General features: G+C 50.8%; 4 protein-coding genes across 4 annotated transcripts; 2 read left to right on the top strand and 2 right to left on the bottom strand.

Moving 5' to 3' along the window:
- Nucleotides 1-3,808: 3,808 nt before the first annotated feature.
- LOC311203077 (olfactory receptor 14A16-like) lies at nucleotides 3,809-4,744 on the top strand (the record flags this gene model as incomplete). Its single annotated transcript, XM_084277712.1, has 1 exon — nucleotides 3,809-4,744. One exon carries the CDS (start codon nucleotides 3,809-3,811, stop codon nucleotides 4,742-4,744), a length of 936 nt encoding a protein of 311 aa, XP_084133838.1.
- A 24,769-nt stretch (nucleotides 4,745-29,513) lies between these two features.
- Nucleotides 29,514-30,413, bottom strand: LOC311203042 (olfactory receptor 14C36-like; the record flags this gene model as incomplete). The annotated part of the gene is made up of 1 exon (XM_084277679.1): nucleotides 29,514-30,413. One exon carries the CDS (start codon nucleotides 30,411-30,413, stop codon nucleotides 29,514-29,516), a length of 900 nt encoding a protein of 299 aa, XP_084133805.1.
- A 10,557-nt stretch (nucleotides 30,414-40,970) lies between these two features.
- Nucleotides 40,971-41,924, top strand: LOC311203075 (olfactory receptor 14A16-like; the record flags this gene model as incomplete). Its single annotated transcript, XM_084277710.1, has 1 exon — nucleotides 40,971-41,924. One exon carries the CDS (start codon nucleotides 40,971-40,973, stop codon nucleotides 41,922-41,924), a length of 954 nt encoding a protein of 317 aa, XP_084133836.1.
- Nucleotides 41,925-52,234: 10,310 nt separating this feature from the next.
- On the bottom strand, nucleotides 52,235-53,158 carry LOC311203074 (olfactory receptor 14A16-like; the record flags this gene model as incomplete). The annotated part of the gene is made up of 1 exon (XM_084277709.1): nucleotides 52,235-53,158. The coding sequence occupies one exon, from the start codon at nucleotides 53,156-53,158 to the stop codon at nucleotides 52,235-52,237; it is 924 nt and encodes a 307-aa protein (XP_084133835.1).
- Nucleotides 53,159-70,687: the final 17,529 nt, after the last annotated feature.

The raw sequence follows: 70,687 nt of genomic DNA, 5'->3' as shown, positions 1-70,687 counted from the left end.
TAATATCTACCTTGATGGGACCAGTTGTAATGATCATAATAGCACTGATTTTCAGACCCTGTGCACTGAACAAGCTCACAGCATTCGTCAAGAGTCGGCTAGAGAGGGTTAACATTCTCTTTGTAGAAAACAGACAGATGCTTTAAGAATGCAGCCACTGAGCACTACCCCTACTGTTCTGCAGTTGTCCCTAGTATATCCTACTGTCTAAGCTACTTCTGACTTATCAGTCACTCAATGTGCCTTATGCTACTAACATTATAAGCTATCACTATTATAAGCTATCAATATTATAACTTATCACTATTATATATTATTACTAACATATTATCACTATTATTATCACTATTATGTATTATCACTATTATATATTGTCACTACTGTAGTCCAACACTGTTATAAGCTGTCACCTTTTTATATATCAGTATTGTGTGTCACTCTTGCACTTTGCACTGTGAGTAGTTTTAGTGAGCACAGGGAGGGGGGAAATGTCGGTAGATGGGGCCTTGGGGTCGGAAGATTTCGGGCTGTACGGAAAGGTAGGACCCCCCCCATCCTCAGGTAACCATTAGTAGGTAGCCAGTGATGTATGCAGATGGAAGTGGCATCGTAGCCCTAGGCTATAAAACACTGTGCCCCTCGCTAATAAACGCCATTTGCCGTCCACCACATTGGTGTCTGTGAGCTGATGGACCGAGCAGCCAGAGTGTGGCGCCGTTGCCATTCCTGAACCAGGTCGCCGCGCCTAACAAAGGCAACAGGTGGGTACTGGCCTCTTCTCCCTAAAAGCTAGTGACAGGACAAGAGGAAGTGGTCTCAAGTTAATCCAGGGGAGGTTCAGGTTGGGTATTAGGAAAAACGTCTTCACCAAAAAAGAGTGGTGAAGCCCTTGAAGAGGCTGCCCAGGTAGGTGGGGGAATCGAGGTACCTGGGGCTGTTCAACAAACAGGTAGATGTGGAGTTTTGGGAGATGGTTTGCTGGTTGTGTTGGGGCAGGTCTGACAAGGGGACTTGATGATATCTTGAAGGTCTTTTCCAACCTTAATGATCCTCTGATTCTACAAACTCCTCATGCTGTTGTCTGGTGACAGACACCACCATCAGAGGAAACTACCTGAAACAGGCATTAACAGCTGACCAAATGGAGATTCACTCCAGGGAAACCTGAGAAACTATTCCATTCTGGCCAACACGAACCTCTGGAAGGTCACAAGGAGAAATGGCCAGTCCTGCTGAAGAAGGAAGAAGAACCTCATTCCTCAAGGCAGGCCTTCACCTGACTGGCTGAGCAGTAACACCTCGGAGAAGGACCACACACACCAGTGGTGCACACTCATCATGAACAAGGCTACCAGCATACTCGTCTGCACCTCAAAAGCATGGCCACCCAGCTGATCTGGAGATGGATGAAGTGTGGTGTCAGAGGTGGTGACGTTTTACTCAACGTTGGGAAGCAGCACGAGAAGGAAAGAATGGAACCAAGAGAAACCTTTGTAGTTGAGGCTGGATCTGAGGAAGAGCCCTGAGCTGTGTGGGTGGGACAGGACAGCCCTTCCCAGGGGCTGGGGGCAGGGTTACCCAGCGTCAGAGCCACCTTGACATTGCCTTTGCCTACCTGTCATCATGGCTTCCTGTCTGCCACTCTAACCAGCCCCAGTGTTGCTCTGTCAGTGATGGCCCTCAGGGTACCCGTTACTGCTCCAAGAGACGTTGGAGTCTGCATGACTGTAATTCCTGCTGAAGTTTCATCAGCTTCCCCTCAGGGTTTGAAGTGCATGGACTCAGCCTCAAACCCACCAGAGGGGTCATTAACATGCCTTGGGCTGATCCTCTGCTGCTGAGCTGCTCCAGGCTCCTGGGATGGAAGGAGCTCTTGGCAGCAGGCTGCTCTGCAGACAGCTCTGCCAAGGAGCAGCTCTTCTGCAAAGAACAGCAGGGAGAAGGTCACCCCCAGGGTACCTCAGGGAGATGAGCAAGGCAGAATAAGACCTTAAAGGCTGCCAGGACTGGGAGGATGACTGAGAGCTCAACAGAAGAGGAAGCTTTGCAGCCTCTGACACAGTAAGGCTCAGGGTGCAGGGCAGTGCAGGTGTGAGTCCTGGAGGCATCTCCTAAAGCTGGCACAGCCCAAGGGATCTGTAAGGAGGGGGCTCTTTTTAGGCAATTTCTGAATAGTTGTGAAGCCACAGTGTGTAGCTGGAGGTACGAAGGGCTGTTGCTTCAGAGGAGGGTCCCTGCACCCCAGGGGCTGTGTGCTGGGGCAGGGACTCTGCTGCCTTCCAGGGTCAGCAGTCAGTCTGCCCAGGGAGCTCCCCATGGTGCTGTAGGGAGAAGCTGTGGGTGGAAGGAGTAACTTCCTCCTAGGCCAGGCCAGGGTCTTTCTGCTATCGATAGGGGTGCTGTGTGTGTGTGTCCAGGCTGGTCACAGCTCCAGATGTCCAAATGCCTCCCCTGGGACATTTCACAGGCACTATCAAGGTAGGGGCTACTTGGGACAAAGGTGCTTTCTGGGGTCAGTGCTTTTCCTTTCAGACTTGAATGGTAGATGGAGCTGCCAGATCTGCACAGGAGATGATGAGCACTACAGTGAGAGATGAGCAGGTTTTTCAAAGAACCCAAGAGTCACATCACCCACCTCAGCCTACAGACAGCATCATCATCACCTCTGTGGTCTCTTCAGGGTTTATTTGAACTCTCCAACAGAGAGGTGCCCCTGGGCAGTGTGTGGTGCTCAGGAGGTGTCTGCAGGGCAGACCTGAGCACTCAGAAGGTGGGATGGGGTCTGTCAGCAAGCACAGGGAGGAGGTGTGGGGAAGAAGAAACACTTCCTGGCAAACAGAGCTCCAAACAGCAGAGCCATGGTCAAGGAGTGAGAGGAAACTCCTAACAGGACTCAGACAGGATTCATTCAGGCAGTTGTCTTTTGGTCCTGCACTGTGGATGTCTGCTGGGCAATAAGCTGGCTGTCCAATTAAGACATCTCATCTTCAAGAGACCTGCCTTTCTGCTTTTTCCATCCCACTGGGATTTAATGCTGCCCCCCTTTAAAGGCATCACCCTCCTGTAGTGCCTAAAAGAGTGCTGAGCCACGTCTTGTGGGTTCCCAGTCTCCTCTCAGGTTCCCTTGCTTTTTTCTGAGAGGGGCTGTTTCCCGCCCTCTCCATCACAACTCCACCTCTGTGCTGGAAAAAGCGTTCATAGATGTATCCTTTGAAACAGAATTCCCCTGCTTCCATCAGGGTAAAGTTACATTTTCTTTAAAGAGTGATTTTATGTGCACAGTCATCAACGAGGAAGAAAAAGGGAAAGCACAGGGCAGGTGGGAATGGGACTGATGGGCATCGCAACTCTCCTGTCTCTGCATTGAGCCCCAGCTTGCTGAGCCCTTTTGCCTGGCTGCTTCACACCTGCTCAGAGGTTTTCTACCTCTAAAAATAGTACTGGTGTGATGTGATGGTGGACAGAAAGAAACACTTTATGAGGAGTCCTCATAAAGACGTGCTGAGCCTCTCTTCCACTCTTCCAATCAATGGAAACTGAAATTTTCTATTTGTGTATGAAATCCTTTCTGATCATCAGAGATGTGAAGCACTCATTCCCATGTACTCATTGCAACAGCACAGAGCTGATTCTGTGGCAGCACACTGGAAGAGGTCCTGCTCCTTAAAGCACTCTCAGCCAGCACAGAGCAAAGAGAGGAAATGCCTTGGGATTTGGATTGGGCTGGGATGTGGATTAAAAATGTCTGTCCTAATTTTCCTCTGTCTTCTCCTTTTTAGAACAATGCCCCCATGCAAAGAACCAGATAATGTCCAACAGCAGCTGCATCACTGAGTTCCTCCTCCTGGCATTTGCAGACACGAGGGAGCTGCAGCTCCTGCACTTCTGCCTCTTCCTGGGCATCTACCTGGCTGCTCTCCTGGGCAATGGCCTCATCATCATCACCATAGCCTGTGACCACCACCTCCACACCCCCATGTACTTCTTCCTCCTCAACCTCTCCCTCCTCGACCTGGGATCCATCTCCACCACTGTCCCTAAAGCCATGGTCAATTCCCTCTGGGGAACCACGGCCATCTCCTACACAGCCTGTGCTTCACAGGTCTTTTTCTTTTACTTTCTGCTTTCAGCAGAGTTTTCCCTTCTCACTGTCATGGCCTATGACCTCTACGTTGCCATCTGCCACCCCCTGCACTACGGGACCCTCCTGGGCAGCAGAGCTTGTGTCCACATGGCAGCAGCTGCCTGGGGCAGTGGGTTTCTCTATGCTGTGCTGCACACAGCCAATACATTCGCTATACCTCTCTGCCATGGCAATAAACTGGACCAGTTCTTCTGTGACATTCCACAGATCCTCAGGCTCTCCAGCCCAGAAGACCTCCTGAGGGAATCTGCTCTTATTGTTCTTAGTGCCTGTTTATTCTTTGGGTGTTTTGTGTTCATTGTGGTGTCCTATGTGCAGATCTTCAGGGCTGTGCTGAGGATCCCCTCGCAGCAGGGACGGCACAAAGCCTTTTCCACCTGCCTCCCTCACCTGGCCATGGTCTCCCTGTTCATCAGCACAGGCATGATTGCCTACCTGAAGCCCACGTCCATCTCCTCCCCATCCCTGGACTTGGTGGTGGCTTGCTTGTACTCGGTGGTGCCTCCAGCAGTGAATGCCCTCATCTACAGCATGAGGAACCAGGAGCTCAAGGATGCTGTGTGGAAACTGCTGACTTGGTGCTTTTCAGATCCCATGTAGTGCCCGTTGTCTTCTGCATATCACTCGTATCATAATTAAGTCTTTTGCCAGAGATTCTCTCAAGAACAAGCCCAAGGAACAGACTCAAAAGAAACTGTTGCTATGCTTGTTTTTCCATGGGCAGTAGGGTGAGAGCAGAGTTCCATGTTCTCTGTGGACTGAGGTGTGGCTTGGATATCCCTTGTAAGAGGCCAGCACTCACGTAGATGGTGAATGGACTCCAACTAACCTGCCATTGGCTCTATAGGCTGTGATAGGTCTGATTACAGGGGGTGATTTTCTGGAAGGAATCAGGAGCTTCCAGGAGAGCACAGGAGTTCTGAAGGGAGGGCGTGTGCCAGGATTCCAGAACTGAATAGATCCAAGTGGGCATGAGCCTTTCCAAGGTGAAGTGACCCAGAGATCAAATGCTAAATCTGGGTGTGAACCATGAAGTGAGAGTTCTGCAACTGCAGGGGACACAGCAGGCACAGGGACAGGAGCCTGGTGAATTATTTGGTTTACCAAAAGTGCACTTCCATAGGGTGGACCTGGTGCTGCATCCAAACACGTCTCACAGCACTGCAGGAAGGCAGGACATTTCTGACTACACTCCATGGCCACATAAGAGCTTCTGTAGGAGGCAGTGAGGAGCAGCGATGTCCCAGAGCTGGGTTTGGCACCAAGCCCAATCAGCACGTCACTTGCAGAGTCATCCTGTGAGCCCAGGCCCACAGCCCACTTGCTCTGCAGAGCAGCACAGCCAACCCAAGGGTAGTGGACAGCATGGGTAGGGAGTGTAAGAATGGCCAGCCAGGCCCACACAGATGTTCCTGTTTTGAGGAAGGGCACTGTGGAGAGGTGGGATGTCCTGGGAGAAGAGCAGGAAACCACGTCTTGCACAGACTGGGATGTTCTGCTTGTCTGGGAGAGGGGAGTGGTGAGTGCTGGGATGGGCAAGTGGTGAGTGTGGTCTGGCAAGTGCCAGGGAAATAAAAATAATCCCTGTACAACTCAGCTCTGTGTGTGTGTACAGGCTGGGGGCAGACAGAAGTGTCCTCACACAGCCAGACCTCCTGGGGGAGATGTGAAGCACTAGTAGAGCAGGACCTGGTCTGTGCCCATGTGTGTGGGACATCCTGAAAAGCTGCCCCAGAGCAGTCCTTACCAGCCAGTGACAATCATTTCCACACTGGCCTCCCACCCCGGCTAAGAGGGGTTGTTTGTCCCTCCATGGAGGGACACCAGGGGACTGTCAGAGATCCATGTTTACAAGGTACAGACATGGTGTGTGTGTGGTGAGATGAACCTGAGGGAGCTCAAATATTAATAAATGAGGGGAATGCTGTGGATGTGTCTACCTGGACTTCAGTAAAGCCTTTGACACGGTTTCTCACAGCATTATGACTGAGGAACTGGCTGCCACTGGCCTGGACAGGTGGACCCTCAGCTGGGTTCAAAACTGGCTGGATGGCCGGGCCCAAAAGGTGGTGGTGAATGGAACCAAATCCAGCTGAGTCCGGTCACGAGTGGTGTCCCCCAGGGCTCAGTCCTGGGTCCAGTTCTGTCCAACATCTTTATCAATGACCTGGATGAAGGGATTGAATGCTCCCTCAGTCAGTTTGCAGATGACACTGAGCTGGGAGGAAGTGTTGATCTGCCTGAGGGTAGGGAGGATCTTCAGAGGCATCTGAACAGACTGGACCCATGGGCTGAGACCAATGGGATGAGGTTTAACAAGTGTAGAGTGCTGCACATGGGACAGAACAACCCCCTGCAGCGCTACAGGCTGGGGGAGACTGGCTGGAGAGCTGTCAGGCAGAGAAGGACCTGGGGGTGTCGGTTGACTGCAGGCTGAATATGAGCCAGCAGTGTGCACAGGCAGCCAGGAAGGCCAATGGCATCTTGGCTTGTATCAGAACCAGTGTGGCCAGTAGGTCTGTGGAGGGAATTGTGCCCCTGGACTGGGCACTGGTGAGGCTGCACTTTCATTGCTGTGTGCAGTTCTGGGCTCCTCACTATCAGAAAGACATGGAGGTCCTGGAGTGAGTCCAGAGAAGGGCAACCAGGCTGGGGAAGGGGCTGGAGGGCAAATCCTCTGAGGAGCGGCTGAGGGAGCTGGGGGTGTTCAGCCTGGAGAAGAGGAGGCTGAGGGGAGACCTTATCACTGCCCTGACAGGAGGGTGCAGAGCAGTGGGAAATCGTCTATTCAGCAAGGTGACAGGTGATAGGATAAGGGGAAATGGCCTCAAGTTGTGCCAGGGCAGCGTCAGATCAGATGTTAGGAAGATATCTCCTACTGAAAAAGTTGTGAGGGTGTGGAACAGGCTGCCCATGGAGGGGGGTGAATCACTCAGGGATCTGGTTTAGCTTAGGATGGGAACAGTTGGACTCGATGATCTTAAAGGTCTTTTCCAACCTTGTGATTCTGTGATTCTTTTTAATGTTTTCATAAATGACCAGAGAACTGGACTGGAGGGTGTCTTGAGTAAATTTGCATGGTGAAGAGTCTGGAGAGGAAGTCTTATGAGGAAAGTCTGAAGTCCCCTGGTTTATTCAGTCTAGAAAAAAGGAGGCTGAGGGGAGACCTCATTGCAGTCTGTGGCATCCTGAGGAGGGGGAACAAAGGCACAGGTGCTGATCTGTCTTTGGTGACCAGTGATAGAACCTGAGGGAACAGCATGAAGCTGTGACAGGGGAGGTTTAAGGTAGATGTTAGTAAGAGGTTCTTTACTGAGAGGGTGGTCAGGCCCTGGAACAGGCTGCCCAGGGGAGGGGTCACAGCCCTGAGCTTGACCAAGTTCAAGAAGCATCTGGATGATGCACTCAGCCTCATGCTCTGACTTGGCTGGCCCTGTGTGGAGCCAGGAGTTGGACTGGATGATCCTTATGGGTCCCTTCCAACTCAGGAGAATCTATGATTCTATGACCATGACAGAAATCACCACTTAGCAGTGGATCTGCACACCAGCACTTGTGGTTGCTCTCTAGATTTCCCTTCCCCTTGGACCACTGAGACACCTCCCAACCATCCAGCTGCTGCTCTGAGTTTCAGGGAGTTAAACCCTTGCCTTTCTGGCAGTTGTCTGACTCATTCTGTCTTTAGCCAGCTCTTGAGTTGTGGTGATTTCACAGTCTCCTTCCTCACTAGAACATCTCTCACAGGGTTAAGCTTTGTGGCAGGTGAACCTCACTGGTGGCAGATTGCACTTGGCACAGAGTGAGGAGTGTTTGATTTAATGGTGAATATTGTCAGGTTTCTTGTGTTGTTGGGAAAATAACTCCCTGTGTGCTGCCTGTGTGCAGCCAGTTCTCTAAGGAAAGCAGGGGAGCTGGTACAGAGGGGCTGTAATGCCCCACTGTGGAGTGCAGAGAGAGACCTGATGTAAGGACAAGGGATGCAAGTCCCAGTTGGCTGGTGAGAGTCATGGTGGGCTTGTGGAGATGTGCAGCAAGGTTGTCCCCACTGCCTCAAGGGACCCTTTTTCAGAGCAGTCCAGACTTCCTTAGGAGACACCCTGGATCAATCTCAGTCAGAGGTTGTCACCTCTCCTCTACAGTGAAAATAATAACCTACACCCTTAAAAAGAAATCAATTTTACTCTGAGCTCCCTTTGAAACAGCTTCAATGATCTGTACATCTCTTGAAGACTTGAAGATAATTACATGAAGAGACATAGCTCGTTAGGGCTTGCTTTTTCTTTTTAATGAGCCCTGGGGTGCATTTGGTGCTGAGTCCTTGAAGCTCAGGTACTGAGAGGAGATGACACAACAAACTCCATGTCAAAAGCAGAAGCCAAAGTACCTGAAGTATTAATGAGTCCCACTGAGAGCCATTGCTGGCTGAGCCTCCCCAGGGACTCGTTAGCACAGGTAATTGGAGGCCATGTTGGCTGGTAGGCAAAGGCAATGTTCAAGCAGCTGAGATGCTGAGCAAGCCCTGGGTTGGTTTGATGAAGCAGAAAGGCCAAGCCCTGACCCCCAGCCCCAGGAAAGACAGGTCCTGTCCCTCAGGCATTGCTCAGGCTCTTCCTGGGGCAGTGTGGGGTGTGTAATGCTGAGGGAAGAACAACAGGATGAGAGTTTCTCCTCATTCTTGATCCAAAGCCCAGCTAGAAATTCATCTGTCCTCCATTTAAAACAAAGAAAGAGCAGGGAGACCCTCCATCCCCTCTCAGATTCAGGAGGAAACATTGTTGAGACATGAGGCCAAGGCTGAGGTGCTTAATGAAATCTTTGCCACTGTCTTTAGTAATAGGAGCAGTTGTACAGAGAGAATCCAATTCCCTGAGCTAGGAGACAGGGACAGGGAGCAGAATGAGCCCACCTCAATCCAGGAGGAGATGGTCCTGCTGCACCACAGAGATGTGCAGAGATCTGTGGGGCTGAATGGGATGCAGCCAAGGGTGCTGAAAGTGCTGGCAAGGGGGTTTCACCAAGCCACTTTCCATCAGTCCTGGCTGACTGGATCAGTCAACGTAACCCCCTATATAAGAAGGACAGAAGAATGATCAGGGACATTAGAGGCCTGATGGTTTGACTTCAGTCCCAGAGAAGCTGATGGAGCAGATCATCCTGAGCAGCATTAGCCAGTTCATGAAGAACCCCCAAGTGCTCAGGCCCAGTCAGCTTGGGTTCATAAGGGCAGGTCCTGTTTGACCCACTGAATCTCCCTCTATGACAGGGTGACCTGCTTCTTGGACAAGGGAAGGGCTCTGGATGTTGTCTACCTTGACTTTAGCAAGGCCTTGGACACAGATTCCCACCACATTCTCCTAGAGAAGCTCACTGCTTGTGGCTTGGAAACTGTGGTGTTTCAGCCCCAAGCAATGGCTGAGCACCACATGCTGCTCGCTCACTCCCGGAGGAGAAACAGACAGAGCCTCTGTGGGTTGGGATAAGGACAGTTTACTGACAAAAGCACCATAAAAGGGGAACAATAACAGCCCCAATTGCACTCACACCCAGTGATAGCACAGAGAGTACCTTACAAACCCAACAATAACAGAGTGCTGCACCATGCCATGACCACCCCTCCCCAACCAGCCCCTTGGATGGGGAAGTGATGCCAGGGGGTGTGGAAAACAGCCCAGGTGAACTCAGCTCAGCTGTGCTGGCTGCTTAGGGAGGTGAGTTCTGGCCTAGCTAGAACCAGGACATTATCCACCCCTGTTTCTACATCATCTACATCAAGCCCAGGTCTTATGTTTTCAGAGGACTGGGAGGGTTCATAACATGATTTATTATTTAGACCATCTGCCATGGACCACCATCCAGGAAATAGTATATAGAAATATGTAATATTTGGCTTTTTTTCTCCTTTGGCAATGTCTAAATCCAGCTGGATGGCTTTCACCTCTGCAAACTGGCTGGATTTGCCTTCTCCATAGGCAGCTTCTGCAACTTGTTGTGTAGGACTCTATACAGCAGCCTTCCACCTCTGATGTTTACCAATATTGCCACAGGACACATTGGTGAAAAGGGCATATTTATTCTCATTTTCTGGCAGTTCACTCTACAGTGATCTTTGCCTTCTGGCCAGTCTGTGATCACTCCCAGGGTTCCTGGGTGATTGGGGTTTCCTATTCCAGCCCACTGTGGGATAAGTGTGACCCACTTGCTCCACGTAGCATGAGTGGCATGGTGTGTAGAAGGGGCCTTCCCTTTGAACATCCAGCCCAGCACAGGCAGTCGGGGTGCCAGGAGGAGCTGGGCTTCAGTCCCAATCACTTCTTAAGTGGCTCAAACCCCTTCCTGTGCTGCCAGCATTTCCTTTTTTGTTAGAGTGTCTGGATCCTCTGTAGCCCCGACTCCAAAACCCCAGAGACTGACCTTGAGCCTCCCCTGGTGCTTTCTACCAGAGTCTCCAGGTAGGGTCATTCTCCCAGGCTGACCTGTAGAACACATTGTTTACATCTGGCCCAGTCTGGACGGGCCCAAGGGCTACTGCATGGACTATCTCCTGTTTGATCTCTTCAAAGTCTTCTCACTGCTCATTAGAAATCGATCTCTTACCAGGTTACACAGCAGAGAGGGCTGACAATGAGACTGTGGTTTGGGATATGCATTCTCCAGAACCCCACAGTGCCTAGGAAAGCTTGTGTCTCCTTTTTGAGGTTGGATGGAGACATATCTATTATTATAATGATAACATCCATTGGGATCTTATGACACCCATCCTGCTATTTTATTCCTAAAAAGTGGATGCCTTAAGCAGGTCCCTTACCCTTACTCTGCTTGATGGCAAAACCAGCTTGTAGCAGAATTTAGATCATTTTCTTCCCTTTCTCAAAATATTCCTCTTCTGTGTTGTCCCATGCCATGACATCATCAATATACTGGAGGTGCTCTGGGGCTTCATCCAGCTCTAATGCAGACTGGATCAGTCCATGGCAGATGGTGGGGCTGTGTTTCCAGCCCTGGGGCAGTCGATCCCAGGTGTACTGGATTCTCTTCAAACTGAAAGCAAACTGTGGCCTGTGTTCTGCTGCCAAAGGAGTCGAGAAAACCACATTTGCAATGTCAGTTGTAGTGTAGCACTTGGCTGCTTTTGACTCCAGTTCACACTGGAGTTCCAGCAGGTCTGGCACTGCAGCACTCAGAGGCAGCGTGACCTCATTCAGGGCACGATAGTCCAGCCTCAGCCTCCACTCTGCACTGGGCTTCTGCTCTGGCCAGATTGCACTGTTGAAGGGTGAGCGGGTTCTACCAGTCACTCCCTGACTCTCCAGTTGATGATCAGTTTCTGAATGGGAATCAGGGAGTCTCTGTTGGGTGTGGTATTGTTGCCTGTGCACCATCATGGTAGCAACTGGTACTCGCTGTTCTTCAACCTTTAGCAGCCCCACAACAGCAGGGTCTTCTGACAGCCCAGGCAGAAGAGAAACTTGTTCAGTTTCTTCTGTCTCTGAGGCAGCTATTCCAAAAGCCCACTGGTACCCTTTTGGGTCTTTGAAGTGCCCTCTCTGCCCAGTCTATGCCCAGTAGCCATGGAGCTGCAGATCTTCAGGATCACACTAAATCATCTCTCACATGGCTAACATGGGAACAAGGCAGACCCAGGGAATTACAGGCCGGTGAGCCTCACCTCTGTGCCTGGGAAGATCATGGAACAGATCCTCCTAGATGACATGTTGGAGCACATGAGGGATGAGCGTGTGATCCAGGACAGCCAGCACGGCTTCACCAAGGGAAGGTCGTGCCTCACCAATCTGGTGACCTTCTCTGATGGAGTGACAGCATCGGGGGATAAAGGGAAGGAACCGATGTCATCTACTTGGAATTGTGCAAGGCCTTTGACACAGTCCCCCACCACATCCTTATCTCTAACTTGGAGAGAAGTGGATTTGATGGGTGGACCGTCCACTGGATAAGAAACTGGTTAACAGACCGTAGCCAAAGGGTGGTGGTCAATGGGTCTATGTCCAGGTGGAGGCCGGTGACAAGCGGTGTCCCCCAGGGGTCTGTCTTGGGACCGGTGCTCTTTAACATCTTTATCAGTGACATGGGTGATGGAATTGAGTGCACCTTCAGCAAGTTTGTGGATGACATCAAGCTGAGTGGTGTGGTCAACACCCCAGAAGGAAAGGAGCCATCCAGAGGGATCTTGACAGGCTGGAAAGATGGGCCCGGGGGAACCTGATGAGGTTCAACACTGCCAAGTGTCAGGTGTTGCACTTGGGCCAGAGGAATCCCAGACATAGATACAGACTGGGATAGGAGCCCCATGAGAGTAGCCCTGCTGAGAAGGACCTTGGGGTTCTGGTGGATGAGAAACTTACCACGAGCCAGCAGTGGCTCTTGCAGCTCGTAAGGCCAATGGTATCCTGGGCTCCATCAGGAAAGGGGTGGCAGCAGGGACAGGGAGCTGATTGTCCCTCTCTGCTCTGTCCTTGTGAGTTCCCATCTGGACTTCTGTGTCCAGATCTGGGGCCCCCAATACAAGAAAGATGTGGAACTGTTGGAGAGGGGTCAGAGGAGCCACAAAAATGATCAGAGGGCTGGAGCACCTGCCCTACAAAGAGAGGCTGAGGGAGCTGGGCTGGTTCAGCCTGGAGAAGAGAAGGCTGTGGGGGGACCTCATTGCAGCCTTCCAGTCCCTGAAGGGAACAGAGAAACAGGAGGGGATTCAACTTTTTAAAAGGGTAGACAACGGCAGGACAAGGGGGAATGGATTAAAACTAAAGGAAGGAAGGTTTAGATTAGATATTAGGGGGGAGTTTTTTACAGAAAGAGTGGTGAGGTGCTGGAACAGGCTGCCCAGAGAAATTGTAGATGCCCTGTCCCTGGAAGTGTTCAAGGCCAGGTGGGATGGGGCCCTGGTCAACCTTGTGTAGATCCAGGCCTGAGGTTGGTATCCCTGCCTGTGGCAGGGGGTTGGAGCTCTATGATCCTTGGGGTCCCTTCCAGCCCATGCCATTCCTTGATTCTATGATTCTATGATAAAAATGTTTAACAGAACTGGACCCAGGATGCCACTCATGACCGGCCTCCAGCTGGATTTGGCTCCATTCACCACCATCCTTTGGGCCCGGCCATCCAGCCAGTTTTTAACCCAGCTGAGGGTCCACCTGTCCAGGCCAGTGACAGCCAGTTTCTCAGGCAGAATGCTGTGAGACACCATGTCAAAGGCTTTCCTGAAGTCCAGGTGGACAAATCCACAGCCTTCCCCGCGTCCATTAAGTGTCCATTAAGTAGGGTAGAGTTAATTTCCTTCTAGTATCTGGTGGAATGCCATGTTTTGGAGTTAGGATGGGAGCAGTGCTGGTAACACCCAGATGGTTTAGTTGTTGCCAAGCAGTCAGAGACTTTTCAGTTGTTCATACTGCTCTGCTAACGAGAAGGTGGGGGGCACATAAGGAGCTGGGAGGAGACACAGCCAGGAGAGGTGGCCCAAACTCATCAAAGCGGTATTCCATTCAATTGTGTCATGCTCAACAGAGGGTTGTTGGGGGAGGATTGTAGAGATCCAGGACACACAGTTTTTGGCACTCTCCACCCTCAGGACAGCTCTGAGCTGTGCAGTCTGAGCTGTGCAGTTCTGTGAGAACCTGCATGGTGCATCACCAGTTTTCTATATAGAATCACAAAACCACAAGGTTGGAAAAGACCTTTAAGATCATAGTGTCCATCCATTCCTGTCCCTAAGTAACTGATCTACCCTTTTTTTTAATCACACCCAGAGAAGGTGACTCAACCCCTCCCTGGGCAGCCTGTTCCAGGCCCTGAAAACTTTCTGTAAAAATTTTTTCTTAACATCTAATTGGAACCCGCCCTGGCACAGCTTTGTGCCATTTCCCCTTGTTCTGTCACCTGGCTGAAGAGACCATTGCCCACCTCTCTACACCCTCCTGTCAGGTAATTATAGGCAGTGATTAGGTCTCCCCTCAGCCTCCTTTTCTCCAGACTGAACATCCCCATGTCTCTCAGCTGCTCCTCATAGGATTTGCCCTCCAGCCCCTTCCCCAGCCTAGTTGCCCTTCTCTGGACTCACTCAAGGACCTCAATGTCCTTATGATAGTGAGGAGCCCAGAACTGGACACAGCACTCGAGGTGCAGCCTCACCAATGCCCAGTACAGGGGCACAATCCCTTCCCCAGACCTACTGGTCACGCTATTTTCTGATACAAGCCAGGATGTCATTGGCCTTCCTGGCTGCCCGGGCACACTGCAGGCTCATATTCAGCCTGCAGTCACCCAACACCCCCAGGTCCTTCTTTGCCTGAGAGCTCTCCCAGCCTGTAGCTCTGCATGGGTTTGTAATGTCCCGTGTGCAGCTCCAGGACTGTCGGAACTCAGGGCTTTCCTGTCCAAGGGAATGGTCCTAACATGATGACATCACTTTCAGGCTCTCTCAGCCTCCAAAGTTGAAACTTCATAATATCAGTCAATAGCTTCCAGACAAAAGGTGCAAGGGTGGAAAGATTTTCCTGGCCTGATACCTCCCACGGAAGACTACGAGCAGCTTCAGTAACCTTGGGGATCAGAGCTTTCCTTGCCATGAAATGGTCCTAAACAATGCCTGACACCATTTGGCAGCTCCACCAGTGTCCACCTTCAAAAATGCTAAACATCCACCAATAGCTTCCAAACAAAAGGTGCAAGAGCTAAGAGCTGTTCCTGGCCTGAAACCCCCCTGGGTAGCCCACAAGTGGATCCAGTACCCTTGGGCTCAAGGCAACCCTAGCCTCAGGAAGGGTCCTAATATTGCCTGGCATCATTTTCAGGCTCTACCAGAACATGTGAAGCGTCCAGCAATAGCTCCCCAAAATATTTTTGAAGGGATAAAACACATTCCAGGCCGTAAATCTGCCAAGGTAGCTAACTAGTAGCCCCAGTAACCTTGTAGATCGGGGTTTTCAATGCAAAGGGAAATTTCTTAATTGTTCCTGGAGGCATTTTCTGGCTCTACCAGCCTCCAGCTTCAAAACTGCTTAATGTCCAGTAATACGTCTCAAGCAAAAGGTGTGAGGGCTGAAAGATGTTCCTGGCCTGAAACTTCCCCTTGTAGACTACTAACAGCACCAGTAACCTTGAATCTCCGGGCACACTGAGCCACGAGAACGGTCCTAACATTGCCTGAGGTTATTTTTGCTTTTAACAGCGTCCTCGTTGGAACATGCTCAACCTACAGCAATAGCTCCAAAACAAAAGGTGCAAGGGCTTAAAGAGGCTCCTGGCCTTTAAACTGCCTAGGTAGCCCATTAGCAGCAGGCTTTTCTTACCAAGGGAACAGTCCTAAAATTGCCTGATGCCAGTTTAGGGCTCTACCAGCCTCCACCTTCAAAACGGTAAACGAACAACTATAGTTCAAAAAGAAGGTACGAAAGCCAAAAGGCTGATCCTGGCCTGAAACCTCTGCAGGAAGCCTACGAGTTGCCCCAATAACCTTGAGGACCAGGACATCCGGAAGACTGGAGGAAAGCAAATCTCACTCCAGTCTTTAAAAAGGGCAAGAAGAAGAACCCGGGTAAATACAGACTCACTTCCATCCCTGGAAAGGTGATGGAAAGATGTATCCTTGGTGCTGTCTCTAGGCACATAAAGAGAAGAGGGTTGTTAGGAGCAGTCAACATGGTTTTACCAAGAGAAAGTCATGCTTGACTAATCTACTAGCCTTTTATGAGGATATAACTAGGTGGATAGATGATAGTAGGGCAGTAGATGTGGTCTACCTTGGCCTCAGGTAAAGCATTTGACCAGTCTCCCACAGCATCCTCGTGGCTAGGCTGAGGAAATGGGGTCTGGAAAATCGAGCAGTGAGGTGGATTGAGAGCTGGGTGAAGGGAAGAAGCCAGCGAGTTTGGGTCAATGGGATAGAGTCTGGCTGCAGGCCTGTATCTAGCGGAGTCCCTCAGGGGTCACTCCTGGGACCTCTGATATTCACTGTATTTATTGATGAGCGGGATGAGGGAATGGAGTGTCCAGTCAGCAAGTTTTCTGAGCACACAGAACTGGGAGGGGTGGCTGACACACCAGAGGGTTGTGCTGCCCTGAAGGCTGGAGAGCTGGGCAGGGCGAAGTTTAATGAGATTGAACAAGGGCAAGTGTAGGGTCTGGCATCTGGGGAAGAACAACCCCATGTACCAGTGTAGGTTGGGGACTGGCCTGTTGGGAGAGCAGCATAGGGGAGAGAGACCTGGTGTCCTGGGGGACATCAGGATGACCATGAGACAGCAATGTCCCTCCTGGCTAAGAAGGTCAATGGCATCCTGGGGTGTGTTAGAAGGGGTGTGGTTAGTAGGTTAAGAAGGACATAAAACTCCTTAAAAGAGTCCAGGGCAGGGACACCAAGATTGTTCCTTATGAGGAAAGGCTGAGGGAGCTGGGCCACTTGAGCTTGGAGAAGAGGAGACTGAGGGGTGACCTTACTAATGTTTCTAAACATGTAAATGGTGAGAGTTGGGGGGATGGAGCCAGGCCCTTCTCAGTGATGGCCAGCGATAGGACAAGGGACAATGGATGCAACCTGGAGCAGAAGAAGTTCCATGTGAATGTAAGGAGAAACTTTTTCACTGTGATGGTGACAGAGCCCTGGGACAGACTGTCCAGAGAGGTTGTGGAGTCTCCATCTCTAGAGACATTCAAAGACTGCCGGGATACGTTCCTGTGTGATTCACCCAATGTGGTCCTGCTCTGGCCACAGGGGTTTGTCTAGATGATCTTTCTAGGTCCCTTCAAGCTCACAAAGTTCTGGGATTCTCTGATTCTGTTATTCCTACCCAAGGGAATGATCCTAAAAGCTCCTGATGTCATTTTCAGGTTGTACCAGCATCCACCGTAGAAACTGCTCAATGTCCAGGTACAGCTGAAACAAAAGCTTTGAGTGGTGACGATGTTCCTGGCCTGAAACCTCCCCAGTAGCCATTTAGCAGCCCCAGTACCCTTGGGACTCGGGCTTTCCTTGCCAAGGGAATGGTTCTAACAGTGCCTGACCTCTTTTTCAGGCTCTACCAGTATCCATCTTCAAAAATGCTAAAGGTCCAGCTACAGATCCCAAGAACAAGGTGTGAGGGCCAAAAATGTTCCTAGACTTAAAGCTCCATAGGCAGCCAAAAAAACACCCCAAAACTAAACAGGTACTAGATGCAAGAAGACCAATCTCCCTGGGGTAGGCATCTGAGCATGTGAGGCTGAGGATCTGGGGGACTGCAGAGAAGAACTGGTCACCAGCATTGCCCTTGCAGAGGGGGAGGGAACATGTACTGGCCGTGTGCAGCACAGCACTGAGAAACCAGCTGCAGCTCCCGTGTGTCTGCAAAGGGCAGCAGGAGGAAGTGGGGAATGAAGCTGCTGTTGGACACTCTCTGCCTCTTTGCATGGAGCCCTCTGCAAGGAGAACAAGGCAGTGAGAACTTGGGTCACTCTTCCCTGAGCAAAACGTTCTCATTGGAGACCCAAGGACTTCCTCTCCCTGTTCTAATAGACATTGGGGAGGTCCTTTTTGGGAGGTGCATTTCCTGCTGTCTGAGGGTGCCACTGGCTAAATGGGGCTCTGATGGGAGTTCTTCAGGTGTCAGTTTGTCCTTGCAGCAGAAGGTCTGTCTTTTTTGGATGTTTCCTGGATGCTGGTTCCCATATCCCCAAACTGCAGAGCAGAGCTTCGTAGATTTCTTTTTCCTAATTTTGTTCTTGTGAAACACTGATAAATGCCCAAATGCCCATATGACTCCCTTCCTTTCACAGGAGGAGAGAGTCCCCTGCCTGTCCCTGGGTGTCCTGTCTCATGGGGAGACAAGGAAAGGTGATTGTCCTGTCCCGCTCTGGTTTGATCAGGAGAAAGGACTCTGCAGGACACAAGGATTTCTCCCCAGCCAAAGAATGAAAATTGAGAGATGAGATCATAGAGTGATCCCCAGGAGGCCTGAGGCACCAGGAGTGAGTCTACAAGACTGCTGAGCTGGGCCAGGCTCCTGGGATGGAGGGAGCTCACTGCAACCCAGCAGCAATGACAAGAGGCAGCTCTGCCCAGGAGCACCTCCTCTGCCAAGCACACAGGGCTGGGGACACTGCCTGTAGGCACTTAGGGGAGACCTGTGAGGCTGAGAGAGCTGATGGATGCTGAGAGCTCACTGGAGGAGAAATCTCCACAGCCTCTGCCTGGTATATCTGTGGGTGCAGGGCAATGCAGGTTCTGTTCCTGGAGGGATCTCCTCAAGCTGGGACATGGGGCAGTGTGTGGGGTCTGTCAGGAGGACAGGTTCTCTCTAGGACCAGAAAGTGCTGCCTGGAAGGGATGCCCTTCTGCCCCATCAGAGGGACAGGGCAGGACAGCTGTCTTCTCCTGGGTTTGGCTGCAGAGGTGTGAAGCTGTGGGTGGAGAGTTTGACCCATGGAAGGACAGTGTAAGGTCTTACTGATGTCAAAGTGAGCTGCGTAGGCCAAGTTTGCTCCCAGTTCCAGCTGATCCCTGGAAACTTCCCGGGACTTTTCAAGAACACCAAGGATGCATTTTCCACTCCAGGTAAAGAGACTTTGCTTTGAATTTTCTGCTCGTGCTCTGGGTGGCAAGTGTGAGCTGAGCTCACTGCAGAAGGCAGTGCAAACTCATTGGTCATTAGGACTTGTCAGAGCATCTCCTGAGCCCTGCACACACAGAGGTTCCCTGGGGCAGTGCCCTGATGCCAGGAGGGGTCTGCAGAGCAGAGCTGAGCACAGAGCAGGTTGGATGAGGTCTGTGAGCACAGAGCAGGAGGTGACATGGACAAAGAGAAGCAGCTCCAGGTACAGCTACAGGCAGCAGAGACATTGTCAGGGAGGGAGAAGGAGCTGCTCCCAGAAATGGCCTGGCAGTGGGGATTTGGTACCTCCCTGACATCCATGGCAGAACAGACCCTGATGTACTACAGTCAAAAGCAGGGTGTGATCACAGAGCGTCCAGCACAGGGCAGCTGAGACCAGAGCTGATAGACAGAGTAGCTCTACCCATTCTGCACTCAAGGGAAGGTTTCACTTGCACTGCAGCAGCAATGTCAGGGAGTCCTGACAGAAGAAACACTCCTCAATTGCAGTCAGGAGAAAACCAAAGCTCCAAAGCTCTGCTCTGCCCTCAGGTGAAACTGGAGTGACAGTGCTGAGAAGCTCATTCCTATCCACAGGGGATTTAGTGTGAGATCACATCATCCTTTGATTTACTGACTGCTGTCAGGCAGGACTGAGTTCTTGAGAGCCCACAGCTGATCTTCCTCCCAGCAGTGGCACCCTCAACCCAGCACAAAACAAACCTGCCAAAAGGGGCCTGACAAAAGTCTTCCTGAATCCAGAGAGGCAATGTGAATTGGTAGAGGTTTTCCTCAAAAACCATTTACCTGTTTTCTCACTGCCTTTTCCTCCTTGGATAGGTCTCCACACTTGATGGAAGCAGATGTCCAACAGCAGCAGCTCCATCAGCCAGTTCCTCCTCCTGCCCTTTGCAGACACACGGGAGCTGCAGCTCCTGAACTTCTGCCTCTTCCTGGGCATCTACCTGGCTGCTCTCCTGGGCAATGGCCTCATCATCATCACCATAGCCTGTGACCACCACCTCCACACCCCCATGTACTTCTTCCTCCTCAACCTCTCTGTTACTGACCTTGGCAGCATCTCTACCGCTGTTCCCAAATCCATGGTCAATTCCTTGTGGGACACCAGGGCCATTTCCTACACAGGATGTGTGGCTCAACTCCTTTTCTTTGTGTTTTTGATGACAACAGAGTTCTGTCTTCTCACTGTCATGGCCTATGACCGCTACGTTGCCATCTGCCACCCCCTGCACTACGGGACCCTCCTGGGCAGCAGAGCTTGTGTCCACATGGCAGCAGCTGCCTGGGCCAGTGGGTTTCTCAATGCTGTGTTTCACACAGCCAATACATTTTCCCTTCCCCTCTGCCATGGCAATGCTGTTGACCAGTTCTTCTGTGAACTCCCCCAGATCCTCAAGCTCTCCTGCTCAGATGCCTACCTCAGGGAAACTGGAGTCATTGTGTTCAATGTCTGTTTAGGTTTTGGGTGTTTTGTGTTCATTGTGTTGTCCTATGTGCAGATCTTCAGGGCTGTGCTGAGGATCCCCTCGCAGCAGGGACGGCACAAAGCCTTTTCCACCTGCCTCCCTCACCTGGCCGTGGTCTCCCTGTTTGTCAGCACTGCCATGGTTTCCTACCTGAAGCCCCCTTCCATCTCCTCCGTATTTCTGGACCTGCTAGTGGCATTCCTTTACTCGGTGTTTCCACCAGCAGTGAACCCCCTCATCTACAGCATGAGGAACCAGGAGCTCAAGGATGCTGTGTGGAAACTTATGACTGTTATTTTTATGCAACTGTAAACTGCTCACGTTACCAACCACGTAACTCACACTATGACCATTTCCTATGTAGTAGGGTTTTTTTGGTTGTTGGTTTTTTTGGTTGTTTTGGTTTAGTTTTCTTTCTTGGTTGTGTAAGCTATAAAAAAATAATGCTTGCTCATCCCATTCATAATGAAGTATCTCCTGGTCTTGTGTGACACAGAGACTGTGCTCTCTTTGCATTATGTCTACCTGCAAAGGCCTAGTTTTGTCTGATTTTTTATTTTCTTAAAGTTATAAAAAGATTATAAGCATATATTTTAGCAGCTGTATCACTGAACTACTTGTCTGGAATGGCAATGATTTCCCACCAGGACAAAATGAGAATTGCAGGATTGGTACTCAATGCAGAAGAAAAAATATTCACCTTCCACTGTACCTGCATTACTGTCAGTGTGTCTCTTTCATCTCCCTCATCATGCAGGTGTTTCCACCTCTCCTGATGATATGGCCATGACTAAGGACAGATTTTCAGCAGTCTTTCTGGTGGAATGTGTTTCATTTTGCTCATGGGCTTGCACCTCCACATGGTCTTTGGTTATTCAGATGCTTCTCAGCTCTTTAGTTTATGTTTTGAGCTTCAGAGACTTATAAAATGTCCCATCTTTCAGAAGTCAAATGAACTGTTCTGTCAGAAGGTCAGTGTGTTGATATGTGACCTTTCTATGTATCTGATTCAAACTGTTCTGGGAGAGAATCTCCTCTGAAAGCTGACCCCCTGCACACGCTGCTTGGCCGTAGCAGCAGCTGAGGAGAGAGATTTCATGGGTATTAAACTGTGTCATGTTGAACTGCTGTTTGTTGTCAGAGAAATCTGTCTGTGCCTGTGAGCACAGATGATGCCAGGAAAAGTGTTGGGAGTCCCAGGAGGCCAGTGAGGGAACTTCTGGGTTTGGGGAAGAGGAAGGTTCTCCATGCAGGGTTGGATCTGCAGAGACTGCTTTTCCTGCCTGTCCAGATCTCTTTAGGTGACCTCAGGACCAGCCCCCATTGCACATGCTGCTGAACTTTCTTCCATGATCTGAGATGTGACAGAAACATTTTTCCTATGAAAAAATCCTCCATTGTGATACTCCTTTGAAATTTTCATCACTCAAATAAAACCTCTCCAATTAGTTATGCAATTTCTATTGAATTTAAAGAAAATTACGTGGAAAGACATGCATGTAAGGGCTTTCTGGTTGTTAATGAGCCCCATGGTGTGTTTTCTTCTGAGTCCACAGACCTCAGATACCAAGAGGAGAGTGAAGAAAACTCTCAAGATATCAAAGTCAAGAATAATCCTCAAATTGTCTTGAAGCATTCAGTGACCCCAGTGGGAACCATTATTGACCAAGCCTCCCCATGGGCTCGTTAGAGCAGACAACTGGAGATCATGAGGAAAAACACAGACAAAGCACAGGCAGCTCTGATGCTGAGGACACCCTGGCTTGGTCTGATGAAGCAGAAATGCCAAGCGCTGAACCCCAGCCCCTGGGCAGGGAGATCCTGACCCTCACCTGTGTCTCAGGGAAGGACGGAGTAAAACACATGGTGACCTCCCCTCGGGTGGGTGCAAGGAGGCAACGATGCTCCATGGCCGTGAGGACAATGTGTCTCCTCTGCGGCCTCTGTGGCAGGGATATCAAGCCATAGGCAAGAGGGCAAAGACCTTGTTTCTCTCAGGTCCTTTCAGCCTGGGCAGCACACTTGGGCATCTGCAGGACAGACCATATCACATTGCCACCTGTTTTCCTGCAGGCTGTAGGCATCAATGTCCCTCCCCCACAACCCTGTCACCCTACAATATCCCTGCAGTTCTGCTGTCTCTCCCTCCTCACCAGCTTATCCCAGAAACACAAAGCCACCAACTCATCCACACTTGCTCTTGAGTGACATTTTGCACCACAGCACTGTCCTCAGAATGACATTTCTTTATCTTCATTCCCACCCTGTCCTTCAAAGCTGCAGTTTCACATGGACTTCCTTTCTTGTTTTTATTCCATGTTGCACAGAGTGGGTTTCCCTCAGACTCCCCTTCCCCAGACTAAAGAAGCTTGGTGTCTCAGCCTTTCCACAGAAGACTCCTAGCCATATCTGGGCAGACTTTTATCTGACAACGTGACAGTTCCTCCCCTTCCTCCAGACCGGGGAGCCCCACACTGGGACTGACTGCTTCAGAGGTGGCCTCTCTGGTGCTGAGTCCAGATGGACCAGATGGGCCCTTCTCTGCGTAGCCACACTCCTGACAGTGCAGCCCAATGTGCCCATGGTCAAATTCCTGTTCAGCATCTCTGACTGCTATGGCTTCCCCTGGAATGACCAAATTCTTCTCCTTGCAGCCAGTTCTCCACCCATCATCTCTGAGCTGCCTTGATGTGGGGCTGTTGTGCTGGAAACTTTTCTCATGGTTTCACCTCATGGGGGCGACAACATGAAAATTAATTCCACCCCAGATAATTAAGATCAGAATAAGAAGATCTCTTCTGGATGGGAATCTTCTTGATGTTTTTACTCAAATCTAATCCCAGAGTTTCTCAAGGTTGGTTTGAAGTGACACTCCATTGTGTCAATGGTTCCTGTGTGCTTGCAGATGGCTCTCCAACTTGGGGTGCCACTAACCAAGTGACAGCAACAGGTGTTAAAGAAGGTGAGAAATAAGAAATAAAACCAAGAGATCCTTTCTAAATGACATTGGAGTGGGCCACTGGAAGAAGCCTCATGTCCTCACAGTGTGTTCCCCCTTGTCTTGGAACAGAACCACTCTTGTAGCTGTCTGAGGGTCAATATAGGAGGGCTCAACTCATGAGAATGCTTTTGGAGGACAGTGATGATGTTACTAGACTCTGACAATCACAGAGTACCCAGCTGAAAGGGAACTCAGGGACTATTTGGTCCAACCATTTTCAGCAAGGGCTCAGTCTCAAGAAAAGCACCACACAGACCAACTGGCCCCACCCCCCATCCCACTGACTCTTACAAATGTCTGATGTTGGGGAATCCATCACTTCCCACGGAACATTGTGCAAACCCTGGTTCTCAGGGTAAAAGTTTCTTCCTATGTCCTTGGGAATCTCTCCAGCAGGAACTTGCACCCATTATTCCTCAGCTATTTCATGTGATTCCTTCTAAAAACAGGAGTCTCTCCCTTCTTTGTAGACAGCCTTTCAGTACTGGAACCTGTTGGTGAGGTCTCCCCTAAGCCTTTTTGTTCTGAAGGCTGAACAAACCCATCTCCCTCAGCCTTTCCTCAGATGGCAGGCTGCCCAGGCCTTGGGTCATCTTTTTGGCCCTTCTCTGCACCTTCTCCAACCTGCACAGAACTTCTTTCTTTTTACAGCAGCGACCAAAACTTCACCCAGTATTCCAGGCATGGCCTGACAAGTGCTGAGTGGAGTGGGACAGCAACTTCTTTATGTCTGCTGGTGATCCCCATGCTGAGGCACCTCAGAGTTGTTTGCCACAGCAGCACTCTGTTTATTCCTAGTGAGCTGCTTGTTCACAAGAACCCCCAGGTCCCTTTGCACAGAGCTCTTCTCCATCCAGGTGGATCCCAGTCAGTGCTGCACTCCTGGGTTATGCTTTCTTACCTCCTAGACCCCACACTTGACCTTGCCCACTCTTCCAGCCTGTCCATATCTTCCTGCTGGGTGGCAACCCCTTCCCAAGTGTCTACTTTCCCTGCTGAGTTCAGTATGTTCTTCAGGGGAAGAACAACCTCAGATACCAGTATATGTTGGGGACTGGCCTGTGGAGAGCAGCATAGGAGAGAGGGACCTGGGTGTCCTGGTGCACAACAGGGTTACCATCAGCCAGCAATGTGCCCTCCTGGCTAAGAAGGCTAATGGCATCCTGGGGTGTTTTAGAATGGGTGTGGGTAGTAGGTCAAGAGATGTCCCTCTCCTGCTCTCCTCTGCCCTAGTGGGATGGCACCTGGAATGTTGTGTCCAGTTCTGGGCCCCTCAGTTCAAGAAGGACAGAGAACTCATGGAAAGAGCCCAGTACAGAACAATCAAGAGGGTTAAGGGAGTGGAACACCTTCCTTATGAGGAAAGGCTGAGGGAGCTGGGCCTCTTGAGCTTGGAGAACAGGAGACTGACGGGTGACCATATCCATGTTTATAAATAGATGAAGAGCAGGAGTCATGAGGATGGAGCCAGGCTCTTCTAAGTGATGGTCAGTGATAGGACAAGGCACAATGGGTACAAGCTGGAGCAGAGGAAGTTCCATGTGAATGTAAGGAGGAACTTTTACACTGTGAGGATGACGGAGCCCTGGGACAGACTGCCCACAGAGGGTGTGGAGTTTCCTTCTCTGGAGACATTCAAACCCACCTGTGTGATTTAGTCTAGATGATCCTTCTCTAGCAGGGGAGGTTGGACTGTGTGATCTTTCAAGGTCCCTTCTAATCCCCAGTGTTCTGTGATTCTGTGATTCTGTGGCACTACTTCTATCACCTGTTGCAAAGTCTCCTTTTCCTTCAGAAGTGCCATTCCCATTTCCTTACTTTAGCGGGGGGTGGGGCTGGTGTTGGGCTTTTTACAGTGTAGGACAAAGGCATTTTCTCCTCATTCCCTTTCCTGCTATTCCAAACACACCTGCTTTATTTCTATCCATGCCAGTCCCTTCCCTTCTGCAGATGAACAGGCTGAGGAACAACAGCTCATTCCCAGGAGCAAAATGAGCCAGCAGAAGAAGGATGAGGCAAAGCAAGATGGCCCATTTAAGATTGAACATGCTTGATCTCAGCACTGGCATAAATGAGACCTTTCTCCTGCCAAGCACTTACTTTCACACCCCCTCAGCACCATATTGCCCCCTGCTACAGCAGGGTTAGGGGGGGTTGCATGGTGTTTGGGGGTATAAACATGCTTGGGGAATTAAGACAGGGCTGGAGAGGCAGGGGGGACACTTACTGTTGCTGGGGGGGTGTAGGGGTTGAGGCAGGGTCTTGGGGGAAGGTATGGTGGAATTTGAAGGTGAAAAGGAAGGGGTTTGGAGGAGTAATGTGGTGCTGGTGGGTATAGAGTTTGCTGGGTTATTAACGTTTGGCTGAGGGGGCTTAAGTGGTGCTGAGGAACCCATTAGTGCTGGGGAGGTGGGGCGTGGGGGACACAGGGTAGGTCTGCGGGGGACATGGGAGGATTTTTTTGGGGAATGGTGGAGTTTGAGGTTTATGGGGCATTTGAGGGGCAACAAGGTGTACTAGGTAGGTTTAAGGCTGGGCTGGGCTGGATGTGGGGGTTAAATTGGGGGGAACACATAGGTGGTCGGGGAGGTGTTTTGGGGGGAGGTATAGTGCGTACTGGGGAGAGATATATTGGGACTTGAGGGGGAAAATAAGAGGTTTGGGATTATGGGGAGTGTTGGGGGACCACCAGTGGTGCTGGGGGTTTAACACAGTGCTGGGGAGTGAGGGGCGGCACCCGTGGGTTCTGTAGGGAGCCTGGGGGTGGTGTAGGCAGTGCTGGGGGTGTATGAGTGGGATATCTATGGGGGGATCAGGGGGTCAAGGGGAATACAGGGGGGTGGGGCGTGCCTGCCAGGGTGCCTGGGAAGGGTTAAGGGTGGGCTGGGGCACAGGATGAAGGTGTGGAGGGCACCCATGATTGCAGAAGGGAGGGCACCTGGGCGGTGTAGAGGAGTGTTTGGGTGAGATATGAGGGGATTTGGAGGTGAAAATGAAGGGGTGGGGGTAATTAGGTTTTTGGGATCCACCAGGTGTGCTGGGAGGGTTAATTGTGGGGGGACCCATAGGTGATGGGAGGGGTGTGGGGATGTTGTACAAATGTTCTGGGGGTGGATATAAGGGAATTTTGGGGGTAAAAGGGGAGGTTCAGGGTAGTAATATGGTGCTATACGTTCCAGCTATACCAGTGCCCACCTTCCATCCTGGTAAAGGTCCAGCAGTACGTCCCAAGCAAAAGGTGTGAGGGATGGCAGATGTTCCTGGCCTGAAACCTCCCAGGAGTACACAAGCAGCCCCATAAATCTTGAGGCTCATGAATTCCCAGCCAAGGGAACAGTCCTAACAGTGCCAGATGTCATTTTCTGGCTCTTCCATAGTCCAACATCCAACATGCTGAACGTCCAGCAATGGAGTCCCAGGGTCTCTAACACCTATTGCTGGCATTTCATTGAAGGCACCACAAGTTGGAGAGACACCTGCAAGCACATGTGGACCATTAAAAAGATGGAGTTTCCCTTCAAAAAGACCTCGATAAACCTTCAGAGGTGACCCAAAATTGGCCAAAGAGGGTGTTCCATGCCAATTCCATCAAGCTCAGCATAAAGGGGGCTGGTGGGGGGGAGGAGTACAGGGCTCCGAGCTGTAGGGCCTGAGCTGTGTGGTTTGGTGAGAAACTTCACTGTGCATCACCAGTGTGGTATAATTTACTATTTTTTAATGTTTGATATTTCCTCCCTTCCCCCTGTCTCCAATCCCCCCCACCCCACATCATCCTCCTAGAGAGAAATTGGCCTCTTGGTCCAGCTCTTGGCTGGAACGAAACCAGGACAAAAGGTTCCAGCACAACACCCACACATCAAGACAGGCTCAGACATGACGGGTGGAGAACAGGCTGCGGGGAGAAGATTTTGGTCATTCCAGGGGAAGCCATAGCAGTGAGAGGTGCTGAACTGGAATCTGGCCATGAGCACATTGGGCTGCACTGGGAGGAGAGTGGCTGCACAGACAAGAGCTGTTCTTGTCCATGTGGACTCAGCACCAGTGAAGACACCTCTGGAGCAGTCAGTCCCAGTGTGGGGCTGCCCAGTTGTGGAATGTGGAGAAACCCTTGTGTGGTCACAGAAAGTCTGACAAGATACAGTGAGGGGTCTTGTGTGGAGAGGCTGAGAGACCCGGGCTTCTTTAGCCTGGGGAAGTGCAGCCTGAGGGCAGCCCTCTTTGTGCTACAGTGAAAGAATGTAAGAAAGGAAGTCCACGTGAAACTGCAGCTTTGAAGGTCAGAGTGGACGTGAGGATAAAGAAATGTCATTCTGAGGGCAGTGCTGTGGTGCAAAATGTCACTTTGAGGAAGAGTGGGTGAGCTGGTGGCTTTGTGCTTGTGGGAACAGCTGGCTAGTATGGAGACACAGCAGTACAGGCAGGGACATCGTGGGGTGAGAACATGGTTGGGAAAGGGGATAAGGTGCCTGCAGGGAAACAGGCACAGGTGTGGGGAACTGTAGGATGGACTGTGGTACAGATGGCCGAGGGAGCTGAACAGGCTGAAAGGGCCTGATCGAAACGAGGTCTTTGTCCCTTTCGCTGTGGCTGATTTCCCTGCCACAGAGGCCTCAGAGGAGACACATTGTCCTCGTGGCCATGGAGCATCATTGCCTCCTTGCACCCACGCCAGGGGAGGACACCATGTATTATGCCCCTGTCCTTCCATGGGGTCACACTGCCCACATCCCAAGGAAGAGTCCTGAGACACAGGTGGGGGTCAGGATCTCCCTGCCAAGGGGCTGGGATCAGCACTTGGCATTTCTGCTTCATCAGACCAAGCCAGGGTGTCCTCAGCATCAGAGCTGCCTGTGCTTTGCCTGGGTTTGTCCTCATGGCCTCCAGTTGTCTGCTCTAACGAGCCCCTGGGGAGGCTTTGTCAGGAATGGCTCCCAGTGGGGCCTGTTAGTGCTTCAAGGTACTTTGGGCATTACTCCTGACTTGAACTTCTTGGGAGGTTTCTTGAGTCTCCTTTTGGTATCTTGAGGTCTGTGGACTCTGAAGAAAAGACACCATGGGGCTCATTAACATCCAGAAATCCCTTACAACCATGGCTCTTCAACACATTTTAATTAAAAACATTAAGACTTGTATGACTAATTGGAGAGGTTTTATTTGAGTGATGAAAATTTCAAAGGAGTTTCACAATGGAGGGTTTTTTCATAGGAAAAAAAGTTTCTGTCATATCTCAGATCATGGAAGACAGTTCAGCAGCATGCTGCAATGGGGGCTGGGGCAGAGTTGTCCTAAGGAGATCTGGACAGGCAGGAAAAGCAGTCTCTGGAGATCCAACACTGCATGGAGACCCTTGCTCTTCCCCAAGCCCAGCAGTTCCCTCACTGGCCTCCTGGGACTCCCAACACCTTTACTCACATCATCTGTGCTCACAGGCACAGACAGATTTCTCTGACAACAAACAGCAGTTACACATGACACAGTTTAATACCCATGAAATCTCTCTCCTCAGCTGCTGCTACGGCCAAGCAGCGTGTGCAGGGGGTCAGCTTTCAGAGGAGATTCTCTCCCAGAACAGTTTGAATCAGATACATAGGATGGTCACTGATCAACACAATGAACTTGTGACAGAACAGTTCACTAGACTTCTGAAAGATGGAACGTTTTCTAACTCTCTGAATATCAAAGCAGAAACCAGGTAGCAGAGCAGCATCAGAATGACTAAAGAGAAAGCTGAGGTGGAAATCTGTAAGCATACATCCAGTCAGTCTGTAGAAAAGGATGTCCTTAGGCATGGCCACATCATCAGGAGAGGTGGAAACACCTGAATGATGAGGGAGATGAAACAGAGAGATGAGTAGTAATGCAGGTACAGGAGAAGGTGAGTGTTTCTTCTGCTGCCATGGGCACCAATCCTGGAAATTCCTGCTCCGTCATGGTGGGAAAGAACTGCCATTTCATTCAAGTAGTCAAGTGATTCAGCTGAGGAATATGTGCTTGTAATTTTTTATAAATGTAATAGAAAAAAAAAAAAAAAAATAAAGGAAAGAAAGTGGCGTTGTCCAGGCAGACATGATGCAAAGAGAGCACAGCTCGTCATTACACGCTGTCTGAGAACCACAAGAGCAGGAAATACAGCAGGAATGGGATGAACATGCACCATGATATTATAGCTCAGACATACTAGAAGAAAAAATTAAACAACTAAAATAGCTACAAGACTAGTCCTAATGTGAGTTAAATGGACAGTGATAAGCAGAAGAAGATGAGATGACTTTTGCTGCTTAGAAACATAGAGTCATGAGTTTTCACACAGCATCCTTGAGCTCCTGGTTCCTCATGCTGTAGATGAGGGGGTTCACTGCTGGTGGAACCACTGAGTAAAGAAACGCCAATAACAGGTCCAGAAATAGGGAGGAGATGGAGGGGGGTTTCAGGTAGGCAAAAATGCCAGTGCTGATAAACAAGGAGACAACAGCCAGGTGAGGGAGGCAGGTGGAAAAGGCTTTGTGCCGTCCCTGCTGCGAGGGGATCCTCAGCACAGCCCTGAAGATCTGCACATAGGACACCACAATGAACACAAAACACCCAAATGATAAACAGAGACTGAATGCAAGGACTCCAGTTTCCCTGAGGTAGGCATCTGAGCAGGAGAGCTTGAGGATCTGGGGGATTTCACAGAAGAACTGGTCAACAGCATTGCCCTTGCACAGGGGGAGGGAAAATGTATTGGCTGTGTGCAGCACAGAATAGAGAAACCCACTGGCCCAGGCAGCTGCTGCCATGTGGACACAAGCTCTGCTGCCCAGGAGGGTCCCGTAGTGCAGGGGGTGGCAGATGGCAACGTAGCGGTCATAGGCCATGACAGTGAGGAGACAGTACTCTGTTGCAATAAAAAATACAAAGAAAAAGAGTTGAGCCACACATCCTGTGTAGGAAATGGCCCTGGTGTCCCACAAGGAATTGGCCATGGACTTGGGAACAGTGGTGGAGATGCAGCCAAGGTCAGCAAGAGAGAGGTTGAGGAGGAAGAAGTACATGGGGGTGTGGAGGTGGTGGTCACAGGCTATGGTGATGATGATGAGGCCATTGCCCAGGAGAGCAGCCAGGTAGATGCCCAGGAAGAGGCAGAAGTGCAGGATCTGCAGCTCCCGTGTGTGTGCAAAGGGCAGGAGGAGGAACTGGCTGATGGAGCTGCTGTTGGTCATTTGCTGCTGTCAAGTGTGGAGACCTGTCCAAGGAGAAAAAGGCACAGTGAGAAATTAGGGAATCTTTTTTGAGGAAAATCCCTTTCACTACTATGGAATGCCCTCAAATTGACTCTCTGGATTCAGGAAGACTTTTGTCAGGTCGCTTTTGGGAGATGTGCTGTTTTTTGCTGGCTTGAGTGTGCCACTGATGGGAGGAGGGTCATCTGGGTTAGGAACTGGGGGTCCTGAGATGAGGGTCAGCTCAGTGCCAGCCCCACCTATGGACGTGCCCAGTGCCCCAAGTAACGATGGGACAAAGGCAGCAAGGACAGGAGAGGAAACAGCAAGAAATGCTGCAGCCAAGGCTATAAGGACAGGGACAGACTGACAGGCACTCAGGGGTTGCTCCTCACTGGGTTTGGGCTGCCAAGAAGAAGACTCTGAAACTCTGGAACTCTGGGTGTAGAGTCTGTGCTGGGTGGTAGAAACAAAGGGGTTGCTGTAGGAAAGTGTCAGCAATGTAGGGGATGTCAGGGAGGTCCCACATCCGCACTGCCAGGACATTTCTGTGAGCAGCTCCATCCCCATCCCTGACAATGTGTCTGCTGCCTGGATCTGTCCCTGCAGCTGCTTTTCTTTGCCCAAGTCACCTCCTGCTCTGTGCTCACAGACCTCATCCAACCTGCCCTGTGCTCAGCTCTGCTCTGCAGACCCCTCCTGGCATCAGGGCTCTGCCCTGGGAACCTCTGTGTGTGCAGGGCTCAGGAGAAGCTCCAAAGTCTTAATAAGAATTGAGTTTTCATTGCATATTCTTTGGGGAGAAATAAGTTCTCTCAAGACTTAATGAGAATCGAGATTTCATTGGCTATGACTGAGGTGAGAAGTAAGTTCTCATCTACAACAGTCAGCACAGCCCACAGGAGAGGAAAAGCCAAAGCAAAGACTCAACCTACAGGAAAATGTTTCCTTGATGTTGTTCTTCAATGTCCCATTGGAATTTCTCAGGGATCAGATGGAGCTGGGAGAAGACATGATCCATGCAGCACATTATTACTGCAGAACAATCTTATGCTCCTCTTCCCTGGGTCACTCCTCCCACTCTCCATTTCCCTGTGCAAATCTCACCAGACAGCCCTAGTGCTGACCCTGGCAGCAGCAGAGTCCCTGCCCCAGCACACAGCCCCCGGGGCGCAGGGACCCTGCTCACAAGGACAGCTCTGGGCACCCCTGGGTGCACACGCTGCTTCACACCCCTCAGCCATGCCCAGGAGAAGACAGCTGTCCTGCCCTGTCCCTCTGATGGGGCAGAAGGGCATCCCTTCCAGGCAGCACTTCCTGGTCCTATAGAGAACCTGTCCTCCTGACAGAGCCCCACACACTGCCCCATGTCCCAGCTTTAGGAGATCCCTCCAGGAACAGAACCTGCATTGCCCTGCACCCACAGACATACCAGGCAGAGGCTGTGGAGATTTCTCCTCCAGTGAGCTCTCAGCATCCATCAGCTCTCTCAGCCTCACAGGTCTCCCCTCGGTGCCTCCAGGCAGTGTCCCCAGCCCTGTGTGCTTGGCAGAGGAGCTGCTCCTGGCCAGAGCTGTCTCTTTTCAGGAGCTGCTGGATTGCCATGAGCTCCCTCCATCCCAGGAGCCCGGCCCAGCTCCCACCAGAGGAGCAGGTGAAGCTGTCACGTACTCCATCCCCTCTGGACTCCTTCGTGGTGTCTCTGGAGCTCAAAGGAACTAACTTGGAAAGATACTGAAGTAGTTTGTAATGTTCCCTCCCTTGTCTGGGGAGCAATCCTTGTGTCCATCATAGTCCTTTCTCCTGACCAAACTAGAGTTGGGCAGGACAATCACCTTTCCTTGTCTCCCTATGAGACACGACCCACAGGAAGGGACAAGGAAGGGTCTCTTTCCCCCTGTGAATGGAAGGGAGTCAGTCGAGTAACTCCAGACCCTTCATCCTTGCTTTGCAGCCCTGGGGCTGGAAGGACTTGCTGCTCTGACCTATGGCTGCCACAAACCCATTGGAGTTTCAATTCCTCTTGCCCCAGTTCTGGTGGCACAAATAGGCACTTTCTGTATGGGAGCTGCTGGTCACAGCTCCCTTAGGAATGGAGGCAAGTTGTAATTTACTCTTCTCCATGAGAGTGAGCCTCATCAGATGGAAAGTGAGTGTCACCCACATTTGCTCATACCCAAAACTGAAGACCAGGAATGACTCTTTTGGAGCCTATGGGAGAGGCTTCTGCTCTCCCTGGGTATTTGAGAGACAAATCCAGCATTTTCATTTACCTTGTTATAAATCTCTCCAAACTTCTTTTACTTCTGCAGCACTTTTCCATACCCAGAGGCAGCAGATGTCCAACAGCAGCTCCATCAGCCAGTTCCTCCTTCTGCCCTTTGCAGACACACGGGAGCTGCAGCTCCTGCACTTCTGCCTCTTCCTGGGCATCTACCTGGCTGCTCTCCTGGGCAAAACTTTAATGATCATTACTGCAGCCTACGACCACTGACTTCACATGCCCATGTATTTTTTCCCTTTCCACATCTTTTTCAATGTGTGGTGTTCACCAAAGCTGCTCAACCATTCCTCCTCCTCAGCTGCATAGTGAAGAGAAGATATAACAAATGCTCAAGATAAGGAGAGGGAGAGATCCTGCAGTGGTCACTCTCATGGGCAGAGCAGGCTCGACACAACAACAAAACTCATCTAATGCTGTCCTTCCTCTGACTGAGTCACACAGGGGACAAGGAATGGGTGTTGGGGTCATCACTGCCATGTTTGCTTACCTGATGCCTCCGTCCATCTGCTCCCTATTTTTGGGACCTGGTGTTGGCATTTCTTTCCTCATTGGTTCCTGCAGTACTCAACCCCTCACTTACAGCATGAGGAACCAGGAGCTCAAGGATGCCATGTGGAAAATGATGACTGGATGTTTCTAAGCAGCAATAAACTGCTCATCTTCTTCTGCATATCGCTAGTCATGGAACTCACATTAGGACCAGTCTGTATTTAGTAGGGACTTTTCGTTTCTGTGGGCTTTTTCCATCTGTTTTGTCTCTAATGTAATAACACCTTCATCCCATTCCTCATGCAGTGTCTCTGGTCTTGTTTGACTCAGACATGGCAGCAGAAGAAACACTCCCCTTCCCCTGTACCTGCCTCACCATCAGTCTGCCTCTTCCATCTCCCTGGTCAGTCATGTGTTTCCACCTCTCCTGATGACACAGCCATGCCTAGGGGCAACTTTTCAGCAGACTGGCTGAATGTGTGCACTTCACTTTGATCACAGGATTCCAGCTCTGCTTGCTTTTGGACATTCAGATGCTGCTCAGCTCTCTGGTACTTCCTTTGAGTTTCAGAGAGTTGGAAACGTCCCATCTCTCAGCAGTCTAATGAACTGATCTGTCAGGAGTTCAGTGTGTTGAAAAGTGACCTTTCTATGGATCTGATTGAAACTGTTCTGGGAGAGAATCTCCTCTGAGAGCTGACCCCCTGCACACGCTGCTTGGCCGTAGCAGCAGCTGAGGAGAGAGATTTCATGGGTATTAAACTGTGTCATGTGTAACTGCTGTTTGTTGTCAGAGAAATCTGTCTGTGCCTGTGAGCACAGATGATGGGAGGAAAAGTGCTGGGAGTCCCAGGAGGCCAGTGAGGGAACTGCTGGGCTTTGGAAGAGCAAGGTTCTCCAGACAGGTTTGGGTCTCAATAGACTGCTTTTCCTGCCTGTCCAGATCTCCTTAGGAGACCCATGTCCATCCCAGAATGCTGCTGTCACTTCTTCTATCAACTGAGCCATGACAGGAAATACCCGTGAAGGAAAAATATCCTCCATTGTAATATTCCTTTGAACTGTTCATCATTAAATACCTAACTGAAATCCAATTATTTGTAGAAGTCTGGATTTTTTTAATGAAAAGGTCTTGAACAGATATGATTTTTAAGACTTTCTGTATTTCCATGAGCCCCATGGTATATTTGCTTCTGAGTCCAGAGACCCCAGATACTAAGAGGAGAGTGAAGAAACCTCTTAAAATGTCAGTCAGACCTAATGCCCAAAGAACCTTGAAGCGTTCATGGGCCCTACTGGGAGCCATTCCTGACAAAACCTCCCCATGAACATCTAACACCTCACAACTGGAGGCCATGAGGACAAACCCAGGCAAAGCACAGGCAGCTCTGATGTTGAGGACACCCTGGCTTGGTCTGATGAAGCAGAAATGCCAAGCGCTGAACCCCAGCCCCTGGGCAGGGAGATCCTGACCCTCACCCGTGTCTCAGGGCTCTTACATGGGATGTGGGGAGTGTGATGCCAAGGGTAGGACAGGGGTATGACACATGGATGCCTCCCTAGGTTGAGTTCAAGGAGGCAACAATGCTCCATGGCTGTGAGGACAATGTGTCTCTTCTGAGGCCTCTGCAGGGACATCAGCCACAGCCAAGGGGGCAAAGATCTCATTTCTATCAGGCCTTTTCAGCCTGGCCAGCACTCTTGGCCATCTGCACCACAGCCCATCTCACACTGCCCGACACCTGTGCCAGTTTCCCTGCAGGCTGCAGGCACCCAACCCCTTTCCCCACCTTGTTCTCACCCCACCATGTCCCTGCCTGTACTGCTGTCTCTCCCTCCTCACCAGCTGTTCCCAGAAAAACAAAGCCACCAGCTCATCCACACTTCCACCAAGTAACTCCAAACACCACAGCACTACCCTCAGAATGGCATTTCTCCATGCTCATAACCCATCTGCACCTCTAGTTTTAATTGTCATTCATTTGAAAAGGAAATTTCAAGCCCTCTGGAGCTACCCCTATACTCTGCTCAGACTCCCCTTCCCCAGGCTAAAGAAGCCCAGATCTCTCAGCCTCTCCACACAAGACCCCTAACCCTATCTTAGCAGAATTTCTTTCAACCTCGTGACTGTTCCTCCACACTCGTCCTGAGCTGGGGACCTCCCACTGCTGGACTCTCTGCTGGTGTCCACACCAGTGCTGAGTCAAACTGACAGTGAATGCCTTTGCCTGGGTGGCCGTACTGCTCCCAGTGCTGCCCAATGTGCTCATGGCCAGGTTCCTGTGTAGCAGCCCTGGCTGCTGTGGCATCCCTCAGAACACCCAAAGCCTCCTCCTTGACACTGCTGCTCCACCAGTCATGTCTGAATTCCCTTGATGTGCGGGTGTTGAGGTTTAACCCTGCTCACTGATGATGTCATCATGCATGGGAGATTCTTTTGGGCAGTTGGCATCAGCTGCCCTGGCAGTCCTCCCTCACAACAACCAGTGCTCCCTGAGCTTACTTTCTAGTGCAGCAGCATGTGAATCAGGAAGGGCCTTGATGCTGGGCAAGCACTGGGCACCAATGAATAAATTATCATGTGTCACCAGTGCTGGATTGGTCACAAAACAGGACGATGTGTTGGTTCTACCCCTGTTGTGGTAATTCCCTGATTCAGAACACCACAAGATCAGAAGGGGCAGGTCAGCTCTGGTTGGAAAAGTTCTTGAGGTTTCTCTTTGTAAAACCACGGAGGGTTTTGCCAGGATCTGCTGGAAGTGAAGCTCCGATGTGTCAGTGGTTAATGTGTGAGTGTAGAAGCCTCAGCTGACTTGTGGTGCCTCAGCAAGAGGCATTAAAGGACATGATAGAAAATAAATAAAAAGTGGAGAGAGTGCTGTAAATGCTTGTGGTGGTTCAGCCCCAAACAGTGGCTGAGCACCACACACCACTGGCTCACTCCCAGAGGAGAAAGAGACAGAGCCAGTTGGGATAAGGAGAGTTCACTGAAAAAAGCACCATGAAACTAGAACAATAAACAGCCCATGACACTCATACCCGGTGAGAACACAGAGTACCTTACCCACCTGAGGATTACAGAGTGCTGCAGGACAGGAGGACCAACCCAACACCCCAGCTGCACTCAGACTGCCCTGGAGGCACCCAGGAGTGGTGCCCAAACCAGCTCCTTTACGGAGAAGTGCTGTCAGGTGGTGTGGAAAACAGCCAGATCTAACTCAACCTCCCCAAGCAGCCAGCACAGGTGAGATAACTGTGGCCTGACCAGAACCAGGACAATATCCACCCCTTTTTGCTCACCATCTACATCATGCCCAAATGGGTTTGCATCTGCACTCCCTGTTGCTTTGTTTCCATTGCTGCAACCACCCCTACAGGGCACCCCCACAGGAGTTGGCCAGACACCTCAGCCACTGTAGGTGCTTCTTCCTTTCCCCAATCTATTACTGCCAGTCAGTTGGCATATGATGCTGGTGCACTCCACACAGACTTACACTGTGAGGGACATTGGACTTCATCAGGATTGGTGCGTAGCTCCACATCATCAGGATCATAGGAATTCATCTCTCACATGGCTAAACCCCTCAAATACTGCATACTCTGCTCTGTGGTCATGCACTTGCCTGGCCAACACATGACATCTTCACTGAAAGGGTATCTTTCCCCCACACTTTACAGAAGTGACCTCCAGAGGCTGACGGCTTGAGACTTTTTCCAATCACCTTGTCAATGACTCCTTTTCTGAACAGGGATCCCAGCTGCTTGGCCTCCCTGCCTTCTAATTCTAGGCTGCGTGCCCCATTGTCCCAGCACCAGAGTAACCAGGGGATGATGTGCTCCCCTGGAAGGTGACTGAAGTCTTTTCTCATGTCTCTCAGCTCAAGGACAGGGATCGGGTTATAACCTCTGGTATTGCCTCTTCAGGGCCTTGCAATGGTCCCAGTTCATCATCTTTCACATGAGGACTGATTTCTCCATGTATTTCTTCTTCTGGATAGAGGTGACTGACAGGCGTACTGGTTGGCTGTCTGGATCAGCTCTGGGGTTGGCCTCTGAGGTTTGAGTACCCCTGGTGCTTGTTGGGGAGACTGGAGGAGCTGCACTCTCTGAGGCACGGGTAGCTCCAGTGCCTGTTGTGAGGGTTCTTTCTGGCTCAGCTGTGGTGTTGGTTTCTGAGGCCTGGGCAGCCACAGTGCCTCTGGATCTGTTTTTCTTGTCTAGGTATTTCTTCATGCTCTCCCACACCCCATGCCACCCCTGACCCTTCAGCCCAGGGAAGACCTCTTGGCAATATTCTTGGCGCAGTTGTTGGTAACACATAGGTCCAGACAGACATTCAGGAGAGAGAGCAAGACACATATGCTGGTCTGAACATCCCAGGGATAGTCAACGTTCTCAACAGATGCTGTAAAAAGCCTAAAGGGAAAAGGGGAGGAGAAAGCACCCCTCACCTCATCCTCTACTGTTATCACAAAACTTCAGGCCCCACCTTGGGCTCCAAAAAGGGCTGTGGTGGTTCAGCTCCAACCAGTGGCTGAGCAGCACATGCCGCTCACTCACTCTTAAAGGAGAAACTGACAGAGCCTCCGTGGGCTGGCCTAAGGACAGTTTACTGACCAAATCACCATGAAAGGCGAATAACCCACAGTGAATTTCACTTATACCCAGTTATGACCCAGTCACTGCACAACATGATGACCAACCCGATGACTTGGCTGCACTTTGACTGCCCTGGAGGCACCAGGAGTGCCCCTCCCCAACAAGCCCCTTTTCTGGGGGAGTGATGTCAAGTGGTGTGGCAAACAGCCTGGGCTAACTCAGCTCACCTGTGCTGCCTGCCTGGGGAGGTTAATTCTGCCCTGGCAAGATTCAGGACAGATGGGATAGGATTGGGATGGGGATGGGATTGGGATGATGTAGTCAAGGCACCCATCGATGAGGTGGCCTGTCAGTGTACCAGGGTTGTTTGCCTGTGCAGCTGTATAGACACAGGCTGTAGGAGGTGATAACTGCCCTATGACCTGGCCAAATCTTTCCACAAACTCTGCCAGCCAGGGACTGGCTGCTGAGGGAGGAGGAAATGTTGGAGAGACTGTAACAATGATTGTTAAACTGTTGCCCAGAGGAGCAGCCAGGAAGATGCCCAGGAAGAGGCAGAAGTGCAGGAGCTGCAGCTCCCATGGGTTCTGTAAAGACCAGGAAGAGGAACTGGCTACTGGAGCTGCTGTTGGATATGTGGTGCCTCTGGGTATGGATGGTCTTAACTGTGACCATCTGGTGTCTTTTCATTTGGCCAAAGGAATTCCCCACCAGGCTCAAAAATGCTCCTCATCCCAGGCAGCATTGCTGTATTGGACCTTGAACCCACTCATGTCTCTTGGACCACCTCTGGCCCTTCAGGTGACAACAGGGGTTGGTGTCTGAGCAACTCTCTCCTGGCCTCCACCCTCAGTAATTCCCATGGGCACTGGGACCAGCAGCTCCCAGGCAGCCATGCTCCTTGACCTTTACAGGGGGACAGAGACCCCTGCCTGTCCCTCCCTGGGGGTCCTGTCTCATGCAGAGACAAGGAAAGGTGATTGTCCTGCCCAGCTCTGGTTTGATCAACAGAAAGGACTCTGCTGGACACAAGGATTTCTCCCCAGCCAAGGGAGGGAAACTCAGTGAGAACTTCAGTTTCTTTCCAAGTAGGCTCCCTGGAGCTCCAGGGAGGAGCCCAGAGGGGACAGAGAGTATGATGTCTTCACCTGCTCCTCTGCTGTGAGCTGGGCTGGGCTCCTGGGATGGACAGTGGGAGCTCAGAAATATTGCAGTGCTGCAGAGAGACAGCTCTGGCCAGGAGCAGCTCCTCTGCCAAGCACACAGGGCTGGGGACACTGCCTGGAGGCACCGAGGGGAGACCTGGGAGGCTGAGAGAGCTGATGGATGCTGAGAGCTCACTGGAGGAGAAATCTCCACAGCCTCTGCCTGGTATGTCTGTGGGTGCAGGGCAATGCAGGTTCTGTTCCTGGAGGGATCTCCTCAAGCTGGGTCATGGGGCAGTGTGTGGGGTCTGTCAGGAGGACAGGTTCTCTCTAGGACCAGAAGGTGCTGCCTGGAAGGGATGCCCTTCTGCCCCATCAGAGGGACAGGGCAGGACAGCTGTCTTCTCCTGGGCATGGCTGCAGAGGTGTGAATCAGCGTGTGCACCCAGGGGTGCCCAGGGCTGTCCTTGTGAGCAGGGTCCCTGCACCCTGGAGGCTGTGTGCTGGGGCAGAGATGCTTCTACTGCCAGGGTCAGCACTCAGCCTGCCTAGTGGGCTTTCCACAGGCAGCAGCTGTGGGTTGAAGGAGAGACACAGGGAAAGGCAGTGTAAGGTCCTTCTACTGTAAGAAAGTGCTGCATGGGTCAGGTTTCCTCCCAGCTCCAGCTGATCCTTGAGAAATTCCAAAGGGACATTGAGGAACAACACCAAGGAAGCATTTTCCCATAGGTAGAGTCTTTGCTTTGACTCTTACGCTCCTGTGGGCTGTGCAGACTTATTTCTCCTCACAGGAATATGCAATGGAAACTCAATTATCGTTAACATGTCGTATTTTTGCCTGAGCCCTGCACACACAGAGGTTCCCTGGGCAGTGCCCTGATGCCAGGAGGGGTCTGCAGAGCAGAGCTGAGCACAGGGCAGGTTGGATGAGGAATGTGAGCACAGAGCAGGAGGTGACATGGGCAAAGAGAAGCAGCTGCAGGGACAGCTCCAGGCAGCAGAAACATTGGCAAGTGAGGAAGAAGGAGCTGCTCCCAGCAATGCCCTGGCAGTGGGGATTTGGTACCTCCCTGACAGCCCCTGCAGTGAAGACTCTTTCTGCAGCAACCCCCTGGTTTCTGTCATCCAGCACAGAGCTTGACCCCAGCATTCCATGGTTTGACACTGAGTCTTCTCCTTAGCAGCCATGAACAGCAACCCCTGTGTGCCTGTCTGTCTGTCTGTCCCTGTCCTTCCTGCCTTGGCTGGAGCATTTCTTGCTGTTTCCCCTCCTGTCCTTGCTGCCTTTGTCCCACTATTACCTGGGGCTCTGGGCATGTCCATTTCTGGTGCTGGCACTGAACTGACCCTCACTTCTGTACCCCCAGCTGTAGGACTGAGGACGTCCTGGGGGCTCCTGCTGGGCTGCAGCTGCCTCCCACAATGGCACCGCTCTCCCAGGGACTCTTGTGCCCCAGAGAGGAGCCCCATGCAGGAGACATCTCGGCACAGAGGCCGTTGCAATGCCACTCATCACCTGTGTGTGGGTAGCTGCACTGAGCCCTGTGTGTCCCTGGCTGGGAGTGGGGAGCTGAGATCCTCCTTGGGTAGGATGAGACCGCAGGAGGGCTTTGGAGCTCTGCCCTGTGAGACTGGATTCCTCAGCTCTCTGTGGGGTCCAGTTTCTTCTGTGGGGAACAGCAGGGTGTGATCAGTGAGCATCCAGTACAGGGATATGAGAGCAGGGCTGATGGACAGAGCAGCTCTCCCCACTCTGCACTCAGGGGAAGGTTTCACTGGCACTGCAGCAGCAATGTCAGGCAGTTCTGACAGGAGAAACACTCCTAAAGTACAGTGAGGAGAAAACCAAAGCTCCAAAGCTCTGCTCTGCCCTCAGGTGAAATTGGAGTGACCGTGCTGAAAAGCTCATTCCTATCCAGAGGGGATTTAGTCTGAGATCCAGAGAGTCAATCTGAGGATATTCTGTAAGAGTGAAAGAGATGTTCCTCACTCTCAATGCATGTTCCTCCTTGGACAGGTCTCCACACTTGACGGCAGCAGATGTCCAACAGCAGCAGCTCCATCAGCCAGTTCCTCCTCCTGCCCTTTGCAGACACACGGGAACTGCAGCTCCTGCACTTCTGCCTCTTCCTGGGCATCTACCTGGCTGCTCTCCTGGGCAATGGCCTCATCATCATCACCATAGCCTGTGACCACCACCTCCACACCCCCATGTACTTCTTCCTCCTCAACCTCTCTCTTACTGACCTTGGCTGCATCTCCACCACTGTTCCCAAATCCATGGCCAATTCCTTGTGGGACACCAGGGCCATTTCCTACACAGGATGTGTGGCTCAACTCTTTTTCTTTTTCTTTTTGATCTCTACAGAGCTCTTTCTTCTCACTGTCATGGCCTATGACCGCTACGTTGCCATCTGCCACCCCCTGCACTACGGGACCCTCCTGGGCAGCAGAGCTTGTGTCCACATGGCAGCAGCTGCCTGGGCCAGTGGGTTTCTCTATTCTGTGCTGCACACAGCCAATACATTTTCACTGCCCCTGTGCCATGGCAATGCCCTTGACCAGTTCTTCTGTGAAATCCCCCAGATCCTCAAGCTCTCCTGCTCAGATGCCTACCTCAGGGAAACTGGGGTGATTGTGGTCGGTGCCTGTTTAGCTTTTGGGTGTTTTGTGTTCATCGTGGTGTCCTATGTGCAGATCTTCAGGGCTGTGCTGAGGATCCCCTCGCAGCAGGGACGGCACAAAGCCTTTTCCACCTGCCTCCCTCACCTGGCCGTGGTCTCTCTGTTTCTCAGCACTGGCATGTTTGCCAACCTGAAGCCCCCCTCCATCTCCTCCCTATTTATGGACCTTGTTGTGGCATTTCTTTACTCGGTGTTTCCTCCAGCAGTGAACCCCCTCATCTACAGCCTGAGGAACCAGGAGCTCAAGGATGCTGTGTGGAAACTGATGACTGGATTTTTAAGCAGCAATGTCATATCAAAAATCGTGTAACTTATGTTATGACCACTTGCTATTTAGTTGGGTTTTTAGTGTTTTGTTTGGGGTATTTTTCCTTCTAGTTTGTCCAAGCTCTAAAAACATGCTCCACGTTCATCCCATTCCTAATTCAGTATCTACAGGTCTTGTGTTACCCAGAGACTGTGTAATGATGAGCTGTGCTCTCTTTGTTTCAGGTCTACTTTTCTTACTTTTGCTTTTTTCTTACATTTATTAAAAAATTACAATCAGGTTTTCATCAGCTGAATCTCTCCAGTACTTGTCTGAAATGGCAGTGCTTTCCCACCATGACAGACAGGAATTTCCAGGAAGTTTATACATGGCAACAGAAGAAATACTCACCTTCCCCTCTACCTGTGTTACTGTTAGTCTGTCTCTTTCATCTCCCCATCATCCAGGTGTTTCCACCTATCCTGATGATACAGCCATGCCTTAGGACATCTTTTCAGCAGAATAGATTGACACATGTAATTCACTTTGATCACAGGTTTCCACCTCAGCATGCTCTTTGGTCCTTGTAGCTGCTGATCAACTCTCCAGTTTCTGCTTTGTGCTACAGAGTGTTGGAAAACATCCCATCTTTCAGAAGTCTAATGAACTGTTCTGTCAGGAGTTCGGTATATTAATAAGTGACCTTTCTATGTATCTGATTGAAACTGTTCTGGGAGAGAATCTCCTCTGAAAGCTGACCCCCTGCACACGCTGCTTGGCCGTAGCAGCAGCTGAGGAGAGAGATTTCATGGGTATTAAACTGTGTCATGTTGAACTGCTGTTTGTTGTCAGAGAAATCTGTCCAAGCCAGGTACTTGTGCACTCCCAGTTGACTCATTTCTGCAGCAGAATTAGAAGAAAGGCCTTGAAGCCCTGCTCAGCAAGGAACAAACATGTTTAGACTCTTTTGCTTACAAATCCAAACCACAGAACTATAGGGGACACATTAAAATTAATTCCACCCCATCTATTCCATAAGATCAGGAGGAGAAGATCTCTCATGGCTGGAAACCTTGATGTGCCTGTTCATGAAATCCCAGAGTTTCTCAAGGTCTGTTTGATGTGAAGCTCCATTTCCTTAACAGTTCACATCTCCTTGCAGATGGCTCTTCAAAGCTGTGCTGCATTAAACAAAATGACAGCAATAAGTGTCAAAGAACCTGGGACGTTCAGCTTCTTCAAAGGTCGATTATGGTAGAGCTTGAAAATGACATCAGGCATTTTTAGGACCATTCCTGTGGCTGGGAATGCCCTGAGCTCCAAGCTTAACAGTGCTCATTGTGAAGTACTTGGGAGGGTATCAGCCTACAAACATCTTTCAGCCCTCCCACCTTCTGTTTTGGTCCTCTTCCTGAACCTTTAAAGTTTTGAATGTGGATTCTGGTAGAGCCTGTTAGTACCATTCCTTGTCTGGGAATGCCCTGATCTCCAAGGTTACTGGGGCTGACACCTTTCTCTGGGGAGGTTTCAGGCCAGCAACATCTTTCATCCCTCACAGCTTTTCTTTGGGATATATTGTTGGATGTTTACTGTTTTTGAAGGTGGGTGCTGGTAGAGCTGGAAAATATCAGGCACTTTTAGGACTGCTCCCTTGGCATGGATAGTCATGAGCCACAAGGTTACTGGGTCTTCTTCTCCACTCACTCGTGAGGATTCAGGCCAGGATCGTCTTTCATCTTGCACAACTTTTCTTTGCGTGCCATTACTCTGTGTTTAGCACATCTGAAGTTGGACTCTGATAGGGTCCAAAAATGATGTCAAGTACTTTGAGAACAGACACTTGGAAAGGAAAGCCCTGAGCCCTAAAGTTACTGGGGCTGCCAGTGTGCTTCCTGGAGAGGTTTCAGGCCAGGAACATTCTTCTGCCCTTGCACCTTTTGCTTGGGAGCGATTGCTGGACATTCAGCAGTGTCGAAGGTGGACACTGTTACAGCCAGAAAGTGACATCAGGCAGAATTACGTCCAATCCCATGGCTGTGAAAGCCCTGCCCCCCAAATTAATAGGGTTGGGCTAACTGGAGAGGTTTAAATCCGAGAACATCTTTCATCACTCACACCTTTGGTTTGGGATGCACTGCTGTACGTTTAGTAAGTTCAAAGGTGGTAGAGCCAGAAAATGCTTCCAGGCACCCTTAGGATGATTCTATTGTCTATGACAGCCCTGAGCCCCAAGGTCACTGGGCCTGCTAGTGGGCTAACTTGGGAGGTTTCAGGCCAGGAAGATTACTAGGCCCTCACCAGTTTTGTTTGTGAGCTTTTTCTGGACAATTAGATGTTTCAAAACTAGAAGCTGGTAGAGCGAAAAAGTGATGTCTTACACTGTTATCACCATTGCATTGTCCATAAAAGCCCTGAGCCCAAGTGTTACTGGGGTGTCTTTTGGGCTACCTGGGGAGTTTTCAGGCCAGGAACATCTTTCAACTCTCACACCTTTTGCTCGGGATCTGTTACTGGACGCTTAGCATTTGTGAAGGTGGACACTGGTAGAGGTAGAAAATGACAGCAAGTATTTTTAGGACTATTCCATCATATATGAAAGCACTGAGCCCCACGGTTACTGGGGCTGTCTTTAGTCAACCTGGGGAGGTTTCAGGTCAGGAATATCTTTCAACCCTCAAACATTTAGTTTGTGAGCTACTGTTGTACCTTAAACATGTTCAGAGGTGGGTGCTGGTAGAGCTTGAAAATGACGCCAAGCACAGTTAGGGGAGTTGCCTTGGGTTCAAAGGACTTGAACCCCAAGCTTACTGGGGCTTCTAAGTGGGCTGCCTTTGGAGTCTTCAGATAAGGAACATTTGTGACCCTCACACCTTTTGTTTGGGAGCTATTGCTGGACATTTAGCAGTTTCCAAGATTGACACTGGTAGAGATGGAAAATGACATCAGGCAATGTTATGACCGTTCCCTATGCCACGTGTGCCCTGAGCCTCCAGGTTACTGAGGCTGCTTGTTGGCTGCCTGGGGAGGTTTCAGGCCGGGAACATTATTCCACCCTGGCACCATTTGTTTGCGAAATACAATAAAGGTGGGAGATTCTCCCTGGGCCTCCTTTTGATATTAATAAATTAGCATTAATGATAATATTAAAAATATTATAATAAATTATTAAATCATTTATGAAAAAAGAGAATCAGGGAGAATCTCCCACCTTTGTTGGATGTGGGGGGATACATTGTGATTGAGGATGTAGGAAGGTCTGAGGTACTTAATGCCTTTCTTGCCTGTCTTTAGTAATCAGAGCAGTTTCCCTCCTGATACCCAGACCCCTGAGTGGAAAGATGGGGACGGGAAGTGGATGGAAGTCCCAAACATCCTAGGAGATCTTCCCAACTTGTTTATCAAAGCCTATCTGGTTTCAAAATCGGTCTGTTGGAACTTTGATGGACAGAACTGAAGTGGGAGGGGCTTCCCTGGGTGGAGCTGTGGTGGGCAGGGCTTCACACCAGACATCACTGCCACCTCACAGTGCTGTCACCATGTCCCCAGGCAGTATGAAAGGCAGCAGCCTGCCCTGTCCCACGGACAGAGCTGCCACAGGGACAGCTAGAAGACCTCCTCAGAGGGAGCCCTTCAGGAGCAGCTGGAATTCCCTGGCAGAGCTTGAGGGAGGCAGAACAAAAGCAGGAAGAGTCTAATGGATCTACTTTGCTGCTGGCAAAGCCACCTTTAGAGCCCATCTGCTGGATGGAAAAGCTGCTCCAGGAGATTACAGCCACCACCCATCCCTGCAGGTGCCAGAGGCGCTCAGGCCTTTTCCTCTGGAGAGCCATGGCCAGGGCAAGGGAATGCCTTCTGGAGAAGCCCTGCAGAGCTCAGCATCCTCCCCTGCCATGGAGCCAGGGGCAGCAGTGCAGCTGTAAGCCATGGGATGGAGAGAAGTGGCCAGGGTCCCACTGCTCTGCAGCACCCGCTGGTGTCCCCAGTAGGCACAAGGGAAGTACACTGGCCCTCAGGGTCCATCAGGCGGCCGGAGGCACCTGGGGCAGCCCCAGAGATGGCTCCAGGCTGAGGGAGAACAGGGCTGGGGCATCTCCTGGGAGGTGTGAGCAGCCGGTGGGAGGAGGGAGCCGGTCTTGCTCCCGTGCTCAGGGAACAGCCGATCGCCAGCTCTGCTGCTGGGCTCAGGAAGGGATTTTCCCCCGGGGTGGATTGGCACTGGTCCCCGGGGGTTTTTTGCCTTCCTCTGCAGCCCTGAGCAGGACCCCTTGTCAGGGCTCTTCTGGGCTGCCTGGGCTGGCTCACTGCCTGCTGCTACTCGTGCACCACGAAGGTGGCACCTTGTGCCCTGCATCTGGGGGGAGGAAGGCTTTTTCCCCCCTAGGGGGGCTAGCACATGTCCCTGGAGGGTTTTTTGCCTCCTCTGCAGCTTTGAGCACAGCCCCTTGCCAGGGCACCTTCGGGCCCTTGTGGCTCAGGGCCTGCTGCTCATGCTCCACGAAGGTGGCCCTTGTGCCCTGCATCTGGGGTGAGGAAGCTCTCTGGACTGCCAGATCCAGCTCCAAGGGAGGCTGTCTTCTTGTCCTCTGTAGCACTGAGCACAGCCCTCAGTCAGGGCTCCTCTGGGCCCTGTTGGCTTGGTTCTTGCCTGCTGTTCTGGCACCTCCAAGGTGCCACTCAGGCCCTGCCTCTCTCAGGCTCTCTTGCCCACGGCAGGTTCATAGAGGGAGTGAGCTCTTCTCTTCCCTTGGCTCCATTTCCCCAGGAGTTCTTGCTTGTGTGAAACAGCCTGGAAGTGCTTGGAAGGGCTCTGGACTTGCTGCACCATCAGGAAGGAGCTGCTGCTTTTCCCCTCTGCCCATGGGCAATACAGGCTCAGGGCAGCACTTTCAAGGGAGCGTTTTTCATGTGTCCCTGGACAAGAAGCACAGGTTTGGGGATGCCAGAAGGAAGCTTCTGTCATTACTGGGTGCCATACTTTGGCAAATAGCCCATAGTACCACACACCACCTCTTTCTTTTGTGTGTGGTCTGTCCAGATCCTCATCTTTCATGTTCTTGCTCTTGAGGAAACCGGGATGTCTCGGCCTCTGTCCTGGCTGCTGCTCTCTGCAGCGCTGGGACTTGCCTTTGCCAGGCTGCAAGGGAAGTGTTTACACAACTGGAGAGTGCATCAGCCTGCTCCTGTCTTCATGACGGTGAGCAGTGGCTCTCAAGTGATCTAAAAAATAAAAGCAAATCCAGTTTCCATGTGTGTCCTTTGTGTTCTGTGTTCTTGGAAGTGGTTTTGCAGCTGAAAACCCCCTGTCACTCCGGGCTGATAAGATTGTTAGTCATGGTGAGTGCATGGGATGGGATGGGATGGGATGGGATGGGATGGGATGGGATGGGATGGGATGGGATGGGATGGGATGGGGTGGGATGGGATGGGATGGGATGGGATGGGATGGGATGGGATGGGATGGGATGGGGTGGGATGGAAGAGGAGAATATGCTTCTGACGAGCTCTGACCTGGGACTGAGAACTCCATGCAGGAGAGCAGCTCTCTACAGTGCAGGTCCCAGGCCCAGCCAGGAGACAGCAGCAGAGATGGGCACAGCTGCACCAGGGCTCAGGCAGGGACAAAAGGCCCCAGACTGAGCTGAGCCATGTTCCTGGAGCCCTTGGCAGGAGACAGTGTGGGTGCAGGTCACAGGGGAGGCTGGTCCCAGCCAGTGAGACCCACAAGTCCCCCAGGATCCTGAAGTAGATTTTTAAAAGTTTCCAAGCCACAGAAAGAAAAATGTGGTCAGTCAGTGTCTGTAAATAATACTTCTGTGTACATCAGTGCCCCTATTTCATTCATTGACATGTAAAGTGCAGGCTCCTTGAAGGGTTATTCCATGCTCTTTGCACCAAGGAAAAGGAGTCATTCCCAAGGGAAGCAGTGGTGCCTGCAGGTCCCTGTGACACCATCACCATCTAACTGAAATTGGCAGCTTGGCTTCCTCTCTGCTTGCAGTGGAGCAGATGTTCACACAGACTCAAACCGAGCTGGTGAGGTCGAAGAACACAGGCAGCCACAGTGGTGAGCACATTGCCTGTCCCTCAGAAATCAGTACCAGTGGTCCTCCCAGAGAGGAAAAGAGTGGCTTAAACATGGAATTTCAGGCAAAAGGGAATGCACAATGCCTACCACTGTTGTATTGAACATCTCTGAAGTTTACATCCTCCTTAGAGAGATGGGGCTGAAGGGCAGTCAGGAAAATGCATCCTTCAGGTCCAAGTCAGTAAACCAAACCAAATTAGGTGCTAATTCAGTTAGCAGTGGATATGGATCTGCTACTACTGGATATAAATCTTCAGTTATTTTATTTATATCTCTGAGATCCTGTACACTTCACATTGACACTTGTTAAGGTACCGCTCCTGTCTCCCCAAAAGGGAGGTGATGTATCTATGGCACCTCGTGCGCTTGGCTCGAGTACACAAACAGCATTCATGGCAGATCAGGCAGGCACTAATTCCTGCTCCACACCCAGGCCACCTGATATTATTTGACCCTGTACTTCCTCCCATCTGCTACTGATTTTTCACACTCTTTAAATTTCCACAAATTCCTAGTTTAAGCTGACCCGGATTAAAAACGTTATCCCAGTCAGACCAGGTCTCCCTGCATTCACCACACCAAAAATTGTTCCCAAATTGTACAACCACCTCCTGCTTCCATGTGAAACATTCAAATACAAAGAGTGGTTTACATGAAAAATCTTCAGGCCCGTGTATAGAACACCAAAGAGCAACAGTTGGCTCCAAACTTGCCATGTGTTTAACTCAGTCACTCGCCACTCACACCAGAGTGAACTCATTTCACTCACACAAACAGTTCACCAAATCTAAATACTCAGCTCCTTATGACAGTATCCAAAGGCAATATCAATCAATCAAGGCCCAGAGCAGCGACTCCCTGTGGGGAGTCAAACCCTGGTCTCCCTCGTGACAGGCAGGAGTTCTCCACTGAGCCACAGGGCACGCTGGTACAGAAGGGCGCAGCAAGTCTCCAGGCTCACTTTGTGCTCACTGAAACGTTCCCCATTCAAAGGGTGCCCCTCGTAACCACACAATGGACGGTGTCATGGGGTGTTTTTAGAGCAGATGACAAAACTGGACACAACACACTCCAGCCGCTATAGCAAGGAGGACCCAGACCGACCTCAGATTCCCATTTGCAACGTTGCTACCAGCTCTGGTGGGGACTCAAACCCCACCTTCCTGGGGCAAGCACCAATGCTGTTTACCTCACGTAGGATGTCTCCTCACACCTTACAGGTATCCCCTTCCCAAGTGTAACATGCCTGGTCCACTGATGATGGTCCTTGTGTATCCCTGCAGTGACCTGGGTAAGCAGGGCAGTCCTACTGAGACATTTCAGGGACTGAGAGACATTGTGATTTATGACTGCCCACCATAGCAGTGACCCACCCTGGGGCAGCTGGTGAAGAGCTGAATCCCTGTGGGAAAGGAGTCATGTTGGAGAAACCAACTTGCAAGGAACTGGCTGAAGCCCCCATTTTCCCAGTCCCTGCCCCTCCCTGCCACAATAGGGGGGAAGATGGTAGTGAAATCATGATTAGAGTGAAGTCTTCTAAGAAGGGAGGGGTGAGGGAAGTGCTTTAAGAGCTGGTTGCTCTTCTCATTATCCAGCTCTGGTGTCACTGTCTCTGTAGTGCAGTGTAATAAATTAGAGAGTTTTCTTTCTTTCACTCTGTGTTGAGTCTGTTTTGCCCATGACACTGATTATGGAACGATCTCTCCCTGTTCTCATCTCGACACCTGAGCCTCTCAATATCTAATTTCTCCCCTGTCCAACTGAAAAGGGGAGGGATGGAGCAGCTTTGGTGGATGTCTGGCCTCCAGACAGGCAAAAAGCATTGCACCAACATCCTCAGTATGCCCCAAGGTGACAGGTGGAGGGCCCACACATATACCCCTTCCCTCCAATTGTGCTGAGTCCCTTCACCCTTTGTCACAGGCATCAGATATGTCACCGCAGCATCAGACACATTGCCATGGCATCAGACATGTCACCATGGTGTCAGACACGTCACCATGGCATCAGACATGTCACTGTGGCATCAGACCTGCTGCGGTGCCAGGCACAGCCGGGCCTCGGCGTGTCGCAAAGGAGCTGCGCGCCATTGGCTCTCCTGGCCCTGGGTGACGAATCACCAGCACTGCCCTTTGTGACACCCTCAGTGATGCGGCTGCGGCTCCTGCCCCGCAGTGCCTGGTAGGGCAGCGACACAACAGGAGCGTGGAGCTGGCGAGGAGCCCCCGAGCTCAGCCCACATCTTTCCCTGCCTCCTCCCCTCCGTACTGCCAAGGTGTTGTGTTTGCTGAGGCATCCCCTTCCCAACTCCTACCCCTTTTCTCTGTCCGATAGGATGGCAGAGAGACCACCCAGGCTCCCCAGAGAGGGCTGGGAAGAGAGCAGGGCTCCCCAGGAGAACAGATCTCCAGCGGAGATCTCCAAGCTGTATGTGTCCCAGCTGCTGCAGGCCAGTAAGTGACAGAGGGCAGGGCTCTGCCATCTCTTCTATTTGCCTCCAGCCCCTCTCTACCAGCCCCCCCTGCTCCCCTCCTTTCCCAGGTCATTTAAACAGGTGGCAGATGCTCTACAGCTCTGCTGCTGTGGTGCAGATGGCCAAGGGTGCTGGCCAGGGTAAAGGCCCTGATAGAAATGAGGTCTTTGTCCCCTTGGCTATGGCTCATATCCCTGCCACAGAGGCCTTAGAGGAGACACACTGTTCTCACGGCCATGGAGCATCATTACCTCTATGCAATCACCCAAGGGGAGGACATCACGTGTCATAACCCTGTCCTTCCCTTGGCATCACACAAAGGAAGAGCCCTGAGACACAGGTGAGGGTCAGGATCTCCCTGCCCAGGGGCTGGGGGTCAGCACTTGGCATTTCTGCTTCATCAGACCAAGCCAGGGTGTCCTCAGCATCAGAGCTGCCTGTGCTTTGCCTGTGTTTGTCCTCATGGCCTCCAGTTGTCTGCTCTAACGAGCCCATGGGGAGGCTTTGTCAATAATGGCTCCCAGTGGGGCCTGTTAATGCTTCAAGGTACTTTGGGCATTACTCCTGACTTGGACTTCTTGAGAGGATTCTTCACTCTCCTCTTGGTAGCTGAGGTCTGTGGACTCAGAAGAAAAGACACCATGGGGCTCATTAACACCCTTACAAGCATGTATCTCCAACTCATTTTCATTAAAAAAAGCAGCCTTTTACAGCTACTTGGATGTTAGCTAGGTCCTTAGTGATGAAGATTTCAAAGGAATTTCCCTGAAGGGTCTTTTTTTCAGTCATGGGTATTTTCTGTCATGGCTCAGTTGATAGAAGCTGTGACAGCAGCATCCTGTGATGGATATGGGTCTCCTGAGGAGATCTGGACAGGCAGGAAAAGCAGTCTCTGGAGATCCAACCCTGTCTGCTGAACCTTGCTCATCCCCAAGCCCAGCAGTGCCCTTGCTGGCCTACTGGGACTCCCAACTCTTTTCCTGGCATCATGTGTGCTCACAGGCACAGACAGATTTCTCTGACAACAATCAGCAGTTCAACATGACACAGTTTAATACCCATGAAATCTCTCTCCTCAGCTGCTGCTACGGCCAAGCAGCGTGTGCAGGGGGTCAGCATTCAGAGCAGATTCTCTCCCAGAACATTGCTTTTAATCAGATACATAGAAAGGTTATCAATACACTGCACTTCTGACAGAAGAGTTCATTACACTTCCGAGGGATGGGACATTTTCTAACCCTCTCAAGCTGAAAGCAGAAACCAGAGAGCTGAAAGGCATGTGAATGACCAAGGGCAAGCAGATATGGAAACCATTCAGCAAAGTGAAGTGCAAACGTCCATCTAGTTTGCTGAAAGAATGTCCTTAGGCATGGCCACTGCATCAGGAGAGGTGGAAACACCTGAATGACAAGGGAGATGAAAGAGACAGACTAATGCTAATGCAGGTACAGGGGAAGGTGAGTATTTCTTCTCCTGCCATTGGTAAAATTCAATTATAAAAAATTACAGTCCAAATATAAAAAAGATGTGGGTTTTTATCATTTCAAAGAGACAAAAAAAAATTAAAAATTGTGGCTGATTGCAAGCAGATGTGATGCAAAAAGAGCAGAGCTGGTCATTATGCAGTGTCTGGATTACACAAGACCAGGAGATACTGCATTAGGACAGAGATGAATGTGCACCTTGTTATAGCTTAGAGACACTAGAAATAAGAAAACACAAACCAATTACTAAAACCCCTATAAATACATATTAGTACTAATGTGACATGCATGGCCAGTGATACACAGAAAGAGATAGACAGTTTATTGCTGCTTAAAAACATACTGTGCTTAGTTTCCACATGGCATCCTTGAGCTCCTGGTTCCTCATGCTGTAGATGAGGGGGTTCACTGCTGGTGGAAACACACAGTAAAGAAATGTCACTATGAGGTCCAAAAAAGAGAAGGAGAGGGAGGGAGGCTTCAGGTAGGCAAATATGATTGTGCTGACAAACAGAGACACCACAGCCAGGTGAGGGAGGCAGGTGGAAAAGGCTTTGTGCCGTCCCTGCTCAGAGGGGATCCTCAGCACAGCCCTGAAGATCTGCACATAGGACACCACAATGAACACAAAACACCCAAAACCTAAACAGGCAGAAACCACAATGAGTCCAGTTTCTCTGACGTATGTGTCTGAGCAGGAGAGCTTGAGTATCTGAGGGATTTCACAGAAGAACTGGTCAACAGCATTGCCATGGCACAGGGGCAGTGAAAATGTACTGGCTGTGTGCAGCACAGAATAGAGAAACCCACTGGCCCAGGCAGCTGCTGCCATGTGGACACAAGCTCTGCTGCCCAGGAGGGTCCCGTAGTGCAGGGGGTGGCAGATGGCAACGTAGCGGTCATAGGCCATGACAGTGAGAAGAAAGTACTCTGTGGAGAGCAAAAATACAAAGAAAAGGAGTTGAGCCACACATCCTGTGTAGGAAATGGCCCTGGTGTCCCACAAGGAATTGGCCATGGATTTGGGAACAGTGGTGGAGATGCAGCCAAGGTCAGTAACAGCGAGGTTGAGGAGGAAGAAGTACATGGGGGTGTGGAGGTGGTGGTCACAGGCTATGGTGATGATGATGAGGTCATTGCCCAGGAGAGCAGCCAGGTAGATGCCCAGGAAGAGGCAGAAGTGCAGCAGCTGCATCTCCCGTGTGTCTGCAAAGGGCAGGAGGAGGAACTGGCTGATGGAGCTGCTGTTGGACATCTGCTGCCATCAAGTGTGGAGACCTGTCCAAGGAGGAAAAGGCACAGTGAGAATTTAGGGAACTTTTCTTTGAGGAAAAATTCTTCCAATTCTTAGGGAATACCCTCAGATTGACTCTCTGTATTCAGGAAGATTTTTGGCAGGTCGCTTTTGGGAGGTCTGTTTTGTTCTGGCTTGACCAGACCACTGCTGAAAGGAGGGTCAGCTGTGGGCTCTCAAGAACTCAGTCCTGCCTGGCAGCAGTCAATAAATAGAAGGATGGTGTGATCACAGACTAAATCCCCTGTGGCTAGCAAGGAGCTTTTCAGCACTGTCATTCAAATTTCACCTGAAGGCAGAGCAGAGCTTTGGAGCTTTGGTTTTCTCCTCACTGTTCCTGAGGAGTGTTTCTCCTGTCAGAACTCTCTGACATTGCTGCTGCAGTGCCAGTGAAACCTTCCCCTGAGTGCAGAGTGGGGAGAGCTATTCTGTCTATCATCCCTGGTTTCAGCTGCCCTGTGCTGGACTCTCTGGTGTTCCCTTTAGAAGAAACTGGACCCCACAGAGAGATGAGGAATACAGTTCTCAGTCCTACAGATGGGGATCCTGAAGTGAGCGTCATCTCAGTGCCAGGCCCACCAAAGGACATTCCCAGAGCCCCAGGTAACGGGGGGACGAAGGCAGCAAGGACAGGAGGGGAAACAGAGAAATGCTCTAGCCAGGCCTGGAAAGAGAGGGATGGACAGACAGGCACTCAGGGATTTGTCCTCAACATGGGTTGGGCTGCCAATGAGATGACTCAGTCTGAAACCCCGGACTTCCAGGCACAGAGTCTGTGCTGGGTGGCAGAAACCAGGGGGTCTGTGTGGGAAGGTGTCTGCACTGCAGAGGATGTCTGGGAGGTACCAAATCCCCACTACCACAGCATTTCTGGGAGCAGCTCCTTCTCCCTCCCTCACAATGTCTCTGCTGCCTGGAGCTGTCCCTGCAGCTGCTTCTCTTTGCCCATGTCACCTCCTGCTCTGTGTTCACAGACCTCAACCTACCTGCCCTGCACTCAGCTGTGCTCTGCAGACACCTCCTGGCATCAGGGCACTGCCCCAGGGAACCTCTGTGTGTGCAGGGCTCAGGAGATGCTCTGACAAGTCCAAATGACCAATTGGTTTGCACTGCCTTCTGCAAAGTTGTCAATAAAAGCTCAGCTCTCACTTCCCACCCAGTCCTAAGGAGCAGAAAATTCAAAGCAAAGTCCCTTCACCTGGAGTGGAAAATGCATCCTTGGTGTTCTTGAAAAGTTGCTGGAAGTTAATGTGGATCTGCTGGAGCTGGGAGCAATTTGGGGGTGTGCAGCACCCTTTGCTACAGCAGAAGGACCCTACACTGTCATTCCATGGGTCACACTTTACACCCATAGCATCTTTCTTCAGCAATGCTGATGGAAGCCCACCAGGCAGGCTGAGTTCTGACCCTGGCAGCAGCAGTCTCTGCCCCAGCACACAGACCCCCAGGGCACATAGGGACCCTGATCACAAGGACAGCCCTGGGCACCTCTGGGTGCACACGCTGCTTCACACCTCTGCAGCCATGCCCAGGAGAAGACAGCTGTCCTGCCCTGTCCCTCTGATGGGGCACAAGGGCATCCCTTCCAGGCAGCACTTTCTGGTCCTAGAGAGAACCTGTCCTCCTGACAGACCCCACACACTGCCCCATGTCCCAGCTTTTGGAGATCCCTCCAGGAACAGAACCTGCATTGCCCTGCACCCACAGACATACCAGGCAGAGGCTGTGGAGATTTCTCCTCCAGTGAGCTCTCAGCATTCATCAACTCTCTCAGCCTCACAGGTCTCCCCTGAGTGCCTCCAGGCAGTGTCCCCAGCCCTGTGTGCTTGGCAGAGGAGCTGCTCCTGGCCAGAGCTGTCTCTTGTCAGAGCTGCTGGGTTGCAGTGAGCTCCCTCCATCCCAGAAGCCCAGCCCAGCTCACAGCAGAGGAGCAGGCGAATACGTCTCATTCTCAATTCCCGAGTCTCCTGTGAGCTGTCCCTGGAGCTCCAAGTAACTTACTTGGAAAGACAGTAAGTCTTTACTGCCTTTCCCTTCCTTGTCTGGGGAGAAACCCTTGTGTCCAGCAGAGTCCTTTCTCCTGATCAAACCAGAGCTGGGCAGGACAATCACCTTTCCTTGTTCTCGTGTAAGACAGGACTCCCAGGTAGTGACAGGAGGGGGACCCTTTCCCCCTCTTGCAGTCACTCCAGACCCCTCATTCTTGCTTTGCAGCCCTGGGGCTGGAAGGATTAGCAACTCTGACCTATGGCTGCCACAAACTCATTGGAGCTGGGATTCCTCTTGCAGTGGCACAAATAGGCTCCTTCTGTCTGGGAGCTGCTGGTCCCAGCTCCCATGGGAATTACTGGGGGTGGAGGCAAGTTGTCATTAACTCTTCTCCATGAGACTGAGCCTCATCAGATGGAAACTGTGTGTCACCTCCTTTTGCTGTACCCAAAACTGAAGACCAGGAATGACTCTTTGGGAGCCCATGCCAGAGGCTTCTGCTCCTCATGCACAACTGGGAGTTTGTAAGACAAATCAAGGCTGTAGTTTTCTCTCCTAACTCCTGTCTTTTACTTCTGCAACACTTTTCCATACCCAGCATCAGGAAATGTCCAGCAGTAGCTCCATCAGCCATCTCCCATTCTCTCCTTCCTACGACTGAGCAGCATGGGGGGGGATGGGGAATGTGTTTTGGGGTCAGTTCATCAGACATTGTCTCGGCCACTTTTTCTTCCTCAGGGGGAGGACTCCTCACTCTCCCCTTGCTCCAGCATTAGGTCCCACCCATGGGAGACAGTCCTTGCTTTATCGGGGGGTGGTGCTGGCATTGGGCTTTTTAGGGTTAAGTACAAAGGCATTTTCTCCTCATCCCTTTTCCTGTGTGTGGCTGCTATTCCAAACATACCCACTTTATTTTTACCCATGCCAGTCCCTTCCCTGTCTGCAGATAACCAGGCTCAGGACCAACAGCTCATTCCCAGGAGCAAAACGAGTCAGCAGAAGAACAAGATAAAGCAAAATGGCCAGTATGAGACTAGACTTACCTAATTTCAGCACTTGCATTAAAGAGACCTTTCTCCTGCCAAGCACTTACTTGCATACCCCCTCAGCACCATACTACCTTCCTGGTACAGTGAGGGTTAAGAAAGGGCTGGAGAGGGAGGTGGAGGCACCCGTGGTGTCTAGGGGGAGCATGTAGGGATGGGCTGGGGAGGAATGTGTGGGGCTTTGGATGGAAAAGGTGGGGATTTGGGAGAGTAATTGGGGCATGTGTGGGGGTGTTATAAAGGGTTCTGGGGGGTTATTATTCTGCTAGAGGAGGCTAAGGGGGAGGGTGTAGGTAGTGAATGCCTGGCGGTCGGAAGATGTCGGGCTGTATGGAAAGGTGGGACCCCCTCCAGGCAGCCAATAGCATTTAGCCTATGATGTAAGTGGGCGGAAGTGATGTCATAAATCTAAGCTATATAATGCTGTTCCAGTCACCATTAAACGCCATTTGCCATCCACCACATTGGTGTCTGTGTGCTGATGGCCTGAGCGGCCTGGGGGTGGTCGCTGTGCTGTTCCTGAACCAGGTCGCGATGCCTCAAAAGGCAACACTGTACTGAGCATTGGTGAGGCTGCACCTTGAGTGCTGGGTCCAGTTCTGGGCTCAACACCATCAAAAGGACATTGAGGTCCTGGAGCGTGTCCAGAGAAGGGCAACCAGGATGGGGAAGGGGCTGGAAGGCAGATCTTATGAGGAGCAGCTGAGGGAGCTGGGGGTGTTTAGCCTGGAGAAGAGGAGGCTGAGGGGAGACCTTATCACTGCCTAAAACTACCTGAGAGGAGGGTGTACAGAGGTGGGAGATGGTCTCTTCAGTGAGGTCACAGGTGATAGGATAAGGGGAAACAGCCTCATGTTGTGCCAGGGCAGGGTCAGATGAGATGTTAGGAAGATGTTTCTTACTGAAAGAGTTGTCAGGGCCTAGAACAGGCTGCACGGGGAGGGGGTAGACTCACCATCCCTGGATGTGTTTAAAAAAAGGGCAGATGATGTACTTAGGAGTATGGTTTAGCTTAGGATGGGAACAGTTGGACTTGATCTTAAAGGTCTTTTCCAACCTTGTGATTCTCTGATTCTTTTTAATGTTTTCAGAAATGACCAGATAACTGGGCTGGTCTTGAGTAAATTTGCATGTGACACCAAATTGGGAGGAGCTGTTGACTCTGTTGAGTGTGGAGAAGCCTTGCAGAGACCTGGACAGGTCAGAGAGCTGGGCAGTCACCAACACCATGGAGTTTAACAAGGGGAAGCACCAGATCCTGCACCTGGGAAGGGGCAGCCCTGGCTGCACATACAGACTGGGGGGGTCAGACACTGGAGGGATTTGGGGGTCTTGGTAGACAGCAAGTTAAACACGAGCCAGCAGTGTGCCCAGGCAGCCAGGAGGGCCAAGGGTATCCTGGGGTGCATCAAGCATGGCATTGCCAGCCGGTCCAGGGAGGGGATTGTCCCGCTCTACACTGTGCTGGTGCAGCCTCACCTCAAGTGCTGGGTGCAGTTTTGGGCTCCACAGTACAAGTGGGACATAAAAATATTGGGAAGTGTCCACAGGAGACAATGAGGATGGTGAAGAGTCTGGAGGGGAAGTCTCATGGGGAGAGGCTGAAGTCCCTTGGTTTGTTCAGCCTGGAAAAAGGAGGCTGAGGGGAGACCTCATTGCAGTCTGTGGCATCCTGAGGAGGGGGAGAGAAGGGGCAGGTACTGATCTCTCTTTGGTGGCCAGTGATAGAACCTGAGGAAACAGCATGAGGCTGTGGCAGGGGAGGTTTAGGCTAGATATGAGGGAGAGGTTCTGTACTGAGAGGGTGGTCTGGCACTGGAACAGGCTGCCCAGGGAAGGGGTCACAGCACTGAGCTTGACCAAGTTCAAGAAGCATCAGGATGATGCACTCACTCCCGTGCTCTGACTTGGCTGGCCCTGTGTGGAGCCAGGAGTTGGACTGGATGATCCTTATGGGTCCCTTCCAACTCAGGAGAGTCTATGATTCTGTGACCATGACTGAAATCACCACTTAGCAGTGGATCTGCACAGCAGTGCTTCTGGTGGCTCTCCAGATTTCCCTTCCCCTTGGACCATTCAGACACCTCTCAACCATCCAGCTGCTGCTCTGAGTTTCAGGGAGTTAAACCCTTGCCTTTCTGGCAGTTGTCTGACTCATTCTGTCTTTGGCCAGCTCTTGAGTTGTGGTGATTTCACAGTCTCCTTCCTCACTAGAACATCTCTCACATGGTTAAGCTTTGTGGCAGGTGAACCTCACTGGTGGCAGATTGCACTTTGCACAGAGTGAGGAGTGTTGAATTTAATGGTGAATCTTGTCAGGTTTCTTGTGTTGTTGGGAAAATAACTCCCTGTGTGCTGCCTGTGTGCAGCCAGTTCTCTAAGGAAAGCAGGGGAGCTGGTACAGAGGGGCTGTAATGCCCCACTGTGGAGTGCAGAGAGAGACCTGATGTAAGGACAAGGGATGCAAGTCCCAGTTGGCTGGTGAGAGTCATGGTGGGCTTGTGGAGATGTGCAGCAAGGTTGTCCCCACTGCCTCAAGGGACCCTTTTTCGGACCAGTCCAGACCTCCTTAGGAGGCACCCTGGATCAGTCTCAGTCAGAGGTTGTCACCTCTCCTCTACAGTGAAAATAATAACCTACACCCTTAAAAAGAAATCAATTTTACTCTGAGCTCCCTTTGAAACAGCTTCAATGGTCTGTACATCTCTTGAAGACTTGAAGATAATTACATGAAGAGACATAGCTCGTTAGGGCTTGCTTTTGACTTTTAATGAGCCCTGGGGTGCATTTGGTGCTGAGTCCTTGAAGCTCAGGTACTGAGAGGAGATTACACAAAAAACTCCATGTCAAAAGCAGAAGCCAAAGTACCTGAAGTATTAATGAGTCCCACTGAGAGCCATTGCTGGCTGAGCCTCCCCAGGGACTCGTTAGCACAGGTAATTGGAGGCCATGTTGGCTGGTAGGCAAAGGCAATGTACAAGCAGCTGAGATGCTGAGCAAGCCCTGGGTTGGTTGGATGAAGCAGAAAGGCCAAGCCCTGACCCCCAGCTCCAGGGAAGACAGGTGCTGTCCTTCAGGCATTGCTCAGGCTCTTCCTGGGGCAGTGTGGGGTATGTAATGCTGAGAGAAGAACAACAGGATGAGTGTTTCTCCTCCTTGTTGGTCCAAAGCCCAGCTAGAAATTCATCTGTCCTCCATTTAAATAAAAGAAAGAGCAGGGAGACCCTCCATCCCCTCTCAGATTCAGGAGGAAACATTGTTGAGAGATGAGGCCAAGGCTGAGGTGCTTAATGAAATCTTTGCCACTGTCTTTAGGAATAGGAGCAGTTGTACAGAGAGAATCCAATTCCCTGAGCTGGGAGACAGGGACAGGGAGCAGAATGAGCCCACCTCAATCCAGGAGGAGATGGTCCTGCTGCACCACAGAGATGTGCAGAGATCTGTGGGGCTGAATGGGATGCAGCCAAGGGTGCTGAAAGAGCTGGCAAGGGGGGTTCACCAAGCCACTTTCCATCAGTCCTGGCTGCTGGGAAATCAGTCAACGTAACCCCCTATATAAGAAGGACAGAAAAATGATCAGGGACATTAGAGGCCTGATGGTTTGACTTCAGTTCCAGAGAAGCTGATGGAGCAGATCACCCTGAGTAGCATTATCAAGTTCATGAAGGACCCCCAAGTGATCAGGCCCAGTCAGCTTGGGGTCATAAGGGCAGGTCCTGTTTGACCCACTGAATCTCCCTCTATGACAGGGTGACCTGTTTATTGGACAAGGGAACAGCTCTGGATGTTGTCTACCTTGACTTTAGCAAGGCCTTGGATGCAGTTTCCCACCACCTTCTCCTGGAGAAGCTCACTGCTTGTGGCTTGGAAACTGTGGTGGTTCAGCCCCAAGCAATGGCTGAGCACCACATGCTGCTCACTCACTCCCAGAGGAGAAACAGACAGAGCTTCTGTGGGTTGGGATAAGGATGGTTTTCTGACAAAAGCACCATAAAAGGGGAACAATATCAGCCCAATTGCACTCACACCCAGTGATAGCACAGAGAGTACCTCACAAACACAACAATAACAGAGTGCTGCTCCATGCCATGACCCGCCCTCCCCAACCAGCTCAATTTCCTTGGATGGGGAAGTGATGTCAGCTGGTGTGGAAAAAGACCCCAGGCAAACTCAAGTCACCTGTGCTGTCTGCATGGGGATTTGAGCTCTGGCCTGGTCAGAACCAGGACATTATCCACCCCTGTTTCCACACCATTGACATCATGCCTGGATCTCACTATTTCAGAGTCCTGGGGAGGTTCATCACATCATTTATCATTTATTTAGACCATCTGCCATGGACTGATTTTGTTATACACCAACAATTTAGTGGCTGTCCTCACCTAGAACTAAAACCCCCCAGTGTACACACTGGACTTCCCCATCCTTTCTCATCACCCACCAAGTGCACCCAGGTCCCTGAGTTAAAGCAATCCCACAAATGGGTTTGTCTTTTCAGGAATAACGTGGTCAGGTTTTGCCAACTGGATTTAATGCACACTACAGGGACTTTATCCCCCTCTAGAGTTTCTGGGGGTTAAGATTGGGCATGGCTTCACCTCTGGCCCTTCAGGTGACAACAGTGGTTGGTGTCTGAGCAACTCTCTCCTGGCCTCCACACTCAATAATTCCCATGGGCACTGGGACCAGCAGCTCCCAGGCAGCCATGCTCCTTAACCTTTGCAGGAGGTCAGAAAACCCTGCCTGACCCTGCCTGGGGGTCCTGTCTCATGGGGAGACAAGGAAAGGTGATTCTCCTGCCCAGCTCTGGTTTGAAGAAAGGACTTGAGAAAGGACTCTTCTGGACACAAGGATTTCTCCCCAGCCAAGGGAGGGAAAGTCAGTGAGAACTTCAGTTTCTTTCCAAGCAGGTTCCCTGGAGCTCCAGGGAGGAGCCCAGAGGGGATGGAGAGTATGATGTCTTCACCTGCTCCTCTGCTGGGAGCTGGGCTGGGCTCCTGGGATGGACAGTGGGAGCTCAGAAATATTGCAGTGCTGCAGAGAGACAGCTCTGGCCAGGAGCAGCTCCTCTGCCAAGCACACAGGGCTGGGGACACTGCCTGGAGGCACCGAGGGGAGACCTGTGAGGCTGAGAGAGCTGATGGGTGCTGAGAGCTCACTGGAGGAGAAATCTCCACAGCACTCTGCCTGGTATGTCTGTGGGTGCAGGGCAATGCAGGTTCTGTTCCTGGAGGGATCTCCTAAAGCTGGGACATGGGGCAGTGTGTGGGCTCTGTCAGGAGGACAGGTTCTCTATAGGACCAGAAGGTGCTGCCTGGAAGGGATGCCCTTCTGCCCCATCAGAGGGACAGGACAGGACAGCTGTCTTCTCCTGGGCATGGCTGCAGAGGTGTAAAGCAGCGTGTGCACCCAGGGGTGCCCAGGGCTGTCCTTGTGAGCAGGGTCCCTGCACACTGGGGTCTGTGTGCTGGGGCAGGGACTCTGCCGCTGCCAGGGTCAGCACTCAGCCTGGCTTGTGGGCTTTACACAGGTATATAGAAGGACCTGTGGGATGAAGGAGTGACCAAGGGAAGAGCAGCACAAGTTCCTTCTTCAGTAAGACAGTGCTGCCTGGGTCAGCTTTGCTCCCAGCTCCAGCTGATCATTGAGAAATTCGAAAGGGTCTTTGAGGAACAACATCAAGGAAGCATTTTCCTTCCAGGCAGAGTCTTTGCTTTGACTTTTTCTCTCCTGTGGGCTGTGCTGACTATGGCACATTAGAACTTATTTCTCCCCTCAAGAATGTCCACATCAGAGGATTTCCTGAGCCCTGCACACACAGAGGTTCCCTGGGCAGAGCCCTGATGCCAGGAGGGGTCTGCAGAGCAGAGCTGAGCGCAGGGCAGGTTGGATGAGGTCTGTGAGCACAGAGCAGGAGGTGACATGGGGAAAGAGAAGCAGCTGCAGGGACAGCTCCAGGCAGCAGAGACATTGTCAGGGAGGTAGAAGGAGCTGCTATCAGACATGCCCTGGAAGTGGGGATTTGGTACCTCCTTGACATCCTCCTCAGTGCTGACCCTTTCCCTCAGTGATCCCCTGCTTTCTGCCACAAGGCACAGGCTCTGCACCCAGAGTTCCAGGGTTTCAGGCTGAGTCTTCTCTTTGGCAACCAAACCCACAGTGAAGAAAAATCCCCGAGTTCCTGTCTGTTTGTCCCTGTCCTTTCAGCCTTTGCTGGAGCATTTCTTGCTGTTTCCCCTTCTGTCCTTGCTGCATTTGTCCCACCATTACCTGGGGCTCTGGACACATCCATTGGTGGGTCTGGCACTCAGCTGACCCTCATCTCAGGACCCTCATCTTTAGGACTGAGGACTTCCCGGGTTCTCCTGCTGGGCCGCAGGCTGCCATCCAAAATGGCCCCTAGGACCCCTCTCCTAAGGACTCTTGTGAATAGAAAGACAAAGTGAATTGAAAGAGCTTTTCCTGAAAAAAGAGTTCCCTAACTTCTCACTGCCTTTTCCTCCTTGGACAGGTCTCCACACTTGATGGCAGCAGATGTCCAACAGCAGCTCCATCAGCCAGTTCCTCCTCCTGCCCTTTGCAGACACACGGGAGCTGCAGCTCCTGCACTTCTGCCTCTTCATGAGCATCTACCTGGCTGCTCTCCTGGGCAATGGCCTCATCATCATCACCATAGCCTGTGACCACCACCTCCACACCCCCATGTACTTCCTCCTCCTCAACCTCTCTCTTACTGACCTTGGCTGCATCTCCACCACTGTTCCCAAATCCATGGCCAATTCCTTGTGGGACACCAGGGCCATTTCCTACACAGGATGTCTGGCTCAAGAACTTTTCTTTTTATTTTTGATCACCACAGAGTTCTGTCTTCTCACTGTCATGGCCTATGACCGCTACGTTGCCATCTGCCACCCCCTGCACTATGAGACCTTCCTGGGCAGCAGAGCTTGTGTCCACATGGCAGCAGCTGCCTGGGGCAGTGGGTTTGTCTTTTCTGTGCTGCACACAGCCAATACATTTTCACTGCCCCTCTGCCATGGCAATGCCCTTGACCAGTTCTTCTGTGAAATCCCCCAGATCCTCAAGCTCTCCTGCTCAGATGCCTACCTCAGGGAGATTGGACTCATTGTGGTCAGTGCCTGTTTAGGTTTTGGGTGTTTTGTGTTCATTGTGGTGTCCTATGTGCAGATCTTCAGGGCTGTGCTGAGGATCCCCTCGCAGCAGGGACGGCACAAAGCCTTTGCCACCTGCCTCCCTCACCTGGCCGTGGTCTCCCTCTTTGTCAGCACTGCCATATTTTCCAACCTGAAGCCCCCCTCCATCTCTTTCAGGTCTTTGGACATGGTAGTGACATTTATTTATTCAGTGTTTCCACCAGCAGTGAACCCCCTCATCTACAGCATGAGGAACCAGGCACTTAAGGATGCCGTGTGGAAACTGATGACAGGATGATTCTAATCAGCAATAAACTGCTCATCTTCTTCTGCATATGTACTGACACTGTAACTCCCATTAAGACCAATGTGTATTTAGTATGTTTTTTTTGAGGGGGTTTATTTCCTTCTAGTTTGGCTAAGATATAATAGCATCGTCCATGTTCATCCCATTAGTAATGCAGTATCTCCACGTCTTTTGTGACCCACACTCTGTGAAATGATGTGCTGTCTTTGCATCATGTCTGCCTGGAAAAGGACACAGTTTTTCCTTCTTTTTTGTTGTCCCCTTGTAATTATAGGCAATTGCAAGCAGATTTTCATTAATGAATCATTTGACTCGTTCTCTGAAATCACAGTGCTTTCCCACCATGACAAAATGGGAATGTCTGTGAAGTGTTCTCATGGCAGCAGAGGAAATACTCCCCTTCCCCTGTATCTGCATTACTGCCAGTCTTTCTCTGTTACCTCCCTCGTCATTCAGGTGTTTCCAGCTCTCCTAATGATATGGCCACGCCCTAAGGACACCTTTTGCACAGACTGGCTGGACGTAAGCACTTCACTTGCTCACAGGTTTCCACTTCTGCTTGCTCTTTGGTCATTCAGATGCTGCTCAACTGTCTGGTTTCTTCTTTGAGCTTCAGAGAGTTTGAAAATGTCACGTTTTTTGAGAAGTGAAATGAACTGTTCTGTCAGAAGGTCAGTGTGTTGAGAAGTGACATTTCCATGTCTCTGAATAAAACTGTTCTGGGAGAGAATCTCCTCTGACTGCTATGGCATCCCCTGGAATGCCCAATCTCTTCTGCTTGCCCAAATTCTTCTCCTTGACAGGTTGTCTACCTGACATGTCTGAGCCTGCCTGGAAGTGCCGGGCTTTGTGCTGGAAACTTTTGTCATGGTAACGGCCCAGCCCAGAGCTGAGCACCCCACAGCCACTCTCTCTAAGAGGGTGTGTATGTGGGGTGGTGGAATGGAGGTGGGGGGAAAAGGGGGAAAAGGAAACAAAAAAAACCCAAACCTAGTGGGTTGGTGTAAGGACAGTTTACTGGGACAGCAGAGAGAGAGAAACAACAACAACAGGACTTTGGAGCAAAATATACAACACTGGTGATGCACAAAGCAGTCTCTCACCAAACTGCCCAGCTCAGGCTCTTACATCTCAGAAATGTCCCAAAACCATAAGATTCCTGGAGCTGAGTTCTCCTGCCTCCACCAGACCCCCTTTATGCTGATCATGGAGCAATTGGAATGGAATACACTGTCTGGCCACTTTGGGTCACCTCTTGTGGCTGTGTCCCCTCACAGCTCCCTGGTTGCCCCCCATGTTCTCGTTAGCAGGGGAGTACGAACAACTGAAAATTCCTTGACTGCTTGGACACAACTAAACCATCCCTGTGTTATCACCACTACTCTCATCCTAACTCCCAAACACGGCATTCCACCCACTGCTAGAAATAAAATTCACTCTATCCTGGCAGAAACCAGCCCACCTTTGTAGACAACAAGTGCAACACAACAGTGGGCTCACTCCTGCAGTCATACAGTGTGGATAATCCTTTTGGTCAGTTATGGCCAGCTGGGCCTGTTCTGTCCCCTTCCAGGCACTTGTGCACTCCCAGTTGACTCATTTCTGGACTAGAATTAGTCTAAAGCCCTTGATGCTGTGCAAGCCCTGCTCAGCAAGGAACAAACAGGTTTATTTAGACATTTTTGCTTATAAATCTAAATGACAGAACTATAGAGGACACCAACATCAGAATTAATTCCACCCCAGCAAAAAACAAGATCGGGAGAAGAATATCTCTTCTGGTTGGATGTCTTCTTGATGTTTCTGTTCATCAAATCCCAGAGTTTCTCAAGGTCTGTTTGAAGGGCAGCTCCATTGTGTTAACAGTTCATGTGTGCAGATAGCTCTCCAACTTGTGGTGCCTCTAACAAAATGACAGCTACAGGCATTAAAGGATGTGAGAAATAAGAAACAAACCCAAGAGATCCTTTCTAAATGGCATTGCAGTCAGCCACTGGAAGAAGCCTCATGTCCTCACAGCCTGCTCCTCTCACCTTAGAACAAAAAAACTGTTGTAGTATCCTGAAGGTCAATATAGGAGGGTTCAACCCATCCAGATGGCTTCTGGAGGATATTGATGATATTAATAGAATCATACAATCACAGACTTGCAGTTGAAAGGGAACTCAAGGATCATTTGGACAAACCTTTTCTGGCTAGTGCTCAATCTAAAGAAAAGCACCACACAGACCAGCTGGCCCCACACCCTGTCCTGCTGAATCTTATAACCTTCTGATGTTGGGGAACCCATCACTTCCCACAGGAGATGATGCCAATGGCTGCTTGTTCTCAGGGTCAAAGATTTTCCCTGTGTCCTGTGGGAATCTCTCCAGGAGGAACTTGCACCTATTACTCCTCAGCTCTTTCATGTGAATCCTTCTAAAAACAGGAGTTTAAAAAACCTTCTTTGTAAACAGCCTTCAAGAACTGGGACCTGTTGATGAGGTCTCCCCTAAGCCTTTTTTTTCTGAAGGCTGAACAACACCAGCTGTCTCAGACTGTCCTCATATGGCAGGTTTCCCAAGCCTTGGGTCATCTTTGTGGCCCTTCTCTGGACCTTCTCTAGCCTGGCCCTAACTGAGCAGTGACCAAAACTGCACCCAGTATTCCAGGTGTGGGCTGACAAGAGCTGAGTAAAGTGGGACAGTGACTTCTTTACGTCTGCTGGTGATCCCCATGCTGAGGCACCTCAGAGCTGTTTGCTGCAGCAGCACTCTGTTTATTCCTAGTGAGCTGCTTGTTCACAAGAACCCCCAGGTCCCTTTCCACAGAGCTGTGCTACAGAAAGGTGCATCCCAGTTGTTGCTGCACTCCTGGAGTATACTTTCCCACCTCCTAGAGCCTACACTTGACCTTGCCCACTCTTCCAGCCTGTCCATGTCTTCCCGTTCGGTGGCAATCCCTTCCCAAGTGTCTACTTTCCCCACTGAGTTTGGTGTAACCCACAAACTTCATCAGGGTCAAACTTCATGAAGCTTCTTCCTGCTCCCCAGTGCACGAGAGCAGGGCAGGATTGTGATTGCCTCACAACTCTCTTGTATATTTGGAGTTGTTCTTGGCTGTACTACTTGCAGAGAGAAGTTTAATGAGATTTAAAAAGGGCAAGTGTTACATCTGGGGAAAAGCATCCCCACATACCAGTATAGGTTGGGGACTGGCCTGTTGGAGAGTAACGTAGGTGAGAGGGACCTGGGGGTCCAGGTGGACAGCAGGGTGACCACGAGCCACCAATGTGTCCTCATGGCTAAGAGGGTTCAGGGCATCCTGGGGTGTATTAGAAGGGGTGTGGTGTGTAGGTCAAGAGAGGTCCTCTTTCCGCTCTCCTCTGCCCCGATGAAACCACGTCTGAAATATCTGGTCCAGTTCTGGGCCCCTCAGATTAAGAAGCACATCAGATTCCTTGAGAGAGTCCAGGGCAGGGTCACAAAGATGGTTAAGGGAGTGGAACACCTTCCTCATGCAGAGAGGCCGAGGGAGCTGGGCCATTTTATCTTGGAGGAGACTGAAGAGTGACCTTATACATGTTTATAAATATGACAAAGGTGAGAGGTGGGAGGACTGAGCCAGGCTCTTATCAGTGGTGGCCAGTGATAGGACAAGAGCAATGAGTGCCAGCTGGAGCAGAGGAATTTCCATGTGAATGTAAGGAGAAATATTTTCCTCTGTGAGGGTGACAGAACACTGGGATAGACTGCCCAGAGAATTTGGGGAGTCTCCTGATTTAGTCTAGCTGATCCTGCTCTAGCAGTGGGGTTGAACTAGATGATCTTTTGAGGTCCCCTCACAATCCTAAGGGGCAGTGATTCTGTGATTCTGTGACAGTAATTCCTTCATCTGTTGCAAAGTGTCCATTACCTTCAGAAGCACTATTCACATTTCCTTATCAGGGGTTGGCACTGGAGCAGGCTTATGGGGGTATTAGACTATTTGGGGGGTAGAGAAGTTTTGGGGGGGGTTAAAAAGGAGCTGTGGAAGGAGGGGGTGCAGTTATGGTTTCTAGGGGGCATGTGGGGGGTTTAGGAGGTGCTTGGGGGGAGGTATGTTGGGATTTGGATGAGAAAATGCAGGGACTGTAGGAGGTGGTGGGGGAAATTTGGGAGGGGGTTTACTGCTGTTAAACATACAGCAATATGTCCCAAGCAAAAGCTGCGAGGGATGGCAGATGTTCCTGGCCTGAAACCTCCCCAGGTAGCCCACTGGCAGCACCAGAAACCTTGAGGCTCAGGACATTGCCAGCCAAAAGAACGGTTCTAACAGTGCCCAATGTCATTTTCTGGCTCTACCAGCATCCACATTTGAAACTTCCAAATGTACAGCAAGAGCATCAAAAGAGAAGGTGTGAGGGCTGAAAGATGTTCCTGGCCTGGAACCTCCCCAGGTAATGCACTAAGAGCACCATCAAGCTTGGATCTCAGGGCATTCACAGCAACAAGAATGGTCCTAACAATGTCTGATGTCATGTTTGAGCTCTACCATAATCAACACCTATTGTTAAATGCACCACAACTTTGAAGAGCCACCTGCAAGGAGATGTGAACTGTTAAGAAAATGCAGCTTCACTTCAAACAAACCTTGAGAAACTCTGGGATTTGATGAACAGGAACATGAAGAAGATCTCCAACCAGAAGTGATCTTCTGCTCCTGACCATATTTTGGCGTCTCCTGTATTTTGTGGTTAGGTTAGCCCAACCTGCCCTCACCACAAACACCCTCTTAGAGACAGAGTGGCTGTGTGGATCTCTTCTCTTGGCTGGGCCAAAACAATGACAAAAAGTTCTACCACAGCACATGCACATCAAGGCAACTCAGGCATGACTGGAGGAGAACCATCTGTGAGGAGAGGAATTTGGGCATTCCAGGGGATGCCATAGCAGTCAGAGATTCTGAACTGGAATCTGGCACATTGGGCTGTACTGGGAGGAGTGTGGCCATGCAGACAAGGGCCCTTCTTGTCCATATTGACAAAGCACTGGTGGGGACACTTCTGGAGCAGTCAGTCCCAGTGTGGGGTTCCCTGCTCTGGTGGAATGCACAGGAACTGTCCTTTGGGTAGAGAAGTTCTGCCAAGATATAATTAGGGGTCTTGTTTGAGGAGGCTGAGAGACTTGGGTTCTTTAGCCTTGGAAAGGGGAGGCTGAGGGAAACCCTCTTTGTGCTATGTGGAAAGAACGTAAGAAATTAAATCCACCAAAACTGCCAGTTTGAAGGTCAGAGATAATGTTAAAATATCCCCAATGTCGTTCTGAGGGTAGAGCTGTGGTACAAAATGTCACTCAGAGGAAGTGTGGATGAGCTGGTACCTTTGTCATTCTGGGAACAGCTGTCGAGGAGGGAGAGACAGCAGCACAGGCAGGGATATCATGGGGTGGGAACAAGGTGGGGAATGGCAATGTGTGCCTGAAGCCTGTAGGGAAACAGGCCCAGGCGTGGGACAGAGTGGGATGGGCTGTGGTGCAGATGGCCAAAGGTGCTGGCTAGGCTGACAGGCCCTGATAGAATCGAGGTCTTTGCCTCCTTGGCTATGGCTGATGTTGCTGCCACAGAGGCCTCAGAGGAGACACGTGGTCCTCAAACCAAGAAGCATCGTTGCCACTTTGTGCCAACTCTAAGAAATGTCCTTCCCTTGGCCTCACACTGCCCACATCCCAAGGAAGAGCCCTGAGACACAGCTGAGGGTCAGGATCTCCCTGCCCAGGGGCTGGGGGTCAGCACTTGGCATTTCTGCTTCATCAGACCAAGCCAGGGTGTCCTCAGCATCAGAGCTGCCTGTGCTTTGCCTGGGTTTGTCCTCATGGCCTCCAGTTGTCTGCTCTAACGAGCCCCTGGGGAGGCTTTGTCAGGAATGGCTGCCAGTGTGGTCTGTCAGTGCTTCAAGGTACTTTGGGCATTACTCCTGACTTGAACTTCTTGGGAGGTTTCTTGAGTCTCCTTTTGGTATCTTGAGGTCTGTGGACTCAGAAGAAAAGACACCATGGGGCTCATTAACATCCAGAAATCCCTTACAACCATGGCTCTTCAACACATTTTAATTAAAAACATTAAGACTTGTATGACTAATTGGAGAGGTTTTATTTGAGTGATGAAAATTTCAAAGGAGTTTCACAATGGAGGGTTTTTTCATAGGAAAAAAAGTTTCTGTCATATCTCAGATCATGGAAGACAGTTCAGCAGCATGCTGCAATGGGGGCTGGGGCAGAGTTCTCCTAAGGAGATCTGGACAGGCAGGAAAAGCAGTCTCTGGAGATCCAACACTGCATGGAGAACCTTGCTCTTCCCCAAGCCCAGCAGTTCCCTCACTGGCCTCCTGGGACTCCCAACACTTTTCCTCACATCATCTGTGCTCACAGGCAGGGACAGATTTCTCTGACAACAAACAGCAGTTACACATGACACAGTTTAATACCCATGAAATCTCTCTCCTCAGCTGCTGCTACGGCCAAGCAGCGTGTGCAGGGGGTCAGCTTTCAGAGGAGATTCTCTCCCAGAACAGTTTGAATCAGATACATAGGATGGTCACTGATCAACACAATGAACTTGTGACAGAACAGTTCACTAGACTTCTGAAAGATGGAACGTTTTCTAACTCTCTGAATATCAAAGCAGAAACCAGGTAGCAGAGCAGCATCAGAATGACTAAAGAGAAAGCTGAGGTGGAAATCTGTAAGCATACATCCAGTCAGTCTGTAGAAAAGGATGTCCTTAGGCATGGCCACATCATCAGGAGAGGTGGAAACACCTGAATGATGAGGGAGATGAAACAGAGAGATGAGTAGTAATGCAGGTACAGGAGAAGGTGAGTGTTTCTTCTGCTGCCATGGGCACCAATCCTGGAAATTCCTGCTCCGTCATGGTGGGAAAGAACTGCCATTTCATTCAAGTAGTCAAGTGATTCAGCTGAGGAATATGTGCTTGTAATTTTTTATAAATGTAATAGAAAAAAAAAAAAAAGAATAAA

The sequence above is a fragment of the Gallinula chloropus genome (genome assembly GCF_964237585.1).
Source record: "Gallinula chloropus genome assembly, chromosome: 35".
NCBI lineage: Eukaryota > Metazoa > Chordata > Aves > Gruiformes > Rallidae > Gallinula > Gallinula chloropus.
Note: the sequence above shows the minus strand (reverse complement) of the source record. Positions and strands in the feature narration are given on the sequence as shown.